A 72089-nucleotide genomic window follows, 5' to 3' on the forward strand; every position below is an offset into this window, starting at 1 on the left:
ATTATAACCAGAAATTATTTGTATGCTTAAAGGAATTGTAAAATCGGAGGCATGTTGAAAACAATTTAATTATAATCAAAAGTCATGCAAATAAGCTGCTCCTTTACAAAGTTTATTTGTATATTGACTTGATTATCAAATTAGTTTTAATGTCAGTCAAGGATACAAAACTATTTACATAATTATGAGGAAAAAGAGTATTCAAAGCATTCTTACCCTGTCAGGAAAAATATAAACTTAGGACTGATTACAGACATGAAACATAAAATAAATCCCTTAAAAATAACCTATACGACCGCATAGAGTAGGCTGGAAGATCTCCTACTTTTTGGAGATCTTTGTTTGCTTCACATTTGACAGAAAGCAACTTGACAATCCCCAACAATGTTGGTAAAATATTGTGTTTGCACCTCTGTGTGCATTAAGTGAAGCTGCCAGACATGGTGGTGGCAGTGTGATGGTACGGAGCTACTTTGCTGCTTCCAGCAATTAATGAAAGGATTGATCCTGCTCTCTGAAGGAGCATTGACAAACTTATGCTCAGTTGCATTTGGGTTATGCAACAGATCAGCAATCCAAAAAATAAAGGGTTTGGAGGGGCCGGTTTTATATTTGAGATCCTGTGACAGAAAATTAAATTAGCTGTTAATGCTTGAAAACCCTCCAAAGTTTCTGGATTAAATTAATTCTGCAAAGAAGAGTGGGGCAACATTTCCCCACAGCAGAGAAAAAGACTCATTAAAAGACTCACTGCCATCCAAACCAACCTAGAATCAGGTCAGTTTGAATACTTTTCTCTGTTAATGAATGAAATCATCATTTGAAAACTGCATTTTGTTTTTACTCAGGTTATCTTTGTGTGATTTTAAAACTAGTCTAATTTATCTGAAATATTTAAGTATAATTAAAAAAAGTAAAAAACAGTAAAATGAATCTGCAATGGGGCAAATATTTTTTACAGGAGTGTTCAAGAGGCATTTATTTTAAATGCTTTTTTCAAAAAATATTAGAACAACTTTTGCGTAATTAATATGCCATTTGATTCTTTGTAATATAAAGGAATTTAAGGTACAAACATTTGCAAAAATAATTGTCATCAAAGCAAAATGTGTTTTTCTTCTCAACTGAGAGAAGGGAAAGAGAAATGGGAACGTTGTTTGAACGTTGATAGATAATATATTTTTGCACATTTAACAATTTTACTAGAATATTGAAAATAAGCAACCAGTCTGTAGGCAAAATGGGAGTAATTTACAGACTCAATGGTGCCACCATTTGGACAAAAGAGGTACTCCTCCTTCACAGCACAGGAATAATTGTCACACACCTCTTTATTTTTCTGTTATATCAGTTTTATTTAAAATGAAACTTCGACATATACATTTCCCACACTGTTTTATAATTTTGAATGATATAAAATGTTTGTATAGCAATAAAAACATCCTGAAAAACTCTGATGTAAGCAGAAAAAAAAATCCTACAGCTCCTTAGGACAGAAAATAAATTACACTTTCTTCAGATCATAGATAAATAACTATCATTTTTTTGTGGTTGTACATATATAAAATGTAATTTATACTACAAGGGATTAAAGGCAAGAATAACACATTCAAAGCCACAGCCGTACACACACACACACACACGCCCACACACACGCAGCTCAGTCATAATTGAGGCACACCATTATGTCACTTATTTATTAGTTAGATATGGGTATATGAGGAGCGCAACGGCACGCCAGATAACTAATATTAAAGGATAAATGTTTAAAAATAATTACAGACATTAAAACATATCTGACAAATATACAGATTCCTCTTGTTTGATGGGGCGTGAGTTTGTGTCACGTTAGGAGGCGTGGGAGGTAAAGGAAAGGGAAAGAAGGTACTCACACTTATATACAGAGTTTGCATCTTTGATGTGCAAAATATTGAAAAGCATAAAAAGGAATTTGATCCATGTCTTATAGTGAGAGTGCTTAAAAGACTATTGCATGAAAGAAAGCAGCTTTTTAAGCCTCACTGAGATTCTGAATTCATCATCCTCTCCAAAGAAGGTGATGAGATGCAGAGGTTTACAGCAACAAGTTGTAGAATAACATATTATACAGCAACTTGCAGAGTTTTGTCACATTACAACCAAAGTCACAGTATTTTTATTGAGATTTTGTGTGATAGACCAACACAAAGTGGTACATAATTGTGACATGGAGGGAATAAATTCCTTTGCAAATAAAAATCCGAAAACCTCTTTGCTCTGATTCCCCTAGAACTCATTTTAGAAGACAATATAGGAGTAATTTAATTTAATATAAATCCAGCTGTTCTGTTAAGTACTCAGAGGTTCGTTAGAGAACAATAGTGAATAAACTGCACCATGGAGACAGGTCAAATATTAAGCTATATGGAAATTTTTAAAGCAGGGTGAGGTCATAAAAGTATAAGCATTGGAGAAAAACTAACAATTCACATCCTTGAACATCCCATCCACACTGTGAAGCATGGTGGTGGAAGGATTCTGCTGTGGCCATGCATTTCTTTAACAAAAAGGTAAAACCTGGTCAGAGATACTATTTCACAATTATGTCCTGCTTGGTCTAGCACATAAAATCCTGGTAAAATGCTTTGATATTTCTGGTTGTAATGTAACGAAAAAAGTTCAGAAGGTACGAAGATGTTGCAAAGCAGCTCACAGTCCAAATAAAAATGTGCATTTGATGCTGTCAGAAAGGGTTTTATGCATTATCAAAAACTAACCTTACCTTAGAAAGTAACTCAATCAATCTGTATGGAGTGATTTATGTTGCAGAACACATTCTGCCCCAGATGTTTTAAGGAGTTACTTCTTTTTTCTTCTCTTATAGCTGATGTAGCTCAGTCATTGTTTGTTGATGTCATTGTTTGGAAATATAAAATACAAATAAGTGGAATAAGTAATTGTTAGATAAGTCCTTTCATCAGACTTGATATGAATAATTGAACGTTCTTGACAGATCTTCAGATTTGTTTAAAAAAAAAAGAGAAAGAAATGAACTGCAAACATCAGTCCTCACATATAGGCTGTTTTTGAAAGCCATTGGATTCCTTTTGGAAGCAGAGAAACTCACAATTTAAGCAAAGTATGTTGAGGGGAATCATTCTGTTTGGATTTTAGTAAATTAATTATTTAGATCAGATTTTTTTCAAGAGTTTTAGACATTGCTAGAAGACAACTCAATTATTAATCAGGGAAAACGGCACGATATGTCACAGTAAATAACAAAAAAAAAACCCCACAAAAAAACAAGAACCTGCTCTGTCATAACATCTGTGTGAATTATCCATCGTATACATGGAGACTCCCATCCTTCTTTCCATTGCCTTGTATTTGGTCACTTACTGTCATGCTTACCCCACCCCTTTGGTTCGAACTGTCCAAGTACTGAATAGAAGGACACTTTAAGAAGTATTTTTTGGCAAACAGGATAAAAGAGCTTCAACATGTAACGTAAAATCCTTCTAGCTTTGCGGGAAGCAGTTTCATAGCTGCTACTCTAACAGATCTACTGCATTTATACTGCAGCACAAGATTCTGAACAGTAAATCCAATAATATTATAATATTTTATTTACATTTGCCATGTTGTGAATTGGGAAGGATGTTAAAAAAAGGTAAAGTTAGCTGCTGAAGCGTCTATGTCCTCAGTGAGACTGTTCCACTACAACCAGACAGTCACAGAAATTAGTGTAAATTACAGCAAGCACCAATGGTGCATCATTTACTGCAGATAGAAGTCAAGATAGCTCAGAGGAAGGAGGCCACAGTTTATCACATGTGACTGAGTACTAGTAGAAGGAATTATCTGTTTTCACAGTGTTTTACCTGAAAAAGTCAGGAGGAAATAGCTAACTGTTTTGTGGATGCCACGTCAACCCTGGGCTGTACATTCCTGCAGACTCATCCTTCAAGAGTGATTACTTGTCTTGACCTTTACCCCCTTCTCCTGTGAACTGGCTGCTCAATGCCTCTTGGCACGCAGGGCGCTCTGTGTGCAGGAGGCGCAGCACGCCATCTTGTAGTAAGAGTAGACGCACATTCTGGCTTGCACCACCATCAGGCAATTATCACGCCTGTCCCGACAGTTTTTATCTGCAAACAGAGAGAATTAGGGACAGGTTAGAGCGAATAAAGACCAGGAGATGCATGACTGCATGAGTCACTCACCTGCAACTTGCGGGCCGCAGGGTATGGTGTTGCAGATCTGTTCCTGCTCAGGTTTGGTACTGGGATCGCATGCTAGGCTGTGCTCTTTGTCTGGTGTTAGACAGCGAACCTCTCTCACCTGTAAGCCTTTTCCACATGAACGAGAACACTGACAACAAAAAACACACACATGCAGAGTGAAAATCATAGACTATCAGTATATGAGGAATAATGAGGTTCCTCATTCTATTACGAACCCACAAAGCAGCACATATAACAATCAAGTTGAGAAAATTCAAAAGGTTTTACAAGTAAATTTCTGATTTACTGATCTATTTGTATTCAATCTTCTTTATTTTAATATCCCTAAATAAAATCTTGTGCAACCAACAAAAGGTAATGTACTTCACAAATCTTGCCTTTATGGAAGAACAAGGCCATTCAGACCAAAATGAGGCTGAGCAAAAAAGATGGAGGACAACTAACACTACATATCAACCTGTCAACTCCATTCTTACTGTAACACATGGTGGTGGCAGCATCATGCTGCAGGGATGCATTTCTTCAGCAGGAATAGGGGAGCTGATCAAAATAACAGGAAAATGGATGGAGCTAAATACAGGAAAATCCTAGAAAAAACTGACCTAAATACAGTTGGAGCTACAATAGTTAGAATAGTTAGAAGGTATAGATCTAACACTGTCATAGTGGTAGAATGGCCTACTCAAAGTCAATCTGAAGTCCTGAAAACAGGTGAACATTTGAGGCAAGATAGAAAAGTGATATTCAAAACGTTTTGTATCCAATCCAACTGAAACAGAGCTATTTTGCAGACAATTAAATTTTAGTTTCATGATGTGCAAACTCCCCCCCCCAATTTTTTTTTTTACCATTATTTACATTTCTCTACACAACTATCATTAACTTGTGTTGGTCTTGTAGCAGCAGAGTGGCAAAACATAAATACAGTGAAAATATGAAATAGAGAAAAGAACCAGGGATACAATTAGTCCCAGTCCCTTCGCTAGTCACAGTAAAGAAGTCTTTATATTCAGCCATTTTACAAGAACCATTAACAACTAACATCTTCTCATTGTAGGGTCACGTCTCATCTTTTACTCCAGTGATGTCTGCACTGGCAAAACAAAAAAACCCATCTATAAATAAATCTAAAACATGTTTTGTGTTTTGCCCGTGTCTTACCGCGCTCCATTCTGTGGTGAACCACTGAGGCCGACACTCCGCCATGCTGCACTCCTGGACAGCTGCAGGCTTCTCCAGATGTGCGCACTCAGTAGACGGCACGACGGTAAAGTCATTGCCCAACTTCTGAACACAAATGATTTCCCGTCGCTGGCTTCCATCCCCGCAATGGACATTACACTGAAGAAATACCTCACATTAGTCAAATATTAAAGAGATAATAGAGTACAGTTCTGTTTTCCTCCAAAAGCTGAGAAACATAAAATGTTAACAAAATCACAATTATTAATCTTTATTTCACCAGTTAACAAAACGGTGAATGGAAACAGTTTCAATTTAAAACGTTCATTCTTATAAAATAGAAACTTAGCATCATGAGTTCAGTTTTCAACGCTGAGAGCTAAAGGAGGCAAATTTTTACGAGTTTTTTATTTAGTTGTTCAGAATCCCTTTAAGTTGCATTTTTCACACCACGAGGCACAAATTGTTTTAAGTGAGGTGAAAATCTAGACTTTCAGCATCTCTGACCAAGTAACAATACATTTTGCTGCAAAACAAATGATAAATACATCAGGATAATCCCACTGTTTATAACAAACACACCTAAAACAAACCAGATGTTTCCTCTCTGCTTTGGCCTGGAGGATGTGAAGTTTAGAAATATTTCCCAAGGAAACTGAACATTTTGCTTAATCCCTAACACGACAGGACATTTTTATTATTTTTTTATCCTTATTTGTTGCTGAATATGCAATTTATCAGATTTGTTGGGGTTCTTATAAAAATTGACATTGATTTTTGTCCTTTATAACATATATCAGCATTCTTCAAAGTCCAAAATGAGAAAAACTGCAGAAGATGAATATTGTGCAAAATCAATGTGTTTTGCAAACATCTGTGAAGCAATAATGTATTCGGTGTTACATGTTGAGATTTCAAACATTTTCTATTTACATATGTTTGGATTTTGAGTCACATTTGACCGCATAGATGGCAGTCAAATTCACTGCTCCTTTTTTACATGAAGAATATTACGTTCCATTTTTTTGATTCAGCATCATTTTGCAGTTTTCATCAATACAACAGGTTTTCACATTGATGCTGTCATCTGTGTCACCTGACTATGACTAAATCCACTAATAAATTTAATGATTTAATGTCTCACAGTGTTACAAATTGCTATGTATCCTTTTATACATGCATTAGAATTTTTGATTGAAGAGCATTAGAAATATATAAAAATGTTTGACACAAACATAGCAGTCCATCCATCCTACCTCTGTCCAGGGGCTGCTGTACCACATCTTCACTGGCACGCAAGGCCCCTTATTACAGGCCTTCAGTTCTGCTGGTTTTTCAGCAACACAGTCGACCCCTCCTCCTCCATCTCTCACCCCTCCCCGGGTGAGACACACCACTTCTCTCTTCTGCACCCCAGGGCCGCACTGCGCTGAACACTGAGGCCACAGAGTGGGAGACAATGTTGAAGGTTACAGCGGCGAGCGTACGTGTTCCTCCATTTCTCTGTGTGCTACTCACAGTGTTGGACCACTCGGTGAAGTACCAATTGGTGACGCAGGGCCCCATGTTGCACTCCTCGCTTCCATCTGGGCGCAGCCGAGAGTTGCACTCGTTGTCGTTCACAACGCTGCCCTGATCGCTGAGGCAGCGCACGCTGCGTGTTCTTCTTCCCATGCCACAGTCCACAGAGCACTGATGAAGAAATCACACTTTGAGTTCACTTGGATTGATCCAATGAGTCATTATGATGCCATTCAGCTCTGTTCTCTACTAAGAGCCCGCCTTGATTTATGGTGCGATACCGTGACATGACGGCTATGTCATGATATAAATGTTTCATATCAGTTAATGTTGATAATTATTGATTAGTTTTTTTGTCCTGATTTATCCAGTCTTCACTCCACATTGTTTAGTTTTAAGCAGATATTATGCATGGTGGATTTGTTAGTTAGTTTGTTAGTTTATTTGTACCCCCGTTAGCCATTGCCGTGACAATGCCTACTCATCCTGGGGTCCATATCATAAAAAAACCCATTTATTACAAAAACAGTTACACAGACTTAATATAACATTAACACCATAGCATATTGGTTTATAAATGTACAATTATAACACATTATGTAATAAAATAATTAAATAGTAAAATCGTAGCAGAATAATGACTCTTTATTTAATCAAATAATTAAGCAGGGCTCTTTAGTGAAACCTAGAATTGCTGCAAGTTGCTCAGCAAGTTGTTGCTAAGTAACCACAAGTTACTAAACAAGTTGTTGCTAAGTAACCACAAGTTACTCAACAAGTTGTTGCTAAGTAACCACAAGTTACTCAACATGTTGTTGCTAAATAACCAAAGAGTTGCCACTCATTTTGTTTGGCTGGCTGTGAGAGGCTGAGCGGCTAAACTCTTTCCTCTGCCTACATCCCCCAGAATGCTGCGCGGTTCTGGATCGGAGTTCAGTAAAATTATTGAAATTTTATCAGGCGCATTATCTGTTGACTTTGATCACGTATCTATCGCGATATACAGTATGTTGTTATTGATTTACTGCGCAGCCCTACAGGTGACATTAAAGTGAAATCAAAGCTTTGCTTTTGTTGACCCACCGTGCTCCAGTTGGTGCTGACCTCCCAGTGGGAGCAGAGGCGGAGCTGGCAGACCTGCGTGGAGTCAGGTTGGGTGAGGTGGGCACAGCGCTGAGGGTGGACCATGGTGGAGCGAGACCCAAAGCTCTGCCTGCACTGCAGCTGCCTCTGCTGCACACCCGGCCCACAGGACACGCTGCACTCCGACCATGCACTGGCCTCCCAGCTAACAAACACACAACACACACAGGAAGTGTCTGAACATTATACCTTTAACTTGGAGAAATTACAACTTTTGTATGAAGAACACTTATTTTTACATATTTTATTTTAGTCTGCATAACTTGTGAGAAGATTGTTTTAAAAGTGTTTATCATAAAATGACAATAAATACATTGAAGTCTGTGGTTGTAACATAATAAAATGTGAAATAAAAGTGTGAATAATTTTGCAAAGCACTATATACAGAACAAGTATCAAACTCGAGACGCAGGGGCCTAATCTGGCCCACCATAACTGTTAATGTGGCCCTCTAAATACTACAGGGCTGCATAACAGAACCAAACAGCTGTGTGCTTAAATATTATTTTAGCAATCAAATCAAAGCAGTTTTGTCTGTATCATGCCAAGTTACATTAATGTGAAAAGATGTTAAATATTATTTAATTTTAAGAAATACTCATCAGACCAGTCCTTTTTAATCTTGTTGTGTCCCAAAATGAAAATGAGTTTGACGCGCCTGACATAGAGCAACAATCTAACTCTAAATAATATTTTAAAAATCTTAATTTTGCTTACAAAGGAGGGCAGGGTTGTGTGTTACAGGACTCCTCCTGTGCAGTAGGTTTGGCTGCAGAGTCACAGTTCCCCTCTGCAACTTCTTCCTCTGTGTGTCGGTTCACACATATTACCTCTCTGTGCTGAGAACCTGCTCAGAGAGAAAGAATAAGAATAAATCAGGATTTATTCTTATTTGCTCTTGCACTTGCATACAACAACCTGAGGAGGGAGACATTGTATAATCCAAATAATTATAAATAACCAGGCAGATGTGTGTAAACTGTAAATGAGATTATCTACCTCTGCCACAAGTCGCAGAGCACTCGGTGAGGGTGCCTCTCTTCCACACAAACGGCAGCTGGGTGTCCGGCGGCAGATCAGTCCGAGGGGGGATCCGAGCATTTCTATTGGGCGCGGATCCCCGAGGGCGCGTCCTGTCAGGTGACCAGCGATCAAAGGACGGAGGAGGGAAGGCAGGCGACGAGGCCGAGGAGGACGACAAGGAGTGGAAAGAAGGATCCGACACAGGAGGAGGGTTTTCTGCTGACACTGTGAGGGAACCTTGGAGAAAAGATAAACAAAGATAAATAAGGAATGGCAGGAAAGGTGGAGGAGAAGTTAGAAAGTAGATATATAGAGGGAAAGAAATGTGAGAGATAAAGTGTGTGAGGAAAAAAGCTAAACACGCTGAAATATGTAGAATAAGAGGAAGGCGACGTTAGTCAGTGGATAATGAAATCACGATGAGGTCAGGGTCTCATGATGGCAAACATGTTGGGCTGATAGCCTCACATCTGGGTCAAGGGCAAACAGATACATGAAAACACCCTGGGACTAGAATCCCACCCACACGGCCCACAGCCTCGCCCGTCCTAATCCAAAGAGGCATCAATCAGAGCTCACAGCGACGCTGCCTTGAGTAATTTGGAAAAAATGACTCCTTATGATGCTCTGTTAGATTTAAACTGTGTCTCAGTTACTGAAAAGAAGAGTATATAAGTTAAAAGCAGTTCGTCTTACCGCGAAGCGGGGCCCTCACTGGCTCCCGCTCCCTCGCTTTCTCCCTGGGTGGCTCTCTGGGTGTCTCGTTCTCCGGCAGCCTCTCCTTGTCTCCATCTTTGTTCTCCACCGGGATGTAAAACTCGTAGTCGACGCCGGGGTTATCCTTCTGGTAAATTATCTGGATATGAGAACAAACATGGCAAACACAGAAACGTGTGTGTCAGCGATGCCCTGCCCAGGATTTCAACGTGATGCTGCAAACCCTGTAGCTCCACTTCAACAGTTACTCTAATTATAGATTTAATCAGCAGAAACTGTAAAGCAACTTCATCTGACATATTTGGCAGCAGACTTTGATGTGAATAAATAAAGCTATTGGAATGAAACGAGCTCTGGAGTTTATTGAAATCTCTGGGTGAGGCTGTTAATATTGAGCCCTGGGCAGTATGATGTGGTTTTAGGCTAAGCCTTAATGTAGCTGCCTGTAAGCTGTCGTAATGCTAAAACTTGGCTGTCCGGACCCTCAGCAGATGAGCATCACACAATCTTTTTAATGCTATATCTCAGGAGCAGTAGCCCCTAAATCACTTTAATTACCCTTCTTCCTCCATTTTTAGTCATCTACCTCTACTATTATTTATTACCGAGCAAAAAAAGAGCAAAAAACTGCATGCCTGGTCAAATATACTATGACTTCTGTTCTGTGTGCTTAGTTCTTTCTCTAAGGGAATCAACTCCATCCTGCTGCATCCATAAACCTTCATCTGTATGTAATCTGCATCTTTTCACCTTATTTTCTTACTTAAAGGGACGGTATTATGTATTTTTCAGGCAAATAGTGCCATTTATTGCACAGTCAAGTAACTGTTACCCTCAATTGTTACAAAAATGTTATATATACCAAATATGACTTAAAAGAAATTTGACTTTGTGGTTTAACGCTTTGAAATTGGGCTTGTTTCTCTAAAAACTCCTGCTCTTTCTGAAACTCTGCCTCCATAAAATTCCCACAACAGCGCTCCTCTATTAAACATTTAAGGTTAAGATGTCTAAGAGCTCTGTTCTGTTGTTAAGATGATGCTGATTAATGTTGTATGAAGGTAAAATACTGACAGCTGTTTATAACTCTGAAGAACCCCACTTCAAAAACATCTTTCGAAGGAAAATTGCACATAAACACAATTTTTATTTGTAAAGTTTATTTTAGAAAAGTTTTGAGTATTTGATATTAAAGTTCTTATTGGGGTCATGAATTAGTTTAATCATATAAAGATACAAACGTTGTGGTTTTGAATCCTCCTCTTCTGGATAAGATTGCTAGAATTGTTTCTCCAGGGCACTAATATCAACAAAATTTTATTTCAGAAGCTTTCAGTCTTCTTGAGCTCCTGTCACAGCAGTGGCCTGCTCTGTGTTTATTTGCAGGGTTGAAATAAATGCCTTCCTGTGCTTCAGTGCTTACATAAAGCTGCAGCTGTGTTGTGGTGGGTCCCCGCGCCCTCAGGGACTCGCCTTTCTCTTCCTCCCCCTCCGCCTGTGCTCTGGGTTGGGTGTAGGTAAAAGTAGTCCCACCTGCCTGGTAATCTCCTGGAGCGTCAACAGCCCAGCCCCCGTTCACCACGGATGCCCCGGTGCCGCTCCTTATCGCTGGGGGAAAAGACGCGGGAAATGGCAGATAGATTCAGAAGAAAATTTACTTTTCGCATTTAGAGCCCAGTGAAGCCTGGCCAAGTCCTAGAAGCCCCTTCCTCTGTTCAAACACACTCCCAGACAGACAAACAGGAGGCGGCAGAGACAAACATACACACACTTCACTGATTCCTTACAACTCCAGCAATACAAGCTGTACTTGGCCTAAATCTGCAATACCACAAACTCTTAAATGAAGCCAGCACACACATGATCGCAGGCCAAAGCTGCACTTTGCCCGCCAACACTTCACTTATAACTGGATCTGCAGCCAGTCTGGGGAATCAAATCTCAAGACGCACAGGGGTGAGTGTGTGTAGGAATTTGTTTGTCTGTTAGATCTCACCCAGGTAGTTGGGGCTCGCTCGTCTCTCCGTGATGGTAATGAATGTGGCTCCCGGCGGGATGTCCACGATCTTGTGGTAGCCGAGGGGAACGGTGCCATTTGGTAAGCTTCCAGTTACCTTTCGACAGGAGCGGTCCCGCCCGCCACACACTCCGCACTTGTCGATCACAGCACTGGAACCCAGAATGCCATCACAACCTTCAGTCTGGTGGAAGACAGTGGGGAAAATAGTTTCAGACAAGTGACACTGAGGGAAATGCTTGTGAAAGGGGGACCGAATATGCAAAATTTTCCACTTTTGCATACTCCCACTTGGGTCTCAACTGCTTGTAAAAGTAGTGCTTAAAAAACCACCAAGTCGTTTTTGTGGCAACTAGTTAATTTTAGTGTTTTTCGGTACCTAGAAAATTACCTGTTTTAAAAGCCTCATGACTGTTAAATCACATTTGTTGGGCACTGTGTTGTTACTTAGCAACCCCAGCCAAACCCAGCCCTGTTACCTAGCAGCCTAAGTGGAGCTCCAGCACGTTTGGTCGCTAGTTTTACTGCTGAATGAGTTGTAAAACGGCTGGTAAAATCTGTTTCATTGTTAACTTACCATCCAGAAACCACATGTTGTATTCTCGTTGGTTGTGCAGGAGGCCCTACTATTGCTTTTCAAAGATATGCGGTTGTATAATTGCGCATCTGTTTGCAGCAATTTTCACATGCGAGTGTAAATGCGGAGTTGGGTGGTGCATGGTCAGCAGCAACGTATTTGGATTTAAAGTGACTTGAGGAACTAAAACATCTCATTCTGAAAGAAGCTCAAAATAGGCAGAATGGACCAGACTAAAATAACAATGATTTTGTGCAAAAGAAAGCAATGGACATGTTTTCTATAGCCCATATTCCTATTCAACCTGTTCAATAAAGTACAATAGATAACCTTTAACAAATCACATTCGATTTTAGTGTTTATTTCACTGTTAGTTGTGTAAATTGGTAATTAACACTTGCAAGATTCCTGCCAGATGCAGAGAAGTGGAATGAGGGTGAAATCAGAGAGTGGGAGCGTAAATGAGAGAGAAGACACAGAGAAAAGAGGCCCTTGAAGAGGGCTGTTTGAATCTGAATGGCAGGCTTAAACCAGCATCCAGATGTGAGGCAGACATTTTAGGACAGCCAGGTTCTGGTTTACTGCAACCACGGCGAGACAGTTGGGTATCACGTTCCGACACCTGAAAAACAATCTTCCACGCACAAACAGCGGAATTAACTCACCAGACATTGTCCCTCCACACACACGTCGTTGGCACTAGTGTTGAAGCAGGGGGTGCCGTCTCTGACGCGCTCCGCCAGGCGAACATAAAACCGATAACCGACAGGTCTGCAGGTCAGCTCACACTGCTTCTCCAAACCAGCTGCAACACACAAGCAGATATCACCACATTTTACATTCAAGGAACTTATTAATGTTTTGTAGTGTTATGATCATAAGTTTGATAAGATTTGTATTTCAATGTTTTTTACTAATAAAAGCATAAACGTGGTGTGGATTTGGGCAGTATTTCTACTGAGCCCCTTTTATCCTGATACCCATAAATAAAATCCAGTACAGTCAACTGCTTTGTGAGTTAAAAAACTGACACTGCCTATCAACCTTAACAAATCCCCAAAGTAAATCTGAACTAAGTATTCTGAAAAACCGAAGAGGAACAACAAACCTGGTAGAAACACATTTGTATTTGCAGTGATAGACTTTTGTTTTGGGGCAAGAATGAGAAATTTAAAAATTATGTTGCACTTTCCATTTATTTTACAATGATCAACTACTTTGTGCTGATCTATCAAAAGAAATCAGAATAAATCTAATTGAAGTTTGTGGATTCAAGGTTACGAAATGTGGAGACGTTCAAGAGGAACACTGCAAAAACACAGAATGTTACCAAGTACTTTTGCTCTAGTTTCTAGCATCTTAGTGCTCTTGAAGTAAAACAAATCTGATGTACAAGTAACTTTTCAGCAGCATACAGGAGCTTATTTTAAGGTAATAATTTCTTCATGTTCTTAATAATATAAACTAGTAATAAAAAGTATTAGTTCCACTGGCAAATTTTTTTCACTTATGGGAAAAATGTCTTGTTATAAGTGAAATAATCTGCTTGTGGAACTTGTACTTGTTTTGCAATATACAGGAATTTTTGATGTACAAAAGCTCTCATTTCTTACAGAAAAGTTTCTTGTAAGTTCGTTTTGTCTTATTTCAAGTGTACTAAGATATTTTAACTGGAAACTAGAATAAAAATACTTGGTAAGACGTTTTTACAGAGTGTTATTACTTTTTCTTTTTATATTCTTCTCAGACAAGACAATGTAGAAAAACTCCATTAGAGTCATAAATGCCTTCGACTGCAAGCCAGGAAAGTGAGAGTTGACCATATAACCTTCAGAAAGCCAGATATTGATCACTGACTCCCGGCGCTGCGCTGCTCCCCAGCAGAAACATACATATTCACAGGAGAGTTGTAAACATAAGGGTGGATTTATGAGTTCAGCTGAAAGCAGAGGGGGCTCAATGAAAAAGGGAAGGAGGCAGGAATCAAAGAACGGAGCACAGCTCAAGGTTAGGGAGGAAATAAAAGCCCTTCAGTGACAAGAGAGAAGGTTGACTGTGAGTATGGAGGACCCCACAGGGAAAGAAGCAATGCAAGCAAATAATATGGAGATATTTTTTACGCTGTGACAGATCTGGTTCTATGTTCCCCAAAGCATTTACGACAAACACGTGTGATGAATGCCACACGTCTTGTCCCAGTTTTCATAGAAGATGTGGAAATATTTCTTCAAAAAGAACATTAAAGAACAGACAGGAAAGGGCAGCGAGTGGCTAAAAATGATGGCTATTTTCTTTAAAGGAAGATATCAGGGAGTGTAACGGGTGCTAAAGTCCTCATGCAGGGAGAGCAGATGTGTGTGTGGACAGAGCTGTGATTATGTTGCAAGAAATACTGCTCCAGACGCAAACTCGCTGCATGAGTCACGAGTCATAGATTAAGCTAGCGGTGGGAGGAAGGCGCGTCTCTGCTTCTGAGTGTGACCTCTGACTGTTTTGGGGTATATTTCTTACAAACAACGACACAAATGCAAACACTATCCCAACATCAGTTTGCAAAGTTTGCAAAGAGCATCATTCAAAGCAGCTCTGGAAACCACTTGTTGGAAAACTGTTTTTACTTCAGACACATAAAATCACCTCTGTAATAAGTTTGTAATGTCTTTGAGAGAGCTTCACCATGAAAACAGAACGCCTGCCATCCTGAATAGTCATCAGCCACAAGGCGGTTAAAGTTTCCATCTTCTTTAAAGTCAGACGTTCAAAAGAGTTAGCTGGGAGCAAAGTGTAAAGGGCAAATACCTGACCTCGGCTTTCACCTTGTAAGGTTGAAGGATCTCCATGTGCTTCCACACAATCTCCTAACTTCTTGATATTTCTTAAATCAGCAGAAGACTTTGCAAAGGTGTAATACCAGTGTAATACTACAGCTGTACCTAAATGTTTTGAGACTTAAAGGAAACTTTACTGCTTTCGTTTTTATGGGAACAGGTTGCCATGGACAGTGATCAAATCGGGTATTAGTAATAGTACATCTAAGACCTAATTTGGAGTGTGACTAAGCAATGGAACAAGAGGAAATGCTGAGATAATTTTGATGTGCTCAGGGGAAACTTTTAACGAGGACAGAGCGGATGTCACTCGGTTGAACGGCTGTGAAGAGGGCACAACAGAAAATCCAGGAAGTGTCATGAATGTCACCCAAAAAAGATTCAGCTGAGGGACTGGTTTGCCACCAGTGCAGAGCTTGACCAAAATTGGCAGTTGTGACCATTTCTGCACAGACAGTGAGGCTAAGAGGCTAACTGGGTAACAAAGAATAAACGTTTTTCCAAATAAAACACAAAAGAGAGACAGTAATGCTACAGAAAACACCAGGATTGGACTGCAGAGTCCAGAATATGGTAAAGTTGTTTTCTCTGAAGATGCCCCCTTAAGTCATCTGGAAAAACATTTCACCGGTGAAGAAAAGATTAATGCCTCTGTGAGTTATGCCGACAGTGAAGCATCCTGTTGCAATTCATATGTAGGGTTGAGCATGAAGATGAAAGATAGAGTGATTTTATCTTTCGGTGAGTCCAGTCACTTATCCAAAACAACAACATGATTTATTAGGCAAAGGAAAAGTAAAGCTAGGACGGCTTTAACGAAATCCGGAACAAATCCTTCAAGAGATGTCCTTACAATATGACCAGAACTTCTGCGAGGTAAAGTGGACACACTAAATGATGAAGCTGAAGCAAAGTGTGCTTCAAAATGTACGCAGTCGAGCTACTACAACTTTAAATTCTTTTACATTGTTTCCAGTTGAACTATAAATATGTCATAAGAAAAATTCCACACATTTTAAGATATTTGTTTTACAGGCTGTTTTTCAACCCAGCCCTAAAAGTGCCCTGCGTGTTTTAGACGTTTCCCTGCTTTAACTCACCTGACTCATGCAAAAATCCTGTAAATCAGTTATCGACTGAAATTAGGTGCGTTGAAGCAAAGAGACACCTAAAACATTCAGGGCAGTGTGCCTTCAGGACCAGGGTTGGAAAACAACTGCTTCACCTCACAAACCAACCATTTTAGCAGGAGTGAGTTTATTCACAACTAGAGTCATGAATAGGGATAGAAATGCTTTAACAGCAGGGGTAAGTCAAACAGGATTTCATTCAGTATTTTATTGTTTTATTTTTTTGCAAAGGACACCGTTCATTACTAAACAAGATCTGGACGGTTTTCCAGAAAAAAATCTATTGGCATAAAGATGAGTCCTGCTGTTACTCATTACCAGAAACACAAAAGTTACGACCCACAGCACAGATGAATCCTTGACTTAAAGCTGGGTCAACAGCCTTTCCAGCCTCAGACTATTAAGTTAATTAAGAAGTGTGTTTAGACTAAGTGGAAGTGAGAAGGAGGTCATGCACAGAGGCAATGTACCTGGATCGGATGTTCATAATCACACTACTTCATAAAAAAAACATGGACTGTAACAGGACCATCAGGTGGCTTGTAAACACACTCTGAAAAGGAAGTGTTGATTCAGCACATGTAAACATTTCCTTTAAGGTACTTAAACAGCGCAGTGACAGGATTACGAGTAAAACGATTCAAATGTACAACCGGGGCTGGAATGACAACAATTTTATACCAAAATATAAACAAAAAATAAAATCTCAAACTCCCTGGAGACATCTGTGAAGCAAAAACAATGCCACTTCCAAAATATATTCAGTGTCGGTAAATAGATGAAATTCAGAAATCCAGTTGCACTCACAAACACACACATTTATCAGCAGGCAACTTGGGGTGAAGAGCTGATCAACATGCGATAGGAAGAAGCTGGAATCTAACCTTCAACCTACCGAATGCGAGACCAACTGAGCCACAGTCGCCAAAGATTATGTCTCAACTATTAACCTAAGAATTAGAGAAACTTGTCATATTGTAGTTTTTAAGGTGGTCCGACACATGACAAATAACAGAAAACAAAAACACTCACATTTTGTGGTTTCATAAGTTTAATTTTGAATAATAAATTATCCAGTTCAGGTTTTAGATTCTGAACTGGACATGATCAAGTGAAGGACTCTGATGGTTTCGTCTTTCTGACACCTACAGTGCATCTCTCCTAGTCTCACACATCTTGAGACATGATTAAAACAAATCAAACGCTGGTGTCATGAAGGATGTCGTTAGAGACACCACCGCTGCTCTGGTTCATTTACGGAGATGTTTTTATTCTGATCATTACTCTAATGAAATCTGGACTTTGTAAACAGAGGCAATTGGCTTTGTATCCTCTGAAGTACAGAAAAGATACAGGAAAGAGGGATAGTTGATGCTTGTTCCCTCCATCCATCTGAAATAGTTGTAGACCTTTAAACCCGAAGCTGCTGCAAAATGAGTAAGGTTGTCTCTCACAATCTCCATCTCTTCAAATCATGCTTAACCAAATCTCAACTTCTATTCTCATTTAACTTTTTTCTTCAAGCTTCATCTGTAACTCGTCTCGTCTTCCCTCGTTTCCTCTGATTTTCCACCATCCTTCTGTCCCTCTCTCAGTTTAGTGTGCAGAAGGTGAAATACATGTTGTCTAAGTATACTTCCCCGCTACCAGTCCATCTAAACAAACTCCAGCAGAAAGAGAGAAAGAGCGAGGCAGCTGGACAGGAAGAGAGGAAGATGGGTGTCCAGAGATGGGACAGGGACTGGAAAAAGAGGTGATGTCAAAGTAAAACAACACCTGGGCAAGCAGTGGTGACAAAAGCCCTAAAGAATGAGGGAATATTAATCAGGGATGCCATTTCTAAGTACATTTAGTGCACTAATGCAAAGATCCAGTCAGCACCAACTATAAAACACTCAATCTACCTCGTCAGACTGACGACGGGAGGCTCGATGTGAAAGGTTTGGGCTCGGGCCAGTCTTCACAAGCTAAACACGATTTACTTTGGAGACAGTAAAAAAATCGTTCCATGCTCAAATCCAGTGACGCTGCCAGTTCTTTATCCAGTAGATCCACTAAACATACTTGATGGCTTGTTTTATTCAAAGACTCTCATAGTAATACGTTACAAAAAACGCCTCAATATTAGAGCTTGCCATCTTTCCCAACCGCTGCTCAGTCATCTTTTCGTTCCAGCAGGCTTTAAAGGGACAATTCAGATTTTTGAAGCAGGTTCTGTGGAGTAGTTATCAGTAGTTAGTGCCTTAGCTGTCACATACAGATGTTTTCTCAAAGTTTTTAGCAGGTAGACATTTTCACTCAAGAAGGCTAATTTTAACCAAATTAAGCAACTCTAACTCATGTGATCTACAGTTATATTAGATTATTGATTAGATTAGCATATTGTGTTTGAAATGGCTCACACCAACATGAAATGTTTGAGTTTAAGTGGTTTTACAGGCGCTAATCAGTCTGACTTACTGTTAGCTTTCCTTTGGTAAGATTTGTTTTTATCACTTAAACAAACCGTCTGTCTGCAGAAAGTAAGATACTGACCACTCATGACTATTCCACAGTACCCAGGTTCAAGAAATAAATGGTTGGTCTAGTACCATAATTATCTAAGTCCTATTTTTCAAAATAGGCTAATATGGATTTTATATTCTGTTTTGTCAGATGTTGCTTTTCAATGTCCTCAGTTAATAATATTGAACTGATTTAAGATCTAATTTAAATTTTAACCATTCTTTTCCTTTTCTACACTCAGATGAACGGTTAATATCTCAAAGTTACTTGGTTTAACAAGCAAAACACATTTTCTTTGTAGCAAAATTTGGTCATTGACAGAAAGTGAGTATAAAAGGAGTCAAAGTTAAAAAAAAAGTCAAGTTCTGAATCAAGACTATTTTAAGGGAACACATGGTCTGACAAAACATAAAAAATGAGGAGTACCTTTACACTTTTATTCAGTTTTTAATAAGGGAAAAGAGTAATTTGTTCAACAAAACCGACAGTAAAAGTTGGTTTTGGATCACAGCGATGTTCTTACAACATTTATTGTCAGACTGTTGAACTAGTGCAGGGAATAAAACAGATTTATTTATTCTTATTGAGCCACCAGATCATTGCCAGATTACTTGCTATTTATTACAATCATGCATTTGCCATGACCAGATTTACACAGAGCATCAAACACTCATTCTGCCAAAATGACTCTGACATCCAGTGACATGGACCTCTGTGCCAAAACCTTCTGGCACAGAGCTACTGGGAGTTGACGCTTTCCATTGTCATTCCTGCTTGCCTGAGGAAATATCTGCCTCTAAAGTCTAAATCTTCCACTCTTCCTGGACAGAAAACCTAAAGTAACATCTGGCCTTTGTTTAAAATGGGAAATAGTACAATCTGCATTCAGTCCTGCGTCAAATGACTCCGCAGTAGCCGGGGGCATTCATTAGCTGGAGTTCAGCTTGCAAACCATATGTACGCACCAGGATGACAATACAAAACCTGGAATGTAGAATATGTGAATCATTCAGCTTATTTTAATTCTAAAAAACAACAACAACAAACAGGCACACATCTGGTAAAATGCTAACTTTGTTAGTGTGAGGAACAGGTAGTGTAGAGAGCGTTTATTGCTGCTTTTTTCCATGAAAACAGTTTCTTTCTGCAGCCTGGAATGAGACTGGAGGGAGCCATGAGCCTGATATGCAGCAGTCCTGCAAGATGGAAAACTAAGATACGTGGCTGACACTTAATAAAACACAGAGAGGGAGGACTTAATTGGGTCATTTTGATTCTGATCCACTGCTTACAAAAAATATTGACTGCAGCTCTTCAACTCTAATTATTTAAGCAGCATCGGGTTCCACTTTTTAGCAGAAAATCGTGTTTTTCTTACACACTCTGCTGGATATCTGGTTTCAATTTCGTGCAATGCGTTTATTTGAGGGTAGATTGGTGAATGTGTTTTATGTTATGACAGAGCAGAACCAAAACCGAAGCTGTGTATGTAAAAGCTGAGCTTCTGAGTCTCTGCTCTTACGGTGTTTGTGTGTTCACAGCTTCGGCTTTACTGATACAGTAAAATCCCAAACGACCGACACACAAACACACACGTGCAAACTATTTTCCCACATTTTATCCCAGGTTCACACAGCTATCCACATGCAGAACGCCCTCGCCAGTACGCCCATGATGTAAATACACAGGAGATCATGCACATGCTTTATAAGCCTAATGACAAACACAACTGAGATCATCTCACAGCTGTGTTTTACTCTCCCCTCCCCCTCCTGCATTTCTTATAATCTTTCTATTCACTCTTCGTTTTTTCCCCTAAAATTCCTGAAATATCTATAAAAAATTTCTCTGTCTCTTGTTTCTTTTCCTCCAGCATTGCAAAAAAAAAAAAAAAAAAAAAAGACATGTATAGAAATCTGAATCAGGACCCACTTTGACTCTTGCAAAGTTTTTTACACACAGTTGTGTTGTGTTTACTCAATCCATCTTTTTATCACCTCTGACCATCTTTGCTGCTAAAAAAGAACTAAACCAACACCATGACACAGATACCCTCATATGGGAGCTCTGCATATTTCAACGCTGCATATTCTTCTAACTCAGATTGGTTGGGTGGAATCTGTGGACATCAACTTTCCAGCTTTGAAATAGATTTGTTATTGAATTTAGGTCTGGGCTTTGATTAGGCCATTTTTTAGGCTTGTTCTGCTTTGGAAGTCTCGAATAGGCTCCACCTATTTTCTCTTCCTTGTTTGTACCGAAGCCAAGCATCTCACAGCATGATTCTGCTACCACCATGTCTCAACCCAGTGATTGTGATAACATTATAAAAATATACAACTCTGGAAAAACTTAAGAGACCACTTAAAATGATAAGTTCCTCTGATTTTACTTTTTGAGTAGAATGAACTTTGTTCTTTAGTTCTATGAATTACTGACATGTCTCCAAAATTCCAAAGTAAAATTTTGTATTTATTTATTTCAGATCTCAAGTAATGCAAAGAAAACAAGCTCTTATTCATTTAGTTACAACAATGCCAATGTTTTAACTAAAGAAGAGTTCAGAAATGAACATCTGGTGGAATAACCATGAGGTTTTCAATGGAGTTCAATGCAGTGGTCTCTTAATTTTTTCCAGAGCTGTATATTGCGGTAGACATGTGATCAGAATCAATAGAAAATACGACTGATAGAATATTTAATAATAGCTGAACTCTGATTTGGAACCGCACAGCATTCTGGGGGATGTAGGCAGAGGAACGAGTTCTGCCGCTCAACCTCTGACCAACAGCTAAGCAAAGGTTGGTGGCATCAACTCACTCACTCTCTCTTTGGTTACCTAGCAACAACCTGTTGAGTGACGTGCGCAGCAGCAGTTTCAGGTTGACCCAACATACTTTGGCATAATTCACTTTTTGAAGTAATGCAGAGGTTCCCCAGACTCTTGCACACAAATCTAAATTTTTACGAAAGGCGTATTTGATGCACTGACTCGCACAGGAAGCTGCTCGGTAGGACAGCGTACACATGGAAGTGTTTTGTATGAGACACTGAGATGATAATGCCGAGATTCAACGCAACCAGTCACAAAAAGAAGTGTAGCGTGTCTGCTGCTCTCTGTGACAACAAGCTCATCAACTTGTTGGTATTCATTCAGAATGTGGGAAATAAAGGAATTTGACATGAGAAATGTAGGCTTAACTATAAAATATCAACCATTGTCGGACAGAGTGTTCAGATACTGCACGGTCCACAGAATACACACAGTAGGCCTTAGTATGTTGGAGCAGTTTCATGTTTTGCACCTGTGTCTCATATGGTCATGTCACTAGATTGGCAGTACATTGGATATTTAATACAAAAAACTCTACTTAATAATTATTAACATCTGAAACAAACCAGTTGCTTGACCTTATTTAGGGTTATCAGGATAAAGGGTGCTGCAGAGAAATGTGTGCCACAGTTTAGAGAGACTATTTTCATGAAAACAAAAAAAAAGCATCTTGTGTTGGCCTTTCACCTAAAATCCCCCTGTCTGCGGCTACAAAGTCACAAAGCATCAAAAGGTTCAGGCAGTACTTCTTTTAACAGACTGCTTGTAAAACCAAAACCGAGCAACTTCTAAGTTGCCCCAATTTTGCTTGCACTAGTCGTGTGACACACACATCTCATCACTGCTCTCGTGCTCTTTATCTCACGCTGCAGGAATCTGCGTCCTCCATCAGAGCAGGGAGGAGACGTTTGGCAGGAGAAGCGGGCAGAGAGGGAGAGATGTTGGACAAACAAAAGGAAAAAGAAAAGAAGCAAAGTATTTTGTGCAAAGAACAGAAGTAGGTTGAGCTCCAATCATTTGCTTTTCTTGTCTACTCCCTTTGCTGTCGATGCTGCGTGGAGAAGTGGGGGATGCCGGAGGGGCTGGGCATGAGAGGATGAATTCCAACTCACATTCATTAGAGAGAAATTTGAACCCCCTCAAGCTTACATTTTACTCTCTCCCTTGCGGTGCCAGTTAATTCTCCCTATAAACCTCTTACCGAATTAAAGCAGGGAAACTCTTTAACAACTGTGCGAGTGTGTTAACTCGGTGCTCACCTTCAGTGAAAGGCTCCCAGTTGTAGAGGCGACCCATGAACTCCTGGTTGTTAAAGGCCGTGCACTGCTCTGCTCTGGAGTCCAACGCACCTCCTCCACACACCTGGAGGGTCAAAACACAAAGACAGAGAGGAGGGGGAAGTCAAATAATTTAGTGCCACACACTGAACCAGTATGCGTAGCTACCAAAGAAAAGGCCGTTTCTCTACTGGTCTCCAGAGAAGTCGTGGTGGAGCGGATCGAGTGGCAAGGAAAAAACATCTAATAATGAAACTGGAGAATTAACTGAAGGCCTTGGAGGTAGGCACAAACACACCATGATTTTACACACATGCAGCCTGCATGCTGCTTTGGCCAGCAGCGAGCGCATTCACAACATATGGAAGTGATAGATTTTCTTGGAACGGCTGCTCCCATAAATCTGCTGGGAGGGAATGACTGTGTGAGCGCGTGCAGGGGCTTGCGTGTGTGTGCATGAGAAGCCGGCGCTCATTCAAGAAGTCCTCATGGAGCCGTGGAGTTTCAGGATACCTGCTCATAAACAACAGCTGAAAAATTAGGCTGACACGAATCTGCCGGACTGTAATTCCTCGTTTCCACTTAGCGGTACTGTGCAGGCTGGTGCGGTTCCATACGCTACTCTGTCAGTTTCCTTTGTAAAAGCGACCCATACCACACCGTTGCTGGGCCCCCTTAAGCTGTAGGTCCACACAACAAGAGTAAGGTACAGCTACAGTGCGCCACTGGCGCAACACAATCCAGTAAATTGATTGGGGAATAGAAATACATCACTGTTTGTGACAAGAACAAGATATGGTGCGTCACGTTTGTCGTTGGACCAAGATGATGCCATGATAGTAATTTGGGTTTAATCCCATCTGCCCAGTGAGACGCTGAATACACTGGAGCTCTAAAAAAATGCTCATTAAGCTTTTCTATTGTCAAACCACACAAGGTAGCTTAGAACATTTATCATGAACAATTGCCATACATTTTTCTTCAAAGCAGAAAAAGCTGGGCAATAAATAAATAATATACTGTATATCACCATAGATACGTGATCAATATAAATAGAAAGTACATCCGATACAAAGTTCAATAATTTCAAGCTTTCACGGCCAGTAAAGAAAGGCTAGTGGCATTAACTATCTCACTCACTGGTTACTTAGCAATGACTTGCTGAGTGACTTGTGGTTACCTAGCAATGACCTGTTGAGTACCTTGTGCAGCAGCAGTTTCAGGTTTCACCACTGTGCCTCATGACTGCTTAAAAAGAATAAAAAAATCGGGCCAGAGTGAATGGAAAAGATTCGCACAACAACTCAAAAGGAAACTGCAGATAAAATAGGAAAGTCACATCAACAGTTTGGTAGTATTTCAGATATTTAAAACAAAAAACTAATCAATAAATATTGATAAACATTTACATATGAAATGCTTATATTGTGATATGCTATTCCAACCATATCGCCCAGGCATACAAGGAGACTTTCTTACAGAACTTTGATGTGGTATTAAGCGAAAGTTTTGAATATTTCACCAGTGAAGACATATTCAGGTAGTACCGTGGGAAGCCAAAATCGTTGGCTTCAACGCAGACACACACACATTGGCATATCGCACACAAACATCTCAGATTTCTTTGCACCTCTAATCTCTGTCAACTATGAAATCTTCTTGTCTTTAACTCCTCTCCGTCTTTGATTTGTTCCCTTTTTTTCTTGCCCCCCACCTCTTAACTCACACAGCTGTCGCAAACAGCTGGAAATTTCTAAGCTATCCGTTGTGCAGGGACAAGAGAAAGAGAATTATCGAGTCTCTACATACATGATCATTCACAGACGAAGCGGGTCCACAGTTCCCATGTGAACCAGCTACAAAGTGTAGCCAAAAAATCTCTCGTGGGTAAAACACTAGAATGTGTACTCGCTGACACTCGGCGCGCTGGATTCATCCCTCTCACAGGAGTGTTTGTCTGGAGGAATATATGTGGTTATGTGTCTCATACCATCAGCTGTTCTTCCAATGTGTGAAATGAACTCCAGAAACTTTACATAGAAAGACTAATTCTGCAGAAATAGACTGATTTCTGTGCAGGATATGTGTTACAGCTCAGTTAACAAAGCGAGTCTGACTAAAGCCAGAAGTGAACCCGGATCCTTCAGGGTCAGCACATGTATGTGACCTGATGTATCAAAGAATCGTGTAAATCTGCCATGGTGCAAGCGGTAAATGTCGTTTGTGATGCTTGTAAATATTTCTGCAGGACATAAACATGCAGAGACACATTTAATGCTGGATAGTGTCTCATGGCAAGTTTGAGTGCTTGCAGCAGCAAACACAATAAAGAAACAAAAGCTTTAAACAGGCATGCAGCTGTGCAATGCTGCGGCGTGTTGAAAACCCGAAAAACAGCCTCCACAATAGGCACAGAATCAATGTAAAAGAAAAGGAGGAATGCAAGAAGACTCAAGTGTGTGCAGTCATGCAGATGATGACAGAAGTGCAATAGTTTGAATAGACCCCCACCCCCAGAAGAGTTTAGGGTGTGCAAAAACATCAGGAGGCTAATGGCGAGAATGGAGGGACGAAGGAGGGACGGTGAAGGGAGAGTATAAACAGATTCACTTCAGTGTCATGGTACTGCAAGAGAATCTGTGTTATTGCAAAGACATGTATGCTGGGAGTAAAGGGCGAGGGGGGTCTTTATTTATGCTAAGGAGAGCATGAACAGACAGAGAGGAGTGGGGTGCAGGGTAAAGGTACTTACTGAGGCAGATAGCGGGGCCCCTCAAGGCGAGCACCGCTTCCACAAACCAAATGCTTCGGTTCACAGTGTTAAAGAAAGTGATCTGTATTTATAGCCACACTGAACAAGGTCCTCTGAGCACTTCAGAAAGATTTATTGAAGCTTGTCAAAGTGAGAGTATGACACAAACTCTCCAGAAATGTTTTTTTTTTTTATATTAGGCAAATTTATCTTTAAAAATGAATCTTAACCTACAAACAGAAATCCATAAAAAAAAGTATATTCCACTGCAGGAATTACATATTGAATCCCTTTCTTCAGGTTTTGGTCCCAAATCCATTATCCATAAACTGTTTCCTTTAACCAAAATAAAACCAATTCAAAGTCTTTCTTTTTTAGTAATCTGGGTTGATCACATCAAGGCTCTGAAGACTGTGACCACTTTTGTTATGGTTTACTATAAATCACATGATCCGCTGATTGTCCTTCATAATCCTCTTTTATCTGAGCAATTTGGAGGTGTTTGCATTTGTCTCCAGCTTGGGGAGCGCAACACATATCTGTGTGCACAAGCAGCTTGAACATGGCCCTACACGAATGATTGCTAATTTTAGTAGCTCGGGGACCAACATCATCATCAGATGTTGCAAGACGTTATTTGAAGCACCGTCTTTCTGTTTTAAACTGTTTGAGGACCAATATGTGCAGGTGTACACAAACATCCCATAATAAAGGAGATACTACCGCTGCTAGTCCTGTCTGCACTCTGAACCTAGATATGCATGATGAACCATCACAATGCACCACAGATGTTCTGGGCATGCTCAGAAGAGTTAGGGGAACTCTCGTGACTCTGCCTGCATACTGATGAGCAAAGTACCTTTTTAATTTGCCTGGGATGACCTCTTTAAGACACCACTGAGACAACAAGCTGGCTATATTTATTTTTACATTGTGCTGTGGTTTTTGTGGAGTTTGTGGGACCCAGGCAAAAATGTAAGTTTAGTCAACATGGCTAAAACATAAAGTCTTACTAAGAATTTTGTGTCCACTTTCTAGTGCAAATGCAACTCTTAAGAGACCACTTAAAATTAACAGTTTCTCTGATTTTACTTTTTATAGGTATAAGCTTGAGTGAAATGAACATTGTTCTTTTATTTTATGAACTACTTACAACATGTCTCCGAAATTCCAAGCAAAAATTTAGTATTTATTTGTAGAAAATGAGAAATGGTCAAAATAACGGAAAAGATGCAGTGCTTTCAGACCTCAGATAATGCAAAGAAAACAAGTTCATATTCATTTTGAAATAACAATACTAATATTTTAACTCAGGAAGAGTTCAGAAAGCAATATTTGGTGGAATAACCAGGAGGTTTTCAATGAGGTTCAGTGCAGTGGGCTCTTCATTTTTCCCAGATCTGTATCAGTATGTTTGAGATAAGACAGACCTTAACAAACAAAAAGATATTAGTCTTACTCTCTGACAAATTATTATAACTAGTACTTTTTCATCAATATTAAGGAATTATTGACTTAAAACAAGCTATTATATCTTGCTGAAAAGCTACTTGTAAGTCAGTACATTTGAAATAAGGCAAACCTAAGACATGTGCAGTAGAAACTAAACCAGAAAACCTGGTAAGATTTTGTGTTTTTGCAAAAGACAGTGGACAACATCAGATTGAGTTTGGATCAGGAACATATAATTGTCTTTAATGGCACCAGCAGGTGCAACCAGAGCATCTTGCTTTATGTCAATATGCAAGGCAAGAAAAATGGTTTGGAAGACCTACTTTAATTTTTCCCCTCAACTATCCACAACATGTAGAAGAGGGAGGCTGCACCTCCTCCACATCTGTCCCAGTTGGAGTTTATAAGATAAATCTCAGATAATTACAGCTCGGACACGTTTAACTGTAGCAACTCTCCAGAAAACTTAAGTTAGAAATATTGGGTTTGATTTAGGCAAAACCTTATGAGAACGCTCTGAGTTTATTGTCAAATAAACTTAAAGATCATAAATTGAGCCTTAGCAGAACGCAAACGAATAAAATTATGAGAAGCAGGAAGTTTCAACTTACTCAGACAAAGATTGTTTCCCAGTTTAAGTTTGACAAATACTATAAAAGGTCAAGAAGACAGTATGATGAATGTTTTCTGGTAAAACTAGACAAATAGAAACCATTAGATATCAGCTGCTCAGTTGGGAAGCAGGGAGAACCCTATATTCCAGCAGACAGGAGCCGTATTTCATAGCCTCAGAGCAGAATAGATCAAAAGTAACAAGAGATGAGGTAAAAAGTGTAAAACTCTGTTTCTGCGGCGACTGGAGGTGAATGAATGAACGTGTAGGGCAACGGAGAGCAGGTGAAAGGAACGTGAAAGCAGCTGGTGAGAGAGTGAATGTTAAAGATGGTTTTTACTGACGGGGAGTCTGCGATATACACCAGCCTGTGAAGAAGAGGGGGGGATATGAACTGGCCTAGGTTGCACAAATACATCCCCACATGCAGCACACATATAAACACAAAGGCTCCTGAAGACACACAGCACTCCGATGTGAAATACAAACACCAAGTAAAAAGAAAAACAGACAGTAGTGTGACGGCTTTTGAAGAAAAGCAGGGACACGCTGCTGTGACCCTGCTTGGTTCTTCACAAACCGAAGCCGTCCACATCTGGTTACATCACCTCAGCACCACATACAGGTTAAGGCTGGCTGATCATTCCTCAAGGATTTCTGCAGACAAAACAACTGACCGCAGGTCCCTGGAGTCATAAATCATCAGGCGACAGCACTAATCTCTGCTTGCAAGCACAAAAATCCAGGATATTTTAATACAAAGTCAGTTTTTAGCATTCTGTCTGGCTAATCTTGAACCGGCGGCCCGGTGTCTGTAATCTCCAGAGGAACCACCCAGCCTTCAGCCTCGACCCGAACAGGATGTCAGGACTTCTTGAGAAGATAAATGACACATCGATCAACATGTAAACAATCAGAAGAGAAAGGAAGTGGAAGGAAATGTCACTGTTGTTCACAGGAGATGGAAAAAAGTCTAGAATTTCTTAAATGCTCAAGGAAGTCTGTGAAAATGCAATAAAATCACATATTAAACGTGTATAAATATTTTCCTGCTTAATACAAAAATGTCAAATCAGCTGATTTTAATCACTAATAAAAGTCCTACATTTGGTCTCACCACTGCTTAGGCTACATTTTTCTCTAAGGCCAACCAAAACTTTGAAATAATCCAGTTTTACTGCATTAGAAGTTGATTTTCAGTGAAATGTGTGGAAGTTTTCTCTCGTTTCACTTGTTTTTTTATTTTTTCCTTGGTGCCTAAAATCCAAACAAACTGAGGGATCCAATCCATATGGCGAATAACAAAACCCATAGAAAAATGTCAGAAATGGATGAAATACAGGAGATTAAATAAATTGTGATATATGGGAAGCAGAAAAAGTGAAAAACTAACATTTTCATCGTAATATTTAAGTAAACCGCAAACCGAAAACCGTGTTTAAATCTGATTTAAACACTTTTCAGGTTAGCAACTCTCAATAATTACATTGTTAGTAAAAACATGCTCTGCCTAGTTTCAGCTAACAGATACACTTTGGTCCTAATTATTTCTATCAACCAGAAAAACTGTTAAGATAGCGTAGCGCCTCAAATATTTATTTTGACTTTACTTGAAAGCATTTCTCATTGTTTCGAATTTGTAAAGCTGGTATATTTTAAGAAAGTTGTGACTTTCTAAAAGAATAACCCCAGGAATACTAGTGTTACAAATTCCTCTTTACGCAGCTAAGGTCATGAGTCAATACCACTTGTGCCTGTTGATGCATATTCAACACCAAATCAATTTAGCTTATTTGCATACATGCTAAACTCACTTATATGCATTATATGCGCTATTTCGAAATCAGTAAATCTCTACTTGATTTAGTTTGTCACGGCAAAATCCACAAAGAGCTTGCAGTTGACCAAAGAGCTTTTCAGAATATATGATCAGATACATAATTTATAAAACGAAACCCCAACAAATTATACATCAGGGAGATAAAGTCGTGATTTTAATCCCAGAACTTTCTTCCTGGTCCAGATGTTAAACCAAGGGAAGCTCAGAGAATCAACATGGGGAAACAGATCAGGAGCTCCACCCCGGCTGACAAATTAAGCAGATATATATCATGCTGTCTCCCGCTGGACTATTTTTACATCAGTCAAGAGAAAATCAACAAGATTAATCTCTCCTTGCACTTGTTTCCATTCGTTGAGATTCAGAGATAAGGCTGATGTTTATAGCTGTGAAAGTTGTAGCAATCTTATCTTTCTGAATGAACTCATATGAAGTAAAGCAAAAACCATAAATATTTCTTTAATCTTATAGGCTCTCCAGTGACTGTCAATTAATAGGTTTTATCTATTTAATTGTGCGTAATTTCTTTCAGGTGGGAAATACAAAAACATATAATTTGGAGCTAATTAGGTTAACTTTCTTATTGAAATAAAGCAGAAAGTCTTTAAAACAGGTGACAGGCGACACAAACCAGGCATAAATGGATGACAAGTCACATGAAAGAAATATTTGCGGGAAACTCAAGCGCACAAGAGCTCATATAAACAGACCGATCAAGCTGCACCTGGTTTTCTTAGAGAAGTGCCTCTACCTCTGCTTGTTAAAGCATTAAAGCAGATAAAGCAGCAGTAAGTTTGAAATTAGTGCGTGCGGTTTGAGTCTAACATATCTGTTTGTCACCTGGTGAAAACAACATTATGGTTGGTTATGAGGAGTGTGCCCGGTAGTCCTAATCATACATGTCCTGAGTGTAATGATAGACTGTGATCAGGCACGATCACCTGACTCACTGAGGAAGCCTGAAGACACGCAAATGTGTCTCCCGGCTTGGTTACAACACAAACTCTGCAGGTCTCGACTGAGACGGTGAGATCAGAAATCCTGTCTGCTTTAAAGTCGAAAGAGAAACAAGCATAGGTGCAGTCCAAGAGCTGCGTTTCCCATAAACCTGGAGCCTTATTTTGCAATTTTAAGATTAGGGATCCAGATCCAGACCCAAATTACATCAAATTTTCCCTGATTTATGCTCGTTTATGTAATCCTATCCCCAAGACAGACAGAAGATGCGAACAGTGTACCTCCTCTGAGGCTTGGCACAGAAACTGATCAGCATGAAATTGGTTACTGTTATGATCCGATCTAAACAGCGCCCACAGTTTTCCTTTTTGGACGTTTAGAGCCAAAACAGCCTCCACAAATCAAAGGGGAGGAGATGGATTTGAAATGAAGCAAAAGTAGATTAGTAGATGACTTAAACAGGAAATCATTAGTTATTGGTTAATGTTTTCAGTCTGCTTCTAATCACTCGTTGGTTGCAGCTTTCCGAATTTGAAGATTTGGGGGGAGAAGTTAGGAAGACAACGTAGCAGTTTCTACACACTAAATTTTAAATAAGGCAAAATTAGTATAAATACGGCACATTTTTCTGATTTTTATTGAGTGAAGCAACAAGAAAAAAAGTATTTTTTCACATCACAATTCTGCACAATTTGTTGTTGGTTTATCAAAGAAAATCCACAAAAATCAGCTGTATTTGTGGTTGTAACAAGACAATGTGAAAAAGTGAAAGGCGTGCAAATTATTCAATCACATCTACCATTATGCTCCTCTTTTAATGTTAACATTTTAACATTCAATGTTTGCATTTCTTCTAAAACTTCACATCAATTTTATTTCAATCTCATTTATAATCCAATTTAGATAAAACAGCTGCCTTGTTGCTTTCCAGTGCACAATGCTGTGTTATGAATCCAACAGAACCTCTTCCTTGACCGCTGAGCATGCTCACCTTCCCCTTATTAAAACCTCGTTTTGGTCCAGGCGGTGTCATGTCGAGTTCAGCTCAAGCCAAGATGACGGCGAGAGAACATTGACTTAATGAGATCTGAGGCGTACCCCCTACAGCCTCCACCACTTTCTGTGCATGTCTCCTAAGGCTCACAAATCCATCACTATTTGTGTATATTTTGCCCCCATTCATGCACACAGCCCCTCTGCTGTTCCTCCTCTACTCAAAATACATGTTTATGGGAAAATTACAGAATAATTTAGCAAGTTGATGCACATTTCCTAATTTGATGTAGAAAAACTTGTGATTTTGTCACATAACAGAGATTTTGGAGCCTCCTTGAATCATTTGAAGGTGGTTTAACTTGAAAATCAAAGTTCACCTGCTGCCTTGAAAATGTAATTTAAGTCAACAAGAAAATTGTTTTGGTTTTAACTCAGTTTTAAAGTTCATGAAGTTGATTTAACAACAAGAGATAAGTTGTTGCTCATTAATCTTGTACTGTGAGTTTTAACTTAATGCTGCAATTTATATAAAATAATTATTTCCTAATATGCAAGAAAAAAACTGCATTTCTGCCTTGTTTTCACTCACATTATCAAGTTATAACAACTACTTATTTTTATAAATATACTTTAAAATGATTTAAATTCTTGTTTCAAATTGCATGAACAAAATTTCTGATCTGATAATGAATATTATTAAACATCACAATGAACTCTGTTCAAAAACATTTAGTGTGAACAGGACATTATCCTCCATCTTTGTAAACTGCCAGTTGCATTAAAATAAACATTTGCCTTAATAACACAGAAGAGTCAGATCAATGTAACACACTTTCCTCTCACTCGCAGTGACACACAGGACACAAACATGCCGCTATGCATTCTGGGAAATAGTTCCCACTCCTGTCTTTTTCTTCTTTCAGTTTTTTAAGTGCTAACCTAAAAACTGTAGTTTATTCAACTCTCGGAGGTCTGACAAAAATAATAAAAAGTTAACACAACTTATTACTGTAAGTTTATTTTTCACAGACTCAAACATTTAGGTTCAAAATCTAAAACTCACTAAATTTATTTGAGTAGAAGATAGTAGACACAACTAAAGGTGCCTCAAATGTTTTACAGTGTTGGATCTAAGACCTCAAAATCTCAAGACTGAGGAAAAACATTTTGTAGTTAGCTGGGCCAAAAGAGAATTTTTAAAATTACTGACCAGATTTACTTCATTTTCTGCCTTAGAGATGTTCTTCAGCTGATTAAAGGCTAACTTTGTAATCGTCTTTATGTGTGTCTGGAGGTTCACGTCTGAGTCCATCACTGCACCCAGCCAGGTCACTCATTTCTAGATGTAGAAGCTAAAGATGTGTGCTGACTCTTTTGGTCCAAGAACAATAACTTCAGTTTTGTTTCTTGGCTGTCTGTCAGTTCTCTTACTGTGAATCACTGGTAACGTCGTCTCATTTCAATTTGCTTTGACATTCACTTTGAGTCGATAAATCTGCCATTTTCTGCAGCAGTTTCTCATAGTCCCCTGTGGAGACCAGAGGCATCCTGTGCTGGTTTAGCTACTAGGTCAGAAAATATAGTATGAATCCCTGAGCCCTTAAATCCTTAAATTGGATGTAATTCAGCTATGAGAACAAAGAGTATAACAGTAACTACTAAAGTTGGGTATGTAAAATGACTTTTCTAAAGGAAAAAACTATCAAAAGGCAAAACAGAGACAAGACTAGGAGAAGGTGAATTGTCCTGATAAGGCACCATTTATTTTTCTGCTTGAAATCTGCTAACACACTCCAGTTTCTTGTCATTCTTAAAATGAGGTGAAGATGAAGAATTGAGTCCGGTAAACCTTCAGGAATGTCTTTCTAGTGCAGGTTAAAGTTACACATTTGCCCCTGATGGTATCCGTCTTATTAGGTCATCCTGAACGCAACGTTTGCTCGATCATGCAGAGGCATTTACTGTTACTGACTCTGAGTAAATATTTACACTGGGGAGGAAGAGGAGGAGCTCATATAGTCACCAACACAGTGTGAAAGACTTCAGAAAGGAAAGGCTTCAAGCTGCTGTCTCCACTTTTAAATATGCCAGACAGAATCTTCTCAAATTCCACCTTTTTCTTCCTCTGACAGGATAACTTCTTCTCCTGTTACGCTCTTCACACACGTCTTTTCATCAAAACAAACTCGTCATCCCACTCTGTCTGATTTCACCGCCAACCATCCTTAATGTAACTTATGAAATCCCCACCAAATACTTTTTCTTCGCCCAGGCGCACACTCCCAAGGACTCATACCGACCAGCCCCCAGCTCCATTTCTTCATCCCTTCATCCATTCTGCAACAGATCCAGGGCAGCTTTTCTAAAAACAGAGCTCTCATTCACTGCAGCCTAACTGCGCCACTTCCTCTACCACCCTGCGCTTAGACTCATTCAAACACACACATGTTCACCTTTTGCCCTTCTCATTTCCTCTGTTCCTCTCTTAGTTCCCCAATGCAACAGCACAAAAAACACACCAACACACAATCATACTTGTGATGGGCCTCAGGCACGCCATGTTATGACAAACACACCTAACAGATAAAGGGATGTGTCACTTTCGGTCTAGCTCACCCCCTAAATTACTCACATACACACAGACATTGAACACATACAAGCCTGGGCGAAGTCCTGCAATCAGCACTTAAAACCTATTTGACAGAGATAAAAATTCAAGAGCCGTGCTGCAGGGGTAGATAGAGCTAACGCAGAGGCTAATGTAGGGTAAATATGTAACCCAATGAGTCAGGATCGGCCGTCACAGGACTGCTATTAGCCCTGCTGGCACACACAGGGGGAAACACTCTGCCAAAACACGAAACTGCCTTAAAGTGGGGGCAAGACGACCAGGGCAGGACGCAGAGAGAAAGACCGAAAGAACAAGAGGAGGGTTAAATGACGACAAGAGCGGATGCCAAATTATCTTCGCAGGGAAAAGCTAAGAGCTCTGAAGTGCCAACCTGGCTCCCACTTCAAGTATCTACTTCCACTTGATGAGAGAAAGCTGCAGATATGGTGCGTGAGAGAGAAATTGTGAAAGTGTGTCGGTGTGTTTAAAAACCAATGTTATCTTCTCTCCTTGCGCTCTCACTTAAAGCAGATCTGCAGCCAGTGGAAAAAATAACCCCCTCACATGTCGCTCTGGGTATTTTTGTCCCTCTGATATGGATCCCGTGTCTCTTTCTGGTGGGATACCTGCTCATCCATCATGCAGAAAATTAATCTTTATCAGACAGAGACGCAATTTATTTAGAGTGGCAACCTTCAAAAATCCCAAACCAGCCCTGTTAAGTACACTTTAATCTGGGGCTGTAATTGATTATTATTTTAATTATCAATTAATTGGATAAAAAAAATTTTGACCCATTCTGCAGATTTCCATTTTACCTCTTAGAAATACAGTAAAAATGCAAATAAACAAATAATTCAATTAAATTTTTAAATAAGAAAATACACATTTTATTGCGTAAAGTGGAATCATAAAGCATCCCTTTAATGAATTTGAACTGTAAGCAGAAATAAGGTCACAGGGTGAAAAAAAACGCCCCGAATCAAATGAACTCTGGAACCTTTGATGGTTTTTCCGAATGAAATTTCAGCAGCTGGAAGATCTTTTATGCTCCTCTTGAGGAGTTTTGGGTAAAACATATTTAGAGACAACGATGTTATTATCTTACATGTAAAATGTATATATATTTTGAACAGTTGTGGCTTGATTATTGCTCTGAATGTGTCAGAAAATCTGCCTTTTTTGAGTCTGTATATGCTAGTCGACAATTAATCAACTAATAAATAAGTTCATGATTATTTCAATAATCGATTCATCACAATTATTCTGATTAATCACTTCAGTCCTACTTTGTAGAAAATTCGGTCCGATTGTGGAGATGTAAATAAATCTGATGTGAACCAGAAATGTGAACTGTGTCCACCTACAAACCTCGGTCTTGGTTCGGTTTAAGTGAACTCTGCTGCGGTTTGAATGCATATGTGAATACAAGCGGAACAGAGATCGCTCTAAAAGCAGAAAGCGAACTATACCGCAAAACATTCTGGATAAATAAAGCCAAAACAAACATGTGAGTCTAGCGCTAATGGGAGAAACTTCTCATGGTCTTTTACCAGGGACAAAGAAAAAATCCTAGAACTGCTCAAATCTGACGCAACTACATTTTTGTTTACATTTTCTGGGGTTTATGTGTTGTTTTCCTCAGTGGTTGTTGGTGCAGCGCCACCACAGGCAAGGAGGTGAACAGTTTTTTCAGCCACTTTGGAAAGCGAACGGCACCAGCTGGAAATGAAAGTTTGAGTCAGTTGAAAGTCAATTAAAATATCTTTAGTCTCACTATCTGCATTTGTGTCTTTAATGGAGGACAACTTTAAAGGAAACAGTTTGCTTTAAACAGCTTTGAAACACTGATGAAAGGAACTGATAGTACTCAACACAAACTACATCTGGTACGGACAAACGGACGGATGGATGGATGGATGGATGGATGGATGGATGGATGGATGGACTTCCACTTCAGTAACACATGTAGGACAAAAACAGGAGCTGTAGCACGAGTTTGGTCTGTTTTTACAGGATGCAATATTAGATTATAACACCTCATATATTCCCGTCTAATCAGCTGGAAACAGATGGTTCAACATCAATCTGGACAATTTCATACACAAAGAAATTAATTAAAAGCCCAAAAGACAGAAATCTGCTTCCAATTTTGACGAGGTGAGAGATTGTTAAAAGAAATACAAAAATCCCATTTGGATGCAGACCCAGAAAATGTGAATAAGCAACTTACTGCATTTTATGAAATAGAAGGAGTGAAAAATGTTGGAAAGTTGATTTGCTCTCTGTTATACTGAGTAATCAGCAGAAAACCAGCAGCCAGCTTTCAAATCAATGCAGTAAATAAAGAAAGTGCCTCTGAAATTCAGCTAAGACAGCACGCGCTACTAAAATAAATCCACTCGGTTATTTTGTATTACATGTAAAAGGTCCTTGTTGTGATGTTTGAGAAATGACTGTTCCTTACTGTTTCTTTTTCCCTCTATGGGTTGATTTTCTTTGAAATCCTACTTGTTCCATCTGTAAACAATCAGTACTGAACCTGTGCCACAGCTTTTTGGGGGCCCTAAAAAATTTCAAATAGAGAGGATATATTTCTTCTCTTCCCTAAGAAAAGTCCTGGCTTAGGTCCTAAATGGGTTGTTTAGTGTGAACCGAAGACACATTTTTTCACTCTCTGGACAATAAAAGTCTCAACATATTCTATATTATATTCCGTCTTGGTGGTCTTTTCTAACATGAGGCAGCTGCCCCAAAATAATAAAACAGTTTAAGCAGAAATATGAAATAACACAAAGATAACTAGACATTGAACATATTTCTCTCCTACATTGTGAACAACACTGCCCTTTGTACAAAAAATATATAAAATACGGTTAAGAAATGGTAACAAAGACAACAAACTGTATGAAAATCTGTGAAGATCCTCCAGGCATGGTACTCCTTGGTTAATAAAGTTCAGTTCCATGCACAACACAGAAATTGGATACTTATCAGTGACTCGCTGTTTTGGACTCAGAATCCAGATTGAGGTTTCTGTCTTGTGTCCTCACATTTCTTGGCACAGTGGCGTTTCTCACATGAATGACACCCTGGGTGAACCTTTCCTCCTGTCTGCCTCCCCAACCAATTAAAATGCAAGAAATTATCTGAGATTTAAGCTGATATGCAGTGCAGTTCAACAGAAAGTAAATAACTTAATCGCCCTTTTTCCCAGCTGGAAGAGATGTCTTCTCAAACCCCCGTCAGTCGTGTCAGCTCACTCTGGTTCTGCTGGAGGGTTCTTCCTGTCAAAGGGGAGTTTTTTCTCTCCACTTTTGCTGCATGCACGCTCAGTATGAGGGATTGCCGTAAAGTCAACGACACAACGCAAGCGATTGTCGCTACATGTCGACTTGCAGTGAATGCTGTAATTCAATGATTCGATGCAGTTTGCTGGGTTTCCTCAAATAGAAATGTGTTAATTTACTTTTAATAATTAATTGAGCATACTGTACAATTTGATAACAAGAATCAGTAGCAATTCTTTGTGTAGTTTCTAGAGACAACATTTGTTGTGAATTGGTAATATATAGACCAACTGAATTGAAGGTAAGTTAAATTCTGTTATCTGGTTCTTTTGTGCCCCCTTTCTGATGCACATGCCGCCCTGGAAAACTGCCTGCAAAACTCAAATAAAAAACTGCTGCTGAGTAAAGATTTGTAAAAAAAATCTTTTTTTTTTTTTTTTTTTGCAACATTGCTATTAAAATGTTTGAAAAAGCCCATAATTTAGCTTGAGAACATTTATTCAATAAAGGAAAAAAGATACTGTGAATAGAAAATCACAGGAGCGTTTCTTTTCTGAAGCTTTTAAGCTGTAAGGAATCAGCCAGACCTACCTGTGAGAAGCACCTGCGGTACTCCTTCTCCGGCCCCGAGCACCTGAGCAGCCGAGGAGCGTCGCCTCCACCGTGCCTGTTGGCCTCCGCTCCCAGGTGGGAAGACGTGTGCGGGTGCTGTAAGGGGAAGATGCTGCCGGCGGGTGGGGCTTGGGGCCCGAAGCCCGGGTGGGGTTCCCTCTCTGTGTGAGCCAGGTTGGGGCGGTGGAGAGGAGAGGTGAAAAGAGAAGAGCTGCCCGGAGAGCGAGGGTGAGACTGAGGAGGAGGAGGAGCGGTGACGGAGTTCCAGTCAAAACGCTGGCGATTAACGAGGACGGGTAAGGAGCGCGAGGAGTGTTGGGGTGGGACTCTGTTCCTCCTGTGCTCAGAATGAGACGTCCGGCCTGCGTGTTGGCGTGGTCTTCCTGTTGGAATGGGTTCCTCCTCAGGAGCTTCGCTGATCTTCTGCTCTCCATTCTCCTCCTCTGCTGTCTCTGCCTCTCTGTCGACCTCCCTCCCTGCCTCCTCCTCTGTCTGGGTGTCATCGTTAGTGACGGTCAGCCCGGGGGCTTCGTCGGTGCCGTTAGCAGTGTGCCGAGCTTGACGGTTGGTTCGATGCAGAGGCAGGGAGAAGGGAACCTTCCCGTACCCAAACTGACCCGGACGGACGCTGGAAGCCCTGCAAAACAAATTTAAAAGGGGGAAAAACTCACCAGGGGGTTATTCAGGAAGAAATTATGAAGTCAAAGTCAGAGAGAAAACAGTTAGATGGGATGAGCTGAATATAAACAACATGCAACCAGTGGGATGTAGCGAGAGAGCAGAGGGATGCAGCGCCTGTGTAAATGATAAAAAACAGATATAATGATGTAATTACAGCGCATATACCAGAGGCAGACATGGGCACAATTCCATCCTACATTACAAAACCCTCCACTGTGAAAACAATCGAAACCTCAGTGCATCCCCAAGAACACGCTGCACCCTGGGAAATTAATCCCACAGATCACTTCGATCTTGTATTTTGTGATGAGATACAAATCTTCTCTTTGTCTGGGAACAATGGGGCGGCTACTGTTTGTCCCAAACAAACCACTGTTGCTACAGCCAGCTAAGCAAAACTCACTTCCTTTTTGTGTCTTTTTCCATGAATCTCAGGGGGATGAAGAAAACAAGATTTCCACTAAACCAGTGGAACGATTAGTACTGCAAGTTTCAGGGTTAGCATAGAAAATGTCTATTTCAGAGTATTTTATGATAGAACAAAAATACATATAGAGATCGCTAATTTACAGAATACATTTTTAACCATCACTGATTTCAACAAATTGTTGTTTCCGTAATTTTGTAAAAAAAAAATAAAAAATAGGACACGCTAGTATATTTCAAACATATTTTTCAATTACTTTTAATAATTCTGGCTTACAGTGAATGAAAATTGTTCAGCTTCTCCAACCACACTTTTTCCTTCCGCTCAACTTTCCACTAATATCTATGAATACAGAAATCTTAACAACTTCTAACCATAAAAATTAAAATGAACAGAAACACAAACTTGAAATGCATAAATCTTTGTGTAAGGACATTTCATTTTGATAACCTATGATTATATTAACATGTATTCTCTATCTTTTTCTATAACTGACTAATCACAACATAAGCTGCAGCATTTGTTAATAATAAACTAGGAAAGTGAAGAGAAAGTCATTTTAAAAAACTCTTTTATGCCTAAAGAATTCATAGGTCAAAGTTAAGAGGAAAATCAGCTGCTGGACTAAAAAGAGTTAAAAATGTAGCCCAAAGCCCAAACATTAAAAAACTTCTAGAAAACCTCAAGTAATTTTGAACAAAGCCACTTTCAAATATTACAAAAAAGTCTAATTGGGAACAAAATTAAAAAAATCAAGTCCTTGATATTTATTCAGCATCGATTTTAACTTAAAGCTACCAAACAAAAAAAAAAAACAAGTTACCAAGTAACACCCCAAACTGTCTTTGAAAATTATTTCCTGCTCATCAACAGTGAATTGCTGATTTTCAAGAGGCTGGAGCTGCTTTATAGTTTTAAATCAATGACTGAAATGCAGGGCTGCACGGTGGAACAGTGGTTATCACTGATGCCTTGCAGCAAGAAGGTTGTGGGTTTGAATCATTCAGGTATTCCTGAATGAAGTCTGCATGTTTGGGTACTCTGGCTTTTACAGTCCAAAAACATGACTGTCAGGCTAATTGGTTGATCTGTTTCGAATTAAAATTGCTCTAAGCGCTACTTTAATTTTGTTACTAAACACCTGATCTTAAAAAGTCCTGACATGAGACTTGAGAAACAAAGCCTCGTTTTTCTCGTGTTTGTCACAGAAAACAAGCATAAAAAGTCTTTCAGCTGCTGAAATCTCATTTGGCAAAACCGTCAAAGGTTCCAGAGTTCATTTGCTTCAGGGAGTTTTTTCACCCTTTGACCTTATTTCTGCTTACAGGCATCACGCTAATCAGTAATGGTGAGTTAGGTCACAAGTGGAAAAACAAAAGAAAATCACAGCTTTCAGGAATGTTGGATTATTTCAAATCTCCGGTCTCACTCACCTCCTCGGAGGCAAACCTTCCCGACTGGTGGGGATGGAGCGCCTGTTCCCGCCTCCCGCAGCCCTCGCTGCTCCTGGATTGGTCGGCCTCCTGAAGGTGCGTGCGGGCTGCTGGTTGTACCGCTGTGAGTTCATGTGATAGGGGGGTCGGTAAGCAGGCTCTTGACCAGAGGGGGACACTTCAGGATGATAAAAGGGCGGCGACTGATTGCTTTGAACAGGAGGCCCTTCTCCTCCTGTGTTTCTATATAGCGGCAATCCAGGGTTATGACTCCTGGAGACTGATGGGGAGTGATAAGATGGGTGTTGCCCGGGGTAATGAGAGGGATAGTAAGGATTTCCAGGTGATATAGCAGGTCCTCTGACACTCCCGGGATAATAACCTGCCCAGTTTGGTGGAGCGAAGGAGAGAGGAGCGGTCTGCGGACGCGGAGGAGGGGGTAAGCACTTCCTGGTCCTGTGAGACACACCCACTCCACAGGTTTGAGAGCATTCTGACCACTCCCCCCACCCAGACCACACGCCGTCAACAGGCTCCGCCTCAAAAACCTGCCTGGACCTTCGACCTGCCTCCTGAGAGACGAAAACACAACGAAACATCAAATTTTGATGAATGTCTTACAACTTACAAGCAGTTAAATCAGCTCAACCTTTCAATCATGTAGCACATCTACTGAATCTCCACTTTATGATGAATTCAGAAAGCAATGCTGTGCAGAAATATTTAATAGTTCCCACAAGTCTGAATCAGACGTGATCCACGCCATCTTAGTAGGCAAGTGCATGTGCAATGCATAGCGGCTTTCAAGCAATAAGCCAACATGAAATGTCAAATAACTGCAAAAGGTAAAACAATGCATTTATTTCTTTATTGTTTATCAAAAATCTGAAAAGCCTGGTATGAATTTGTATTCAAATATTACACATTATGACACATAAAACATTTTTTTGTAGCTCAAACCCTTTACTCATACATTAATTTAACCACCATTTTGTTTTTGTAGCGACGTTTTTAATTGTTTTATTTTGATTTTTGTTGGTTTTTCCATTGCTTCATCAACTCTTATTAAATGTGCACAATGAACAAATTTAATTTGAGGTTTGTCCACATGTAGTATTCAACAACAACACGACTAAGGAAACAATTTATAACCAGCTGCTTTTTTAAAAAAAGCTTATAAAACAAACTATCGGTAAAGGTTAGCATTACATTAAAAAATAACCTCATTTTCAAAGTGCCCTACATCTCAGCAGATGGCCTTAAAAATAAACCTTAAAAAGTACTAAAAACTGAAAAGTTTGGCACTATTTAAGAGGAAATAATCCCCAATGAAAAAAACCTCTTCACAGTTTACCAATGATCCCAAGATTTTCCTTCCTCTGAGTCCAAACTGTAAATCCTGAACTCTTCATCGCTTGGGCTTAAAAGCGTCTTAGCCACCTGCCAGCAGCAGTTTAAGAGCCGTCAGATAAATCCACAGCAGTTTGTGTTCACTAAAGTCACCCACAGCAGGACCAACAAGACCACGGCGCTGTGTTTGTGTACATGTAAGTGTGAGTGCCTGTATGTGCGAGCCAGCTGGTGTCTTTGATGTTCTCCTCTGTGGTTTTAGATAAATGTTTCTCCTCTCATTTCATAACTGAGCTGCTGGCCTGGTTGGCAGCGAGGCAAACATACGAGCTGAACAAAAGTTGCCATTGAGCAGGCACCAATCTGTGCCCCGCTTCCCTCTGTCTTTTATTTACCAGTGCTTAAATGCGTGCGCGTGCATGAGCGGAAAAGTGCAGGTAAATATGCTGTGCTTAAATGTTTGCGGACGGGTGAGTGGGGACAAGTGTGGGCGGCAAAAATTTCCCACCACATTAATAAGAGTTTTTGTCTGTGGTGGAAACGGTGGGAGGCTGGGAGAAAAGCAAGGAGAAAGGGTGATGGAGGTTTGCTTGCTGGGGTTGAATGTGTGTGCTGCTCTGTCGTTAATGAGTGCCATCAAACACACAGCTGCCACATAACTGGAAGTATTAATGAGCTGCAAGCAGTGACCCCTGCAGCAGCCACCGCTGACCTCTGGAGCTACTGGTTAAACTCCTGCCGCACTGTACAAGCAGACCTGATGGACTCTGGCGCAATAAAAACCTGCCGACTTTCTTCTTCTCAGTTGTGAAAATGTAATTTTAACTTCACAGATCTGGCTGCAGGTGTGCAGGGATCTGGTGGATGGAGACTAAGCAAAGTTGAAACTGAAAATCCGTGCAGATATTTGCGAAAAACCTTTAAAGTGACCATAAATGTAATAATAAGTAAGCTAAAAAAGTTCTTCTGTCTTCTTCTGAGGTGTACAAATGCTGCTTTAATATAAGGTGGAAATTTAATTCAAGTTTAATTTGTTTCAGTTCAGTTTATTTATGCACCATCAATTCAAATCTTTACTTATTTCAGGACACAGAGCAAGGAAGCAAACAGTAACCCTTTAAATTCACATTTTCATTTACTCAGCTTGTCACAAATAAAACAACTAAAATATATACGTTACAAACCTTTTGACCGTATATATTTTTGAACTTTTGAACGCTAAAACCTTTTGAACTTCCACACTATCTGTTATATTACAAACACAAACGTTATTGTGAAAGACCAAAACAACGTTGTATGATTATGAAGTAGACAAAAAATGAGACATGGTTTTTACATTTTCTTTACAAATAAAAATCTAAAAAGTGATTTTGATACACATACATGAAAAGCAGCACAACAAAAGGTCTGCAAAAGTCAACTAATTAGTAAAGAGTCTAGATCACTGTTCTACCCATTAACAAATCATCTAATCCATGTGGAGCAGTCTTGTTTGCAGTAAATTTATGGAAGAAGGCGCTCTGTTCAAATAAAACCAAAACTGAAACTTTCGTTTCTCCTTCCAGCGGGACAACACCCTTGGGCATAGAGACAGACAGAGATATGCTTTGGTTTAGACCAAAGCATATTTATGGCCCAGTCAAAGTACAGACCCAACTCTAATTTGGCAAGACTTGAAAATCAGTGGTGCTCTCTATCCAGTCAGTTCAGTTTGAGATGTTTTCCAAAGAAGAAAGAGCAAAGGTTTCAGGCTCTGGTAAAGACATATTGACTTAATTTGCAAATCAACACAACACTTTTAATTGCAGAGAAAAAGACACAATGTGCCCGTTTCTTTTCACTCTTAATTTTGCACTGCTTTCTGCTGATCTCGCACATAAAAAAAATCCACTAAAAAATGTTTTGGATTGTGGATTTAATGTGACAGAAACATTGAAGGGGTAAAAATTATTTTGTGATGCACTGAAAGTGCTACATCGATTTTAAAGTCATTTACTCGGAGTAAACTTATGAATGAACACGGTGGTCACTCCGACTCAAAACAAGGAGGGCTGGAGTTTGCATGTTTGGATTTGGGGAGCACCATAAAAACTCAGTTTTTACTGTTTCTATGGCTTCCCTCACAGCTCAAATCACTTTAAATGTTCATTTTACCTCGAAACTCTTTCTGTATATCACAATATGATCCAAAAGTCACTGTAGCCTTTAAAGACGTGCACTTAAAGACTGCAGATTACTGCAAATAAAGCATTTTTGATTGCATTTTTTTTTATATTATACTCTTGTTTTTTCAGTGTATTTGGAATCATACTTTATGCCCACTGGAAAAATCCAAATCTGTCCTTTGACTCTTGTCCCCTTTTCACCTCACTGTTGTGACAAAGTTGTTGTTTTTTTTTTTTTTTTTGCTGACACAACTGGATGACCTAATGACTCACCTTCCTCTTGGCAGACCTGATGGTCAATGAGGTCGTGACCACCACAAAGCCCCACAGCGCGCAAAGCCTGGGGGAGAAAAGAGGGTGAGAGATGAGGCAGACATGCACAGGATTTAAAACAACAGCAGGCTGAATAAGGACCTTCATGAGGCCCAGAGTTGTTCCATGACATAAACGCGAAATCACGGTGAAGCTCACAGAAGCTTTCTTTATTCCCTCTCAGCGTTCGTCGGAGGACGTTTATGTACAGGGAACGTCTCATGTTATCGCATGTTCCAGTGACCTGTGTTTACTGTGGAAACCAATTATGCCACTTTGTTTCCCTCTACAGGTGGTGAGTGGGCTGGTGGAGCGGTGGACAAGAGTTTCTTTTTCTCTCTGGAAGTTCACGGGCAAACATCCCGACATCAATCTGGGAAATCCAAGGAGGCGTTAACAAACAAACGGAGTTTAAACAGCAAGCAAGTTTTTCTTTGGAATGCCTCTCCCAGGGACTGCACACACCCTGAGGATGTGGTTCAACACACACACACGCACGCGCACCCCCTCAGCAACCACACTCATAGCTCAGTGGTGCAATCAGTCTGTAAAATTCATTTTGAGCAGCAAGGTTTTTACTCTTTCTGGAGGGTTACAGCGCCTTGCAAAACTATTCTCATCCCTTGTGATAGATCAACATGAAGTAGATCGTATCAGCGAAGGGGAAAAAACTCAAACAAGCCTCCTCCTTCCTGCTGAAGGAAAGCACACTCCGCACCATGATGCGACCATCACCATGCTTCACCATGGAAACATAGCAGTTTGCATTTAGGTTAAAAACTCTTATTTGGTCTCATCTGACCAGAGCACATTATTCCAGATGTTGCTGTCTCCTCCCACATGGCTTGCGACAAATTGCACAATTTGACTTGTGATTCTTGCAGAATAAAAATTACAGATTTTGCAGCATCTTTTTCAAAAAAAGTTGTGGTTTATAAATTTTTCAGGTTTATTTTTGCAATAAGATGGTATTGCAAAAAAGTTTAAATAGCTGCACACAACCTTCCTAAAATGAGGATTTCAACAGTTAATATCTAAAGTGCAAATGATACTTTTAGATACCTCCTTGGAATAGCACGCATAATACAAATAAACTCATGTTTTGAGGAGACGTCAAAGTGCAGAAGAAAAACACACACAAATGGTGCAGAATATCTCAAAATCTTTTTTGCAAAACAACAAAAATATGAAACAGAAAGCTGAATTAAGGCAACTGGTCAAGATTTAACTGGGTTGCAGTGATTAGCCTGTCAGTTTAGGTGTAGGGCCATGTCTGGGTATGTTTAACACTTGTGTGTTATGCTTCTAAGTTTTGTATAATTAGACACAGACATCATATGTGAGCAAGTCTTGCCACAGATTCTCAATTAGATTTAGATCTGGGCTTTGACTGGGCCAGTCTAATCCTTGAATGATGTTCTAAGCATTCCCATTGCAGCTTTAAGTTGCCCCAGTCTAAAGTCTTTCTCAGCCTCTCACAAGCTTTTCCTTCCAGGGTGTTTCCGTATTTAGCTCCATCTGAACCTCAGCTATCCTGACCTGCTGAAGAAACACATCTACACAACATAATACTGCCACCACCTTGTCTCACAATGGGAATGGTGATTACATCAGCTGTTCAAAGCTTGGGATATTGTTTTATAAACAAACCCTGATTTCTCTATAACTTTACATATGATGCCTTTGCAGAGCTACATTTCTACTAGAGTTATGAAAACTTTTGCAAGGCACAGCAACTTCATATGGGCTCAAATTTTGGGGTATGAGTGACAAAAACAGCTTTTAGGGTTTTAATTTAGCTATAAAAGTAGGATAATTTCATATACATACACTTGTTTCAGTCAGAAGGCAACCTATAATGATTTAACAAGCTCCAAAACATCGAGACAAGTGCAGTGCAGCTAGACGAACTGGACGGTAGTCAGAAAATGAACCCCAAATAACTGGGTTTAGATAGACGCTGCAGCGCTCACCAAGCGAGGGAGAGCCGAACCATGGCCGCAATCAGCAGTCCGCAAGCCACATGTAGGCAAAGTAATCGGTCCTTTCTTCCCAATGTGGTGCACCGCCGCGGTCTCTGGAAACTTCCCCACACCACACAATTACCCCCGGAAAAAAACCCTCACAGAGGTCCCGCACAGAGCCCGGCAGCCACACAACAGAGCCGCTCAGGCCGAAGTAATGACCCCCTACCGGGCTCCACGTTTCCCCGCACGGCCGCTACAGTGGCACATTGTAGAATAAACCCCGAGCAAAGAGAGAGAGAGAGAGAGGGGGAAAGATTTACATCAGAGGGAAACCTCAGGGACAAAAAAAATCCGCCCTGAGGAGAAGCAGGGAGCTCCTGCCTAAAAAGTACGCGCCTGTGGGTAAAGACCTATGCGACTCTGCGCCCTGTGCGCAACATGTAGGCGTCGTGCGTAAAACCAAAAGCCAGAATATAAAAGTTTTGAAAACACCTCCACCACGATCAGCTTTAAAGGATGCAAACATGTGTCGGAGTGAGCAGCAGCAGCAGCAACAGCTGGAGAAGTCCAAGTTTTACCTGAACAGGGAACCGAACTGCATACTCCAGCGGTCTCTCTTCTGACCCACAGGTTATCGACTGGGTGTCCAGATTAAAGGTCCGGTTCGGTCCTGGAGGACATGTGATGAAGTTCCAGTCAGGGTTTCTTCTGCTCTCAGACTTTCTGTCCCCTTCCCTCTGTCACAGTCACTCCCCGTGATTTCTACCGAGTGGGAAGGGTTGAGCTCTCTCTCTCTCTCTCTTTCTCTCTCTCTCTCTTTCTCTGCTGATCCAGTTCAATCTACAATTTTTTGCGGATCTTTATAAAACTAGTGACGCTTGGACAGATTACACAACTCTCCCTGCACTCTCTCCCACTTCCATACACTCACTCTCAAACTGCGTCTTGACAGAGTGACCATGCAACGCCTTGCAGAAGTATTCATACCTCTTGGACGGGTGGGCGATATGGATTTTAAAACGATACACGTGTAACTTTTTTTTTAGTAACTGTATGACTGTGTGTCGCAGCCATTATAGTCCTACAAACACAAATATGACTTTCCGTTTGTAATGTGTTTCTTTAGGACACCAGTCAAGTGAAGAAGTGTGATTTGTATCCCTTAACTAGAGATGGTAAATGTAATTTAAAATTTATTGGGATTTATTATTGCTTTCATTGAACAAACAGTGGAGAAAATAGAAAACTATCAACATTTTGACAAAAAGGACAGTTTAATTGGCATCTATGGTGACAAAGATAAATCAAAATTGTTATCAAAAGAAGAAATTTATCGCAATAAATGATAAACAATACCATAAAAACCCATCTCTATTTGGATACATGTATTTTATTGAGATTTAATGTGATGAAACAACAGATAATAGTGCATTATTGTGAAGTGCAAATAAAAATTCATCCCGTCTATTATTATTTCTATTTTACAAATAGAAATCTGAAAAGTGCAGAGTGCATTGGTATTCAGCTCCCTTTACTATGATGCGTCTAAATAAAATTAGTAAGTGGAGTGTTGTGTCAGAGTTTTGTTAGAAAACACTAGTGAGCAAAAAGCATCATGAAGGTCAAGAGTAAAGTTGTGGAAAAGTTTAAAGTAGAGTTATATTATGAAACAATACCGGATGTCTTGTGGAACTCGGTTCAATTCATCATCTAAAAATGTGAAAAGTTTGTCACAGCTGCAAAACTACCAAAATACAGCTATGGACCCAAACCTGAAGCTAATGAGAGAATAAGTCAAAGAAGCAGGCAGGCCTGTTGTCAATGTGACAGGGGAATCTGTCACTATGACAACAGACAACTTGCCACAAGACAAGTAGGAAAAAAACACAGACATATGAAAGAAGGAGTTCAGGTTAAATGAGCTATAAAACACCTTATGTGGTGGAAAACGTCTTATTTCATGGGACACGATGGTGGTGGTAGCATGGTATGGGGTGCTTTGCTTCTGTAAGGATTAAGGAAGCTTGTCTGAGTTGTTGGGAAGATAGGTGAAGCTAAATAGAAGACACTTAGCTAAATATACTCTTATTTTTGCTCCTTTCAGCTATTATAACAGTGTAAGATTTTGACGTGTTTTTTATAATTAGGTTATGCTTTCCAATACTTTGGCAAATTTCAATAAAGATTGTTTAAAGAAAAAGTAAGGAGTGACTGAAACAAAGGAGCCAGAGGAGATGATTACTGGGATCAGGATTAGGTAGAAAGTGGAAAATCAGGGAGCTAACAAGAAGCTTTGTAATAATAATAATGAACACTGGGATGATTAATATAAACTAAAAATAAACAGGACACACTCACTGCAGTGAAACATAGATCTGTAAAGTTTTGGATTGGGAGGCTGAATATGAATATATGCCACTTTTTTTCTGAATTATGCACCGATTTGTGTTTGTTTATCCAAAAATCTTGATAAACTGCACCAAAATCTGTGGGTGGACTGTGACAAAATGTGAAAAAAATAAAAAAAAGTTCAAGGGGTTTGAATAGTTTTGCAAAGCTTTCTAACTCTCACAGCTGCTTTCTCGTTACACAGCCCATCATCATAATGAGCCGTTGTGCTGGTCACACCGATCAGGAGGAATGATCCACTTTCCATCAGAAACAAACAATATTCTGGCAGCAGCTGCAGCCAAGACTCTCTCTGGGACAAGTACAAAGGATTACGAGCTGAACATCACCAGATACATGAATACTCATCATTTTTATTTTACAGTAAATGAATGAAATATATCTGTTGGCTCAACAGAAAAATTTTTTACACGATACAAATTAGCTTGTGTGGTTTTTTTCCTTTCTTTGCTGTTTAATCCCGTTTGAACCCCAGAAAGCAGACATGCTCCAGCAATTTGGAGCCAAGATAAGGGCACCCAGGAGAGAAGCCACTTCTGAGACTGCATTATGAGTGTGTACATGTAGATGTGTGTGTTTGCGGGCTGGGAACTCCTCTCGGCTTTGGTCTGAACCAGATGTGAGCCAACTTGTTTACTCTGTATGAAGATAGAGATGCGGGGAGATTTACAGTAACTGGCTTTTTGAAACACAGAACAGGCAGCGAAGGGGAGGAGAGTAAAATGGGTGGAGATGAGAAGATTGACAGCTGAGCCTTAAAGGCTTTACTCAAAGTCTCAGGAACTGGTTGATGTTTCAAACTAATATAATTTAACTAGAAACCATTTTATTACGGAAAAGGTGCAGTGTCTTTCAGACCTCAAATAATGCAAAGAAAACAAGTTCATATTCATTTAGAAACAACAATACTGATGTTTTAACTCAGGAATAGTTCAGAAATCAATATTTGGTGGAATAACCAGGAGGTTTTCAACGGGGTTCAGTGCAGTGGAGTCTCTTAATGTTTTCCAGAGCTTTATATAAGAACCAATCACCATTGGAAGTCACCTAATTACCAAAGTATGACCAGCTGTGTGTAAGGTAATCTCAGTTTAAATACAGGAGGGAAATGATTAGGCAAGCCATGCTAACTCTAGAGGAGCTGCAGAGATCAGCCGCTCAGGTGGGAGACTCTATCTATGTGACAATCATGCACTCCAAAAATCTGATCTTCATGGAAGAAAGGTAAATAAAGTCCTGTTCTCAGTTTCCCACAAGCCATGTGGGGACAGAGTAAAGGTGCTCTGGGTAGATGGGACCAATGTTAAGCTTTCACATATAGATGGGAAATGTCCAGAGTTTGAAAATTAATACAGCACATCTCCTTAAGTACATCATCCCCACTGAGAAGCTGTGGGGATGCTTTTCTTCAGAAAGAGCAGGGAAGAGACTTGATAGGAAGATCTGTACATTTATTTATGACTTTGTGTTGGTCCACCACAAAAATGGAATAACAACATAGTGAAGTTTGTGGACGTAAATGGGACTTTGCACACTTTCTAACTGGAGAAAAATCTGGTGTATATTATACGTTGTAGAATAACAAAGTTGCTTTATTTTTCATGTGGTGATTTTTCATAAACAAGCCAGAAAATCTATTCCTTGCTCTCATGAAAATGGAATATCTGAAGTATTTTATAAAATGTATGTGCCGCATATTTGTCCGAATCTGGTTTTCGTTATTGTGTCTTTAATCTTTTAAGTCTGTTTGTGCTGCAGCATAGCTGGATGGCACATTAATAAAAACAAAACAAACGTCACTGTTGGCTCTTTAAGTAAAGAAAATGCTGGAGAGCTCGCATGATTTAACACCGTGAGAGGAGGAGTTTTCAGTCAATCAGACACAAAGCGGTGCGTGAGAAGACAGCAAAACAGAAGAGAAACAAATAACGGCAGGAAGGGAAGGAGCTTTAAAAGTTAGGATACAGCTTACATCTAATTAGGCATGATTTGGCAAAATAAACAAGCATCTGAAGCACAATTTCAAAAGTGTCATATTCCCAAATGCAATCCCAAAATTACAGATTGATTCAGACTCAAACTCACAGAATCAGGTTAATTTATGAGCTAATTCTGAAGTTTAGCGACAAATATTTACTAAAAATGCACCGTAAATGTTTGTGAAGTGGTTTTCCTTTGGTCTATGTTTGCTCCAGGAGGGAGAAGAGTCAGAGTATACAAAAAATGACAGATCACAGAGAACAGCATGTTCCTACTGAACATATGTATGGAAGTACATGTATAATCACAGGCTAGAGGTCTTCTTCAGGGCACAACACAACCATTCTACTAATTGTGCTCCAATTTATGATATGAATGTAAAAGGATATGCCTTAGCACTGGGGAAAGTGCTGATTTCTAATCAGTATGTGCAACATGTGGAAAAGATCCTAACATGGATAATAACTTTTTAAAATCAGCAAAGAGTCCTCAATATCTCTTATAAACAGATAGAGGTCATTGTCAACATCTGTTCACTTATTTGAGATTTGTGACAACATATCCAGGAGGGAACCCCAGAAATCCCTTTCCTTAGTGACATCCTCCATCTTGTTTGGGGTGTCCCAAGGCATTCCCAGGCCAGATGGGATAAATAATCCCTCCAGCAGGTTTCTGGGTCTTTTCTTGGGTCTCTTTCCAGTGGGATGTGCCTGAAAAACCTCCAAAAAGGGAGGCGGCCAGGAACCATCCAGATCAGATGCCTGAATCACCTCAACTGACTCCTTTTGATGCGGAAAAGCAGCGGCTCTACTTCAAGCTCCTCCAAAAGACCGAGCTCCTCACACTTTCTCTAACGATAAGTACAGCGGCATATGTTTGCACATGTCATAACAGTTGGTATGAGACAGATGATCTGTAAAAGATTTTTAGCTCCTCTGCCTTCTCTCAGTGTTTCCAGTGCCAACTATAGTCAACTAGTCAATTATGCTAGTCTCTCCTCTTCCTCTCTGCTATGCTGCAGTTGGTAGAACCTGTTGTGAATGCTAAGGCTAGTTAGCATGGCCACCGATGATGGTTGATAAATAGTTTTCTTGTAATGGTAAGCTGTTTCTCCACCAGTAGCACATTGAAGAACATGTACACGAGGATGATTGACAGTGCTAAGAACTTCCTCCTGGCTCTGATTGGTTGTGGTGCATTTGTTCAGATTACAATAGTAACACAAGGAGGAAGTAGTGGAGCTCAATCTTTTTACAGATTATCTGTCTCATATCATATTGTCACGACAGGACGACAGTTTTAACAAATATGTAAAAAAAACCCATATTTTTTTAATAAAAGTTACAGGAGATTACACAAAAAATGTCTATCATTTTATTTAAAAATTATACATTGAACCTAGTTTATATAATTCTCCATAATCACTGGACATTTTTTTATTGCCATTACAGCGATTAAGAGCTTATTTTAATTGCCAACCAGATTTTATTACTGGGTGTTTTGACAGGCTTTGCTTAGTGATGAACTCCAAGTCTTTTAGATTGGAAGTCCTCCTTGACTTCATTCTAATCTTTAGCTACTTCAACAGATTTGTATCTACAGATATTCGTATTGCTTTCCAGTCAAAGGAAACATGCTAGGTAAATTTAAAAATTCCCATAAATCTTAATCTGCCAGGGGTATGAACTATTCTGAGCTTAGCAGATATAACTGTCAAGACATTGAATAAAGTCATTAAATGAAAGCAACAGACTAAAGTACTAAGATTTAAAAAAATGAACCCGGTATGGTTCCAGTCCAGACTCTTCGGGCAGCATCACATCATTCTCAGCATTGGTTAACTATTTCCATTAAGAGTTCCCTCCCTGCTGCTGTGGAGCATGCTTGGAGGAATGGTCGAACATATATCAACAAACCCCAAGCATGAGATGTCCCTGAGCCGGGCCAGCTGCTTTTTTTGGACTCCTTTCCTACAATATGAAAACAGAGATGGTGATGGAGATTAGTGACTTCAAAGCCAACAACTGAAGAATAACCCACAATGCACAGAAGGCTTTAAGATTTGATCTGTAAAAAAATACTAAAATAAAAAATGCTGAAGGCGTAACGAGAAAGATGAGGGCTGAGTCCACAGGATAAAACACATGGACACATCCTCTGCAGCTCCTGGTGTGTCAGATTAGTGAAATGGGGGTTTTGGGCTTCTGAGCACCATGTCTATCAGTAGCTACAATTAGCCAGAGGTCATTGCCATGGTCACCGGTGGTCCATGACCATTTTAACCCAGTGCAGCCTTCCTCCCTCCCTCTTCCTTCTCTATCTCCATCTCCTCCACTTTCTTCTTTCCCTTCATCTCTGAGACTCAATGACTTACGTTCTGGCCTGCTGATAGACACGCACCACCACCCGCAAGAACCTAATTAGCATCATGTCCATCTCAACCCCTCAGCACAACACAAATACAGCCAGTTCAGGTCCTAGGGGAGGTCTATATGTAGCAGCAGATTTGTTGTTTGTCTCGGCCTGCTGATCTGAGTAATAGCACTGCAGATCAGAGTCACAGCTTCCAGTGGGAGTGATAAATCAACTTAAAAAATAGCTTCTTGCATGTATACACACACCCTGCTTTTAGAAAATACACACCACACATCCCTATAGGCCCAGACGACAGAGGACCACAACTCTTTCACTGGTGAAGTTAATGAGGCCTGCATGGTTCCTCACACCAGCTGAGAGTCTCTGATGTGCCCCTTAAAGTTCAAGAAAAACTTTGAAGATCAAGGGACACGGCAGTCCTGCTCCTGATCACAAAACACCCGATTGAAGTGACAGAGTCCTGGATTGGATCAGATCCAACTTGGCAGAGTGAATTTTCCCTGTTAAACTCTTGGCTTGTGTATCCTTCTACTGTGGGATACCACAAGGCTGAGTTTTAGGCCCCCTTCTAGTTACACTGTATTTGCAATGATGCAGCACTCTACCATGGAGGATTGGTCTGTTGTTCCACCTTTAGTGTTTTTGTGCAGTTGTCCTGACACGTTAGGAAAACTCATTTCAGCAAAAAGGCATTTCAAAGTGCTTAAGATGACAAGACAAAACATCGGCAGCATTATATTTTGCTGTGTCAAAATAAAAGAAAGCGATGAAAAGTTAAAATACAGGCAATAATTTATTACTTTCCAGTTATTAATAATCAAAGGCAACTCTAACCAATGAGTTTTTATCCCTGATTTAAAGGAATTTAGTGTTTCAGTATTTTTGCAGTTTGTTCCGAATTAGTAGAGCATAAAGACTGAATGCTGCTTCTCCATGTTTGGTCCTGGTTCTGGAGATTCAGAGTAATCTAGAACCGGGAGACCTGAGTGATCTGGAAGATTGATCTAACAACAACAGAATTATAATGTATTTTAAAGTTTATTTTCTGAACTACAGGGAGCCAGTATAAGGACTGGGGTGATGTGCTCTATTCTAGTTTTAGTGAGAATGCAAGCAGCAGCGTTCTGGATCAGATGCAGCTGTCAGAAAGATGTTTTTAGGCGATTTTGTACCTGAGGACTCTTTGGTGGTCATAGGAACTGGTGGCACTGACTGAATGGTAGCTTTCATTATGTTAGTCTGTAATAGGGCAGATTACCATCATCGTTGTATGAATACAGCTATGGAAAAAATGAAGAGCCCACTAAACTGAACCCCATTGAAAAGCTCCTGGTTATTCCAACAAATATTGATTTCTGAACTCTTCCTGAGTTAAAACATTAATATTATTGTTTCTAAATGAATACCAACTTGTTTTCTTTGTATTATTTGAGGTCTGAAAGTACTGCGTCTTTTTCATTATTTTGACCATTTCTCATTTTCTGCAAATAAATACAAAATATTTGCTTAGAATTTCAGAGACATGTTGTCAGTAATTCATGGAGTAAAATAATAATGTTCATTTTACTCAAACATATACCTATAAAAAGTAAAATCAGAGAGACTGATAATTCTACTTGGTCTCTTAATTGTTTCCAGAGCTGTATATGCAAGAATTAGTAAATGACTGATTGTGATATAAAGTGCTTTGGCGTCCTCTGACTTGATATAGTGTATGAAAGTGCAAGCCATTTTCCATTTTTAGAAGCTTTTATTAAAAATCTGGAACATAATTTGTGTTCGTTGGGCTCATTGCGACTTAGGCTTTTTCTGTAAAGATTTCAGCTTTTATTTTATCTGCAACAATAGCTCAAATTGAAGTGGGAGTGCAGCAAAATCTCATCTTAACATGATGTGCCAACAAAACCGACGACTTGAAAGCAGATCAAACGTTGAGAAAGCTCAAAGTTATTTTTAAAGCTCTCCTTTATTCTGCTCCCTCCGTCTCTCTAAGCCGACTTCAGCACATGCGAACTTTACATGAAGGTATGTTGGCACAAACCGCAGGCCGAACAGGGCAAGCTGGTGAAAACAAACTGAATCTAGGCGACGTTTTCACCTTATTTCCACAAAAATATCTGGTGAAAGCAGCTAGGAGGGGAGAAAAGATGCCTGACCTAAAAGCACTTGCAGCCTGAGAAGTCCTGGTCGAGGGAGAGTGAAAGAGAGAGAATGACAGACGGGGACACAAAGGAGGCGCAAAGAAAGGCAGCCACAGAGCAGGATGAAAGGGAATGAGAAGGAGGTAATGGCAGATTAGAGGGGAACAGAGCATGTGTAAATGGAGACTAAAAGAGAAAACGCTCTGTGAGAGGGAGCTGATTTGTCTGGATCAGATGGAGTCAATATTTGCCCCATTCCACCAGTTCTGTGCCAAGGTACGGATCAAAGCAAAGTGTGCGATCTAAAAGCACTGCAGAGAGCCAGAGGAGAAATCAGTCTACATATTTACTGTCTGCTGTGGATGTGGCTGGGAGGCCAGTTAGAGAAACGGCGTGAACATGAACATACACTCAATAAAACTCGAGAACAGTAGGGATGTCGCTGTCACAGCTGTCCTTACACCCACCCTTTTTTAAGCACTCTCAAACCTTGCATGGTTGCCCCACTGGCTTGTGACTGTATCTAAATGGGTGACAATTATAGACCACACACAGTCATAGCAGCCATTCGGAGAGGTCAATCAACCTGTTTTTGTTTGTTTTTGGACAGCGAGAGGAAGCCGGAGCACCCAGAGAAAACTCTCACATGCATGGGAGAATGTGCAATCTCCACTCAGCAAGACCTCTACTGGGATTTGAACCTAAAAACTGTGGTACTATGTGGCTCGGGTCACCAAAAAAGGAAAATGATATGCAACTTCTTATTAGACCAAGGGATCATTATGTCAGGGACAGGGCACCTTGAGTTAATTCACTTATTCTTATTCTTTATGAATCCTTCTCAGACAGACCACACTCTGTTAATCTGACCGTGCTGAACTGAATGGCAAGAAACTGGATTTAAATTCTGAATCTCTTTTGTATTCCCTTTAAATTGATTGATTAAGTTTGATTGCTAGTAACTGGATTTGAGCCTTTTCACTTGATATCTAATAAGGTATATTGGGATGAATTACAGAAGTTTGAGAGAACTCTAAACTTTAAAGTAGAAAAATGTGCAACTAAGTTTGAGGCTATGACTACATGGCCCTTGTATTGTTTTCTGGATTGTCAACTTTGTAGATGCTAGCCAATATTGTCAACTGGTAAAGATATTTCATTTTCCCTAGCTGGAATTTCTTTCAATATTTTAGATGAGCTCTATGAACAAATCTGCAAATTGGTGGAGTTTTTGTAAATAACTCAGAGTAACATTCTACAGAAAAATCCACAAACAGGTGAATCCTGAAAAAAGCGCAATTCCACTGTGGTTACCTTGAAATAACTTCTATTTGGACTCAGAGATTGGATTTTCCCAGTTCCCAGTTGGAAAAACAACAAGATCTGGCTGATCGGGGGAAATCGGAGCTCACCAACCAGGATCCAATATGGCTGCCAGCGTACAGAAAATGGTGAAAGTTGTAGTTATACACTATTGTGTCATGTTAGACCAGTGCCATAATGACATACTGCTGCTTTTGTGTTTGAATGGATTAATCCCAGTTTTTTCAACCTCATTGTTCTGTGCCAAGCCCCGACCTCCGACAAAAATCAAGTGCAGCATGAAGCCTTCTTCATACTAACATGAATGTTTTGGAAAATTTTTGGTTACAGAGGATGCCTCCTGGACGCCTTCCCGGTGAGGTCCGGGAGGAGGCCCCGGGGAAGACCCAGGACGCGCTGAAGGAACTGTGTTTCTCAGCTGGCCTGGGAATGCCTTGGGATTCCCCCGGAAGAGCTGGAACAAGTGGCTGGGGAGAGGGAAGTCTGGGCCTACCTTCTGAAGCTGCTACTCCCGCAACCTGACCCCTGATAAGTGGAAGAAAATGGATGGATACAAAATGGAGATTGTTGTAAACTCTATCTGTGTAGAACTGCTAATGAAAAACTTTAGCCTTGAAGAGCTTTAGCCACTCAGGATCTTCTTGTTTTAAAGATTTACACAGGTAATGTCTGCATTATTGCCTCCTACTGGTGCAGCATAGACATTACAGCTCTTTTTTTACAGAGCTGGTGTAGATGTTAAGTTTTTATAAAATCACTAGATAAAAAAAATATATATTAGGTCCTTAGATAATAATGTAATCACCTCATTAGCAACTTTTTTTCTGTGTTCATTAATTAATGGATTAATAATCAACTGATGAGCCAGAGCATTTTTGATGTGTTCTGGTTGCGTGTGTTTGCAATTAGAGATAAATCTGAATTTATATTTAGTCTCATCTTGCTGCATCAAGTCCATCATATTTCATAAAACCTTGGGGAAAACATTTACCTTTGTTTCACTGCATTCTGTGAAATGAAATTCCTGTCATATCAAAACAAAACTCTTCTTCTTGATATGAACAATTGGTGGTTTAGTCCGGCTGTCGTATGCAAAAGCTGATGCATACATGTGAAAACAATAGGCTTTTTCACAGCTGATTCCCCACACCACGAAACCATCCTCTCACGGCCTCCATGTGCAGTGTTGTGTAGAGTCAAAAGGTCTCGACAGAACCGCAGTTCAGACACTTCTGAAGTGAAACCAGACGGGGACAACAAGAGGCAATGGGTGGAGCGCCCTTAAAGAGGAGATACAGTCATAACTAAGAAGACAAGAACAAGTTCAGCTCGGTTTTAATTGGCTGACAAAACTGCTGGTGGAACCTTGTTCCAATTACTCACACAAAGACCAATTGTTGCCCGCTCTCCGTTGCCAGGAGGTCACATACATCCTCCAAACAATAACAAACAAATTAGACTCATGTTTGCGTGAAATGAACCCATATGGTATGGCTTGGCACGGCTCAGTTATGCTTGGCACAGGAGAATGTGTGAGAGTGACGCTGCTGGATGAGAGTTTGGTATGTTTATGGCTGATTGGTTTTAGACCGCTGAGTGTTACATCACTGCATCTCGGCTAAGCGACCTCGTTGAATCCATGCCCTGTTCATTCACCAATTTGAGAGGACACTGACGACAGACTGTGGTCAAATATGGCTGAATTACTGTTTTATAAAGAAGACAACCAAAGAGTAAAACACATATTTGGTGTAAGCTTCCAATCTCTCATCCAGGTGAAAACTGAGGTACATATTCATCCCCCATGATGGAAAATCATTGTTAGGAAAATTCCTGTTTTTTCCCAAATCTACAATAATCTGCTTTATTATTATATATACAGTACAGACCAAAAGTTTGGACACACCTTTTAATCCAATGAGTTTCCTTTATTTTCATGACTATTGACATTGCAGATTCACACTGAAGGCATCAAAACTATGAATAACACATGTGGAAATATGCACTAAACAAAAAAGTGTAAAACAACTGAAAATACCCCTTATATTCTAGTTTCTTCAAAGTAGCAACCTTTTGCTGTGGTTACTGCTTTGCACACACTCTGCATTTTCTTGATGAGCTTCAAGAGGTCGTCACCTGAAATGGTTTTCACTTCATAGGTGTTGCCCTGTCAGGTTAATAAGTGGGATTTCTTGCCTTATAAATAGTAATGAAAATAAAGAAAACCCATAGAATTAGAAAGGTGTGTCCAAACTTTTGGTCTGTACTGTATATCCAAGATGAGATGAATGGTTCTTGTGGTCTTTTGACCATTTTTGACACACATGACAACTGCAGAACCATCAGAGTATTTGTGACTTGGTGACGGTTTTAAATATGGACCTTATATACATACACACAGTTGCCCATTAAGAAAGAGGAACAAAAAGCACCAGATAAAAACTCTAGGAGTTGTAATATGATTAAATGTTCTATTGTTTTTGTCCACAGTGAGTTGTCATCATTGTGTGTTGAGTATCCACTGACCTGAACTAGCTAACACCACTCCAGAATAAAATTTTTTAATTCTAATTGGAGCAGAAACAGGAGCCTTTGTATTAGAGAACCAATTTGGTTTATGTTAGAAGTCTTAAGGTTCAAAGTGAAAATGACTGGTGAGAGTACATTACCCTGTGGTGCTCCTGTACTGTTGACTATCCCGTCAGACACAAAACCCTTCAGTAATCCAGACCGTAGTCTGTGAGATGAGGACTTAAGTGAGACTCCAACTCCAGACAAATTTAATTTGCAAAAATAAAAGACTTCAGGCTTATTTCAACACATGCATCAGTGCAAAAAAACAAAATCTTCCCAAATATTTTAGTTTAGTTTCTAGTGAAAATATCATAGTACACTTGAAATACTTAAAGGCTACAAGTAACCTTTAAGTAAGATTTAAGGGCTTGATGTAAGTGAATATTTCTTAATATTGATGAAAAACCACTACCTCCTTTGGCAGATTATTTCACTTATAACAAGACATTTTCTCCATGTAACAAATGAAATAATCTGCCAGTGGAACTAGGGCTTTTTCATCAATATTAAGGAATTATTTATTTAAAACAAGCTGCTATATCTTGCTGCCAAGTTACTTGTAAATTAGCTTTGTCTTATTTCTAGTGCCCAAGATATTTTCACTATAAACTAGATTCAAATACTTGGTAAGATTTTGTGTTTTTGCAGTGATTACATTAGTATAGTTTAATGTTTATTAATAATGCTATAAAAATCATGCACAGAAAACTGTTTTCTAAAATGCAATAATGGCTTAAATGTGCAATTTGTTTTAAGTCCTTTTTAAATAGACTTAAACAACTTTCAGTGTTTTCACAGACCAATGGGTTTGTTTTTAGAAAGCAGATTTCAGCTGCTCTACAGTCCAGGGTCATTGTTGCCTGATTCTCCACTTACATTTCGAATTGGAGACAGATCAGGGCTGCTGGAAGACTGGTCCAGGTCTCCTTCTCATCTATGAAGCAGAATAAAGTCTGGTATTTTCCTGATGAGATAACCAGAGCTTTATCCCTCTGATGGTAGCCCACATCTTACTAAAATTCCAGAATTGCACATTCACGCAAACAGTATGGCAATCAGAGATATCAGGCTCCGATTTCGACTGATAATCACTTGGATGTTCATTCTTGTCTTTTGCACGTTGGGTCTGACATCTGTTTTCCCTCAAGGAAAAGCTGAAATGTGGATCTATCTGTCCACCCGATCAACTTGCAGTGTGCAGTCAGGGGTGGTTTTAGATGTGGGCAGCATGGCCGGGCGCCCAGGGCGGCATTAGAAGGGGGCGCTTGGAGGGAACACAAGCACGAGAGAGAGAGAGAGAGAGAGAGAGAAAAGCTTTTTCCATCTCTCTGTTGTATGCTGATTGAGCTTTGCTTATTTAATTATTAGTGGAGGGAAGATGGAGGTGCTCACTCATGCAAGCTGAAGCAAAGATTAAATCACCCATATTGCCAGTAATCTTAACCAGTTATCAGGAGAGTGGATGGTTTAGTGGAAGCAAAAATGGAAGATCTTCCTTTTACTGACTGAAGGAAGAGGACACACCAGCATGAACACGAAACCTTAAGAGATCTGATTTCAACACATCCAAAACACCTCCTTCTTACCTGTGTGAGAACATTATTTTCATGTAATAGCTGCGTGGAGGACATTGTTTTTCGCATTGAATCTAAAATGTAATCAATTTGATTCATGAAAGAGCATATTTTTGCATCCAGACTACAATAAGCCATGAGATAAAGTCTCCACCTTCAAACAACAGATTTAATCTCTACGGATAATTTCCTTGTTCCTGACAAGTGGAGAGAAAAACACAAGTTATTTATCTAGGCGTGGCGGCGGCACAGGGGATGAAGCAAGTTGACCTCTTTCCGAAAGGTTTATGGTTTGATTCTGGGTAACAGGTCAGAGAGGTCAGAAAGCTTACTCAGTATTATACAGAAAACGTTCAAAATGGTCAAAGGAAATAATTGTGAGCTTTAAGAAAGCTGTGAAAGAGCCTGGGCAGAAATGTGCAGAACTCAAACCTACTGTGGCGTCGAGGGGCCTGTGTCACTACACAACAGAGACGCTGGACTGACAGAGAGGCCCCTGTCATTGCACTGCGTGCTGAATAATGCATATTCCCACACAAATTAGCATTTAATTGAATTAGCAAATAATCCCAGGTGAAGTTTGGAATTTGGGGCCCGAAGCAGCTGACAGCCGTCTTTTAGAGGAACTCTGAACACAATGTGAAGTTCGCTTTTGTGCTGGACATCTGAAGATTGGAGATGAGATGTGAGTGAAAAACATTTTGTTGAGGAATGCATTCGTTTTCCAACTTGTCAGTTTGACGGTTCAATTTTTACTCATTGTTAATTTGCAAATTGTAAAGGGGCCTTGAGGAGCTCAAACTGAGTCTGCAAACTCACTTTTACTTGTGGATCCTCTCATAAACACACAGGCTAGTGTAAACTGGAAGAAGAAAAGCTGTGCAGACTTTGGACTTGATAAAACACAGTGGACCAACACCAGCAGATGAAATGGCTCCACAAATCTCTCTCTTATATGGATTTTATTTCAAGACCCTCTTCCCTTTTCATTGTTCCTTTTGCTCCTTCCACCACAGTTTTTCCTTCCACACAACTCTTCTTTATATGCTTGTGATTGTGGAGGCACTAATATAATATGTTTGGGCTAAAATCCTTTTTTGAGAGACTGATGTTTGAATCTTCATTAGTTTTAAGCCATAATCATTAAAAAACTGAAGCAAAAACTTGAAATAGAGATGTACATTAACTTTTTCGATTATATTCTAGTTAATCGATGAATCTTCATTAATATGTAATAAAAACTGCTCAGTTAATTTTACACAATATGATCTCAACAATCAGAAACTTTTCCTTCAGAATATGAATGCATAAAGAATACAGATATTTTGCTAATGCGTCACAAAACTAAAACATTTTCCAGCAGGAAGCGGACACTTACATCCAAATGGATAAACAGCTTTGAAACAACCAGGAATAATGATGATGAACATCTTTTTTAAATATGCTCTGAAGTCTCAACTATCATGACTTAAACTGCCTTCCTCTGCAGGTTAAATTTACGCCAGACAAACAAATCCCAAAGGTAAAGTAAGGTCAGCGTCAGAGGTCATCTTCTCCTCTCACTCCTAAAATTCATCCAGTTTCTTCATGGCAAACTGAAATCAAACATGCATTGTAATCTATGAAATGCATTGCGTTTTTGCAAAAAGGCGCACAATAGATGGATTCATTTTAATCAATATTGATTATATTGAGGAAACAAGATGATCGTATTTGATTTTAGTTAGAAAAGCTAAAATATTTCTCCATCCATCCATTATCTGTTCACCCTTGTCCCTAATGGGGTCGGGAGGGTTGCTGGTGCCTATCTCCAGCTACGTTCCAGGCGGGAGGCGGGGCACACCCTGGACAGGTCGCCAGTCTGTCGCAGGGCAACACAGAGACACACAGGACAAACAACCATTCACACACAACACACACCCCTAGGGAGAATTTAGATAGACCAATTAACCTAACAGTCATGTTTTTGGACTGTGGGAGGAAGCCGGAGTACCCGGAGAGAACCCACGCATGCACAGGGAGAACATGCAAACTCCATGCAGAAAGACCCCGGCCGGGAATCGAACCCAGGACCTTCTTGCTGCAAGGCAACAGTGCTACCAACTGCGCCACTGTGCAGCCTAAAATATTTCTCCTCCGGTGGCTTTTCTTACATGCTGGACGTGTTTCAGTCCAACCCACAGGTCTCCTGGCAGCTTTTCTTTTACTGCTCCTAGAGCTCTGAAGATCTGACCAAAACAAGCAACGCTAAGATGTCTTCCACGTGAGAGTCTAAAAAAGAGTCTTTAAAAAAAACCTGCTGCAGAAACATTTCTTCTCCTCGTTCCTCTGTGAAATAAAGATTTACAGTGATTTCACTGCAAAAAACACAAATCTTACCAACTATTTTTGGTCTAGATTCTAGTGGAAATGTCTTGAAGTAAGACAAAACTAACTTACAAGTAGCTTTTCAGAAAGATATAGGGCTTGTTTAAGTAAATAACTCGGTAATATTTATGAAAAAGTTAAAGTTCTACTAGGAGATTATTTCACTTATAACATGGGAAATGATCTGAGAATGAAAGCAATAGTTTTTCATCAATAATAAGGACTTAAAAGCTCCTACATCTTGCTGAAAAGTTACTTGTAAGTTAGTTAGAACCAAAAATATTTGGTAAGCTTTGCAAATTGTTTTTTCCTGTGTTGCAGCTGCATGAGGGATGATGATAGTAAATATTTGCAGATCTGGAGTGAGAACAACTTATTCTTCTCACTTACAAAAGCGACCTGAGAGTCAACACGGCCCTTGACCTCCTCCTGAAACCATAGACCCCCTCTTTCCCAGGAGCGTTTCGACAGGTTTGCAGAAACAATAAACCGAAAGCCTCTTTCACGCAGAGGCTGCTCGTCGGAGTCCGCTCCCTCCAGGCGTCCCGCTCAGATGCGGGCGGGATGGGGAACGGGGTCAGCTGCGGTGCTGAGCATAGCAGACATACCTCAGAGGAATCCGATGCCAGGAGGAGACTGTACACCAGTGTGTTTAGCTGGGAGCCATCTGAGTCTCTCTGCGAGTGTGACTTTCCCGGCTCAGCGTGAGTTTGCAGAAACATCCATTGCTAATATAAATCTAAGTGGAAAGCATGCAGAGACAAAGGATCCGGTGGGTGAGCCGGTTTATAGGAGCAGCAGCAGAGCCAGAATGTTCCCCCAGTGTAAAGACGGGAGTTGGTTCTGAGCTGGGCAGAGATACTGGGCCCAGATAAGTTCCTGGAAAAGAGGGGCAGTGTGGGTGGCCTGAAGTTTTTGGTATATCCAGTCAAAGAAGAAAGCCGATCTGACAGTTCTTCTGGGGCTGACTTCCATTTACAACTAAATATTTCTGACTGATAGCTGCTCGACTCTGGAAACACTTAAAACATCCCCGTCTAAATCCTTCCAGAGCGTCTGTGTGTGGCATCGAAGCAACGATGAATGAAGAACATTTACCTCAAGGACACTTGTTAGGAAACATGCAGAACAAGCAAACATGCAATGTAACAAATACTGCAACTTTGGTCCCAATCAAACCAAGTCTACCGGTTCATCAGGTGTGAAAATACCCTCGCCCTTATTAGCAGTACTCATATACACTGCAAAAAGCAGAATCTTACCATATACAGTATGTTTTATTGAGTTTCTAGTGGAAATATATTAGAAAACTTGAAATAAGACAAAAATAAGTTACAAATCACTTTTCTGAAGGTCAACTCTCACTTACCTGGTTTGCATTTGAAGGCATTTATGCACCTAATGGAGTTTTTTTTTACACTGTCTTGACTGAGACACTATTATTGAAAAAAGTAATAGTACACCCAAAATCTTACCAAGTATTTTTATTCTAGTTTTTAGTGCTAATATCTTAGAAATCTTAAAATAAGACAACTAAAAGTAACTTTTCAAGCTACAGGAGCTTGTTTTATGTTAATAATTTGTTAATATTGATGAAAAAATGCTAGTGCCATTGGCAGATTATTTCTGCCAATGGAAATAATCTGCTGTTTCAACTGAAAAAAAACCTGCACTTTTTTAAAATCAAAATTAAGGAATTATTATCTTAAAACAATCTCCTATATCTTGCCAAGAAGTTACTTTTAAGGTCATTTTTCCATATTGAAAGTTTTCTAAGATATTTACAGTAGAAACTTGACAAAAAAATACTCGGTAAGATTTTGAGTTTTTGCAGTGTATGAGCCCATTACAACATAGATGATTAGAAATTGAGCAAGGCGGAGTGTATTGCAGACCCCTACACAGTCTGATCAGAGATGGTGTGTGTGTGTGCGCGTCTGTTTCTAATACCTTGTGGGGACCATTTTCCTGACATACTACGTTGTGGGGACACACTGCTCTTTGTGGGGACTGAAGCCTGGTCCCCACAAGGGGAAACGTTGTTTTTTGGGTCAGGGGTCAGATTTAGGACTAAGGTGTGAATTGAGTTTTGGTTAGAGTTAGGTATGTAATGGGTAGGGTTAGGGTAAAGGTAAGGGTAAGGTTTAGGCTGTAGAAATGAATGGAAGTCAATGGAAAGTCCCCATAAAGATAGCCGCACAAACGTGTGTGTGTGTGTGTGTGTGAAGAGGTCATTGGGGGGTTGTGTGCTCTGCCTCTCTGTCCCTGTTTGACTCTCAGCTTTAAAACCTCCTGTTATTGTTTTCAGTGGCTTCGCTCTCTAAGGCCACCCGGGCAGTGATCAAATCTCTCTTTGCCTCTGCTCACACACTCTCCTTTTTTTTTTTTCTTTCTTTTTTGTCTTGTCCCTTGATTTGCACACAGTTATAAAATGCACACCAACACACAACCAGGTTATTTATAACAGGGTGGGTGGGAGAGAGGAGCCCGGCCTTGGAGCTCCTATTTTGGGAAGTCCAGCCTTCAATCACTCAGGCTGACAGCTTCTCTGTGATACCAGGGAGAACAATACAGCGCAGCCTGTTTATCTTCCTCTGACCGACCCACTGGGCTCTGCCTTCCGCCTGGGTCGCCGTCACCCTGCCTCCCACCAGGAAGAAGGGACTTGCAGCGATATCAAAGAAACCCCAAAGAGATTTTCCAGGATTAAATTCTCACTCCAACCACACTTTTGCAGCTTTGGTCAGTAATCTTTGCAGAAAAAAAGACCCGAAATCTTTTAGCCACATTGTTCACATGAAACTGAATCCACTTTGATATTACTCTGGGACAATCTAACTCAGTGGAGATCTAACTTTTTTCCCCCCATGGAGCAAAATCCTCAAGTCAAAAGCATTCTCAAGCGAAAACGTCACAAAAAAATTTGAGCAAAAAATATTTCTACCTGCTCAACAATAAACTAAACATGCAAAATTACAATTAAGCCACTAAGATCATCAGATTTTTTTGTGTGAAACTGTGCCGATCTAAAGTAAAACTTAAAAATATTTTTCTTTAATTCGCTTAATTGCTTTAATTAAAAACACATCAAATTAGCAAATTATTTGGGGTTTGATTATTTTTTTTAAAGAAAAAAATAAGAACATTCTCTTTGCTGTTTTTATGCAAGCTTAATAAATTGATAAAATTCATTAAAAGCAGATTTGGTTGAACCAAAATCTGCTTTTTTAGTCAGAAACTCAAAAAGAGTGGTTATTAATGGGTGACTCCTTGGTATTGTATGTAACATGTTTCACTGTAAGGAGATTTCAAATGATCAGTTATAATTTTCCTTTAATTAAAACTAAAAAAGGCTCAATTTGTGTAAGCTACATTTGCTGCTGGGGGATAATTTGTGTTATTCTTGAAATCAGTCCAGAGGCCACACTTTGGACATACCTGATCTTAAGCATCAAGGTGTTGGTGTCTGAAGAGAAAGGAATTAATAACTTATTACAATAGTTTTCAGCTACAATAAATAGCCAGTTTTGATTCAAAAAGCATAAAACTCTTAATCTCTTCAACTGGAAATGTGCAATATTTCAAAGTTAAAACAAAAATCCACTCCTGAACCACAGCTTCAACTATCAATCAAGTCTTGATGTTCAAATTATTGTTTCTGTCTTGCTACCTCTAAGGTAGCATGCAAAATCAATGCAAGACCCCAGGCAAAAAACACACCAAGAAGATTAGTTTTAATGTTGGTTTTAAAGGAGCACATCCATCTGTCCAGCCATGCTATGTTCTTTTAATCCCGTCAATCTGTTCATCCACACTTCCTTAAATCCTTCCTTCTTTCTTCTAGATTATAGTGTTTGTAGGTTCCGGATGCAGAAATATCATCCATATTTAGAGTGACCTGTCGAATTTGGGTTCTAAGAACTGACGGAGAAATCTGGAAATCAGAGTTTGGAAGCTAAATAAAAAAGTATAGCAATCCTACAGACTTTTACTAAAAAATATGTTTTTATTTCCTCATCTGGGTAATAAGATTTTTAAAAAAAATCATCAGGTTTGAATGGAATATTAAACATTAAGTCAGTTTCTCCTTTATGAAAAAAAGACAAATATCAGCTGGTTCAAGTTGTTCAAATGTGACGATTTGAAGCTTTCACAGGTTTTGCTTTAAATCTTCTGCTGCTTTGTGAAAAAACAAACAAACAACTAGCCATTTCTTTAATTCATCATGAATAAAGTCGCTTTTCTGACCTTTAGCTGTGGCTAAAATAATTTCCCCTCTTTTACTTCCAGCCTGACATCATGCAGTTTATGGTAAACCCCTTCAGCTAAAAATAATTTTCTATGAACTCTGAGTGACTCCTCTAAATGAATGAAAGACTGCCTTGTATGTGTATATGCTTCACATACACATGACAGATTATATGGGTGGAGGGCGGACACAGCAGAGAGGCGGGGGGAGAAAAAAGGCCGGCTGCAATTGTTATCTCGAGTAAAGCTTTGAGGAGTTTTTACTGGAGTTAAATGGTCCGTGTCATCACTACGCAACTACTGTGCAATGTTGGCTGGTGGCTGAACTTATCACGACAATTTGGACAAACCACAGCAGACTGAGAGACTCACAGCTGTAAAACATGATGACAAACTGAGAGATCTGGAGCGAAAACTAACTTTTATTGCCCTATGTGCTGGCCTTTTTTCTAGAGAAATCACTGTTTTATGTTTGAAATGCCTGAAACTATTTGTCTGTCATACATAACTGTTAGGATCAGTCCAGAGATTTCATCCATCCAGCCATTATCTTCCACTTAATCCATCTTTGGGTCATGATAGAAGCAGCATAAGCAGAGAAACCCAGAGTCCCAGTTTCCCAGCCACTTTGGGGCCTTCTCGCTTGTCAGACTGGGCTTTCTCCCATTAATCTGAATTTCTCTGGTACAATTTCAACCAGGCCAATCAACGAACAGAAGGGGAAATTGTGAATGATGTCGATTTTCAATCCCGTTTTAGAATTGTAGTCTTCCTGTAGTTTTAGCAACGGCAGCAGAGGAAGTGAAGGAATCCGTTCAATGTGTTGGTCACACTTCCGAATATTGAATTAGCGTTAACATTAGCGTCGTTCAGATTGGCTCTTCTCTCTTCACAGAGGTGGATGGTTGGGCACAGAGCAGGCAATTTCCGGTAAGCTTCATAGCATTGAATTTATGTCACGGGCAAACGTTAGCAATCAGGTAAAATTTAAAGCCTCAACACAGCCCACGCCTCCAGGAAGCAATCGTTTCTCAACAGTCGAGGGTTCAGACTATCGAAGCGAAGCACAGAACAAAGGGTTGGTTTTTACCAGGCCAGGAAGAAAACCCAAGGGACTACAACTCCAAAACTTTGGGTAGAACCTCGTCTCTGACCCAGAGAAGGAACTCTGCCCATTTTACGGCTCTTTTGTGGAGATTCTTGTTGTTTCACACTGGGCTGTGAACCACTCTGGTGAAAGCTGGAGATCATGAACTGATGAAGCCAACAGAACCACATCATCAAGAGAAGAAACCCGATCCTGTGGCCACCAAAACGAACCCCTCAACACCTTAAAATGAATGAAAAGAATCAGGGACAAAGAGCAACTCTGGGTCCAACAAAAGTGATTTTCTTGCAAAAAAAAAAAAACATTAAAAAAATAAACATAATTATTCCTCTCTGTGAAATAAGGTGCAATCAAAAATAATTCTGCAGGCTTGACAAAAATAGAACCTCTAGTGTAAAAAAATATTTGACACATTTCCTACATACTTAAATAATACTAAGTATTTTAATGTTTTTTCCCCTTTTTGTTAAACTGCATCACTTTTTGCAACTCGTTGAGCTTCAGCTACAGAAGAAGAGTTGCCCTGATAGACACCAACATATGTTATGCAAAAAGATGGAAAATAAGACACTTCTCACTGACTACAGCCATATTCAGCAAATTAGAATATCTTTAAAGATTAACTTTCTCTAGATTTAATGTCCACAGACTGATGTTTTCAAGCATTTATGTTAATCACAATGTTCTGCTTACTGCTAATGAAAACATGACCTTTAAGATTAGATCATGTCCATCATTTGGTCAAAAGTTTCTCCTCGAATCTTGACTCAAACCCTGTAAAATGATTAATAACTCTAGCTGATTGCTTTTAAACTTTTCACTTAATTTTAATAGGAAACAAATATGATTTGATGAGCAAAAATAAGATGCCCAACATGTCTGATGAAATATCAGCACGTTTGCAGAGCAGCACTGCTGTTGACTTCAGCAGTGCTTTATTGACAATATTTGAATGAGCCAGTCAAACAAATATTCTGTTTTGTAGGATTAAAAACATGTTAACCTACAATAGCCATTTTTAAAATGGTTTTAATCCGATTTCTTTAGAAATTCCCCCAAATACTTTTTTTTAGCGATCATTTCCCTCTTTGCCTCAGTGTCACTGTTGTGACTGATGTCTTTTCCATCCTGTTGCCCTCTTTCAATTAAAGAGGAGGAAAAGCGTCCAATCCCTTTGACCTTTACCTTGACTTATCCGTTTCCACCAAACACACATAAAAACACGCGGGCCTGACACCACGTCCACCTTTCCTATTTTAGTCAAATTGCCTCCTCTCTTCCCAACTCTTTTAAAGGTATGTCTGGTTTTCTGCTCTCATGATAAACTTACACAAGCGGAACGTTTGCATATTTAATGGCTTTTAGGGAACAAATTGCATCCGCAGCCCAGTGATGCAGATGTTAGACCGATAATCTTTAAATAGCCTTAAAACTCCACTCTGTACTTTTTTGGGCACAGATTTATCATCAAATTCCAGTAAAGGACAGCGCTAAGAGCATAAACAATAATGTTAATGTACTTTTATTAGAACTGATAGCATTCACATTCATAAAAAAAAAAAAGAATAAAGTAACAAAACAGAGAATGAAGCCATGATTTAATCCAGGAAATGAGCCGGTGTTAAAGCTCGTCTTGGTTGCTCCTGGTGTCTCGTAGATGTATGAGGGACCTCAGGACCTCCTCTGTTTGTCTGCTGCCCAACTGTTTACCCCCTCTGCTCCTCACGTTTACTGCTCCACTCTCACGCTCCTTATCACCCACCACTGCAAAAAAACGAGAGAGGAAAAAAATAAAGCCGCTGAAATATGTTAACATTGATATAAGGGAGGAAGAAGCAGGAGATGGAGCATCAGGGGGGGAAAAACATTTATATAAGCAGCTCCAAGTTGCTGCTTTCATTATTCATCTTTACCAAATATGTAGTTGTACTGGGCCAGCTGAGCGGAGCGAATCTTCTTATTTAAGGTCGCTCCTGGATCGTTGTTGAAATCCACCATGAAGCCAGCTTCGTGGAACGTCGCGACCACCTTTAGACAACCGAGAAGTTTTCCTCTAAAGATTTTATCTCTTAAAAGTTTCACATATTTCCTGATTTATCACACTGAAATAAAAAAAGATTAGACAAAGAGGACTTTGTTGGCAGTTGTCCACCAAAGACTGACCTGTCTAGCGTATGACTCACTGTTGCCCCCTACAGGAATCACCATGATCTGAGACGGAGACAACCACAGCGGCCTAGTTTGGACACAAAGAGAAACCTGAGAAGATCTCAGATTAGAAGGTCATCTTTTACCTCTTTACATCTTGTCATTCTAATATTTCTTTCATTTCTCATGTTTTAAAGCTTTTTTGTGACACTTTTTTTAAAAATGTTTTTTGGTTAATATTTTTCAGTGAAGCACACTGAAGCAAACTTAGCTTACTTGCAACATAATGGTAATTTAGCAATTTTATTCCAGAAATGAAACTTGTATCTTAGATAGATCCAAACTACCCATAGGGTATATTTAAACTATTTATTACTTTTTAATTTGGATGATTACGACATGAAAATAACCAAAATTCAGTTTCTTGGAAAATTAAAATATTACAAAACCAATTAGAAAAGGATTAGGTGTTTTTCACAGCTGATAGTCCAGCAGACTTTGTTTGAATGGGAGCAAAATGGCAACATTTCTTACATTTTCAACTGGTTCAGTTTCACTCTGTGTCAAACGAACCAAACCTCTGAAAAAACTGTTCTCCCCCTGACCTATGGTGGCGCTGTACCAACAACCACTGAAGGAAACAAAACAAAAACTTCTGAGGAAGACGTGAGCGCAACTTCCTTCTTCATGAAATGTAAACAAAAACAGAGTAACATCACATTTTAGCCCCTGTGCAATTTGTCTTTGGCAAAAGACCATGAGCCATTTCTGCCGCTAATGCTAGACATGAATAATTGTTTTGGTTGCATTTACCCACAATGCCCTGTGCTATGGCTTTTAAATAGCTCTCTAGTGTGTCTGGCATTCACATAGGCATTCAAACTGCACCAGAGTTCATTTCCACCAAACCGAGACCTGGGTTTGTAGGAAAACCAGAGTTTGCTTTTTTGGTCCACGTCAGAGTTCGGTTGTGCATTCACATGCAAACAAACCAAACTAGGTAAACAAACTAGAGGTTTGTCTAGGTAAACCAAGTAGAGTTAGATTAAAGAGGATTAAACAGCGCTGGTGTAAAGGAACCCCAAAATAAAAAACTGCTGTGGCCAAGTCACAACTGTAGATTTCAGTCCTAATCATCAAAATAAAACAGAGACACCATTAACTATCAACTTATTTAGAATATGCTAATGTAATGAGTTGTAGCTGTAAATGCCGTGGTTTTGTTATCATGACCTCACCATTTGCCTCCAAAGTTTTCAGCCAGTATAGCGATCATTCTCTCCAGTGACCCCAGTACAGCCCTGTGGATCATCACTGGTCTGTGCAGCTGTCCGTCTCGTCTGAGAAACGTTTAAACGATGATTAGGTCACAGTGCAAATCAATGGGGAGGGCAATTTTAATGATTT

At 39.7% G+C, this 72089-nt stretch overlaps 1 protein-coding gene across 1 annotated transcript; it reads right to left on the reverse strand.

The window, feature by feature from the left end:
* Positions 1 to 1330: 1330 nt before the first annotated feature.
* Positions 1331 to 47331, reverse strand: adamtsl4 (ADAMTS-like 4). Its single transcript, XM_028011589.1, has 17 exons — positions 47013 to 47331; positions 44429 to 44495; positions 40641 to 41212; positions 38079 to 38736; positions 22959 to 23061; positions 13069 to 13208; positions 11806 to 12010; positions 11233 to 11417; positions 9789 to 9948; positions 9069 to 9329; positions 8787 to 8916; positions 8010 to 8214; positions 6924 to 7097; positions 6662 to 6841; positions 5385 to 5564; positions 4203 to 4350; positions 1331 to 4127 (listed from the first exon to the last, which is right to left on the reverse strand). Exons 1-17 carry the CDS (start codon positions 47033 to 47035, stop codon positions 3997 to 3999), a joined length of 3522 nt encoding a protein of 1173 aa, XP_027867390.1. The 5' UTR covers positions 47036 to 47331; the 3' UTR covers positions 1331 to 3996.
* Positions 47332 to 72089: the final 24758 nt, after the last annotated feature.

This window comes from Xiphophorus couchianus, chromosome 3 (assembly GCF_001444195.1).
Source record: "Xiphophorus couchianus chromosome 3, X_couchianus-1.0, whole genome shotgun sequence".
NCBI classification, from domain to species: domain Eukaryota; kingdom Metazoa; phylum Chordata; class Actinopteri; order Cyprinodontiformes; family Poeciliidae; genus Xiphophorus; species Xiphophorus couchianus.

Excerpts from the sequence above, each read along its gene's own strand:
- adamtsl4 (XM_028011589.1), bottom strand. The coding sequence starts at position 47,035 with ATGCAGTTCGGTTCCCTGTTCAG. Across the intron at positions 38,737-40,640 it reads GAAGGTTTGCCTCCGAGGAG|GGCTTCCAGCGTCCGTCCGG; the intron begins GTGAGTGAGACC and ends TTTGTTTTGCAG. Across the intron at positions 23,062-38,078 it reads ACCGCAGGTGCTTCTCACAG|GTGTGTGGAGGAGGTGCGTT; the intron begins GTAGGTCTGGCT and ends TTGACCCTCCAG.